At 38.3% G+C, this 72,089-nt stretch overlaps 1 protein-coding gene across 1 annotated transcript; it reads right to left on the bottom strand.

Annotated features, from left to right (window-relative positions):
• Positions 1–36,446: 36,446 nt before the first annotated feature.
• Positions 36,447–54,200, bottom strand: LOC141933192 (desmocollin-1-like). Its single transcript, XM_074847633.1, has 13 exons — positions 54,141–54,200; positions 52,710–52,865; positions 51,637–51,781; positions 50,282–50,448; positions 48,446–48,580; positions 47,032–47,217; positions 45,335–45,594; positions 44,974–45,116; positions 43,017–43,232; positions 41,219–41,452; positions 39,059–39,180; positions 37,498–37,734; positions 36,447–36,722 (listed from the first exon to the last, which is right to left on the bottom strand). The coding sequence occupies exons 1-13, from the start codon at positions 54,183–54,185 to the stop codon at positions 36,525–36,527; spliced, it is 2,244 nt and encodes a 747-aa protein (XP_074703734.1). The 5' UTR covers positions 54,186–54,200; the 3' UTR covers positions 36,447–36,524.
• Between the last annotated feature and the right edge of the window lie 17,889 nt (positions 54,201–72,089).

Below are 72,089 nucleotides of genomic sequence, written 5' to 3'. Positions count from 1 at the left end.
TTTTCTCTCTCTCTTCTACCAAAAGGCAGATCTTGGCGTTCTTTCTGAAAGAAATAAATCTAATATCATTGCCATAACTCTACCTGTACTTTCTGTCTATTAAAGGGATTCTGACTTCAGGGACTATTTGCAGTTTGTGTTGAGCAGAGTGATGACTGTATTTGTTCTGTCTCTTAATTTATGAAAAGCTCTGATATGTATTCAGAACAAAAGATTTTACAATAAACTTTAGTCTATAATAACCTATTATCAAAAACTTGGTAATGATAATGATGGTAACCTCATTACTGTCTTATTTCTTTATTATGCACGTACAGGCATATATGTATGCTATTACCTGGGCATTTGTTTTCTCTACTTCTGGTTACCATTTGTTTTTTAACACCGAATGAGTGCTCATATATTTCTTCCTTACTCATCAACACAAGACTCCCATTAACTTTCTTAGCTCTTCTTCAGCAGTAACCAGCCTTTTAAGTCTAAATGTTAAGCTGTGTAAAGCAACATATTTTATGTTCAAATGTGAATAATGTCTGCAGAATTAGGCTCCTGTTTGGTAGCATTTTGTCTGTAGTGTTATCTCCATCTAATTGTTCTAATTGAGATCTGACTTGATGTACTTATCTGTCCAAAACCACACTATTTAGACAAGTATTTTGTTTCTTATCAAGAAATAGAACTGCTGAATTCCAGTCTCTCAAATACTGACAATCTGTGTTTCTAAAAGAAGGGGGTTTTTTGTTTAACACATGACCAAAGAATAGAGAGGGCTTCCTACCGCTTATCCAGTTCCCACATGCAGAACTGTTAAGCTCATCACCTGATGCTAAAATAAAGCAGTCTTAGGACAGCTAGATATTTTCAGAAAGTAATGATTTGCCAGCATTTGTTCTATGCACTTTCCATCTCAGTGGCTGAAAAGAGCAGAAATGGACAGAGAGCACTTTGTCAACTTGATGCCACTGTGGGGCAGTGGGGAAGTCTTTTCTGTGCTACATACTCCCTCTGTCAGGAGAAGGGTACAGCAGCAAAAGAATAACATGTCATTTTTTAAACCTGAGATTGTTGTCATATAGGAAAAGGGGGAGAAAGACAGACTGTGGACTACCTTACTTATCTTTTCAGCTACTGATATTAACCTATGATAGACTTCATCATTGTTGCTGCTGTGTTTTTGGAATGTAATCTATCAAAAGCTGTATTGGGGTCCCATGCTATCACTTGATTTAAGCATAATGAATACCAAAGGCAGATTTTGGGTTGATCTGACTGATCTATCTCCTAATGGCATGGCTGGGTAAGATGCAGACTAAAAGCTGGTTTCACTCTATGCATCTGTTAATTGGATTGACACAGATTAAACACAACTTTCCACTTGCACAGCTATTGTGATTAGATCTATGTGTGGGGGGATATCCTCATTTCAATCTATCAAAGTCTCCACCCAGATTGATTATGCCATTATGCTTATTATTTATTTGCAGCAACTTGAGTGTTGTCAAAGGCAAATTCTCTGGTATGTAATAGCATTCCTTGCTTTCCCAAGAGAATCCACTTAGATAGTCCAGAGCTCTAGAAAACTTCCTGAATGTTGCTTTGTTTTGTGTGGTTTTGTCTCCTCTTTCATAACTGCTCAGTGTCAGTAGCTGCATGATGTTGTAGTTTTAAAACTATTCCTGTATTAATTACTTGTACAACAAGGAATGTTTCCCTTGGGCTGCTGCATAACACCAGGTACTCAGTGGTCAGTGGGACATAAATCCTACCTTACTGGTCTAGACAATTCAGCCGGAGAAGTGTCACTGCTCTTCATATACACTCAGTACCTTGTGGACTAATGGGCTCAAGTCTCTGCTAATCTGGGTATCTCTGCCCTGTAACCCTTTGCAGAGCATCAAATTTACAGATATTGCTCATACCTGCCAGGTAACTCTGAAGAACTGGGACTTAATTGCCATTCTCTAGAGGGAACAGATCTCTGATGATGATATATAAGTGCCCATAAAACAAATAAACAAAAACCAAAACATGACGGACTTCCCACTTAATTTGGAACTAGCTTCATTAAAGCTGGTGGACTTGAACTGGAATAAGGCTGATTCTTCTCTTGCCTACACTTATTTGTCTGAAATGAATATTTTTGCTGTTCTCAGACAAATTTCTTCTTTCAGTACTTCTGAACACCTCTCTTACCTGTGTCCTTGCAGTTTTCAGCAGCCACAAAGCAGAGAAAAACATGCATGCATTGACCTTAATTTTTTTTTTCCAATTTTCCCTTGAGTTTGGGCAATACAATCAAGTAACAGGATTTCTGTCCAGTAGAGCAATAATGTTGTTTTCTGACTTGTTCAGTAGATTGAATTCAGTGACACTGGTCAGTTCTTCCTATTATAAATGTGAGGTGTGCTTTTTATTTTTGCTACCAAAATTGTCTAACAAGTATGGGAGATTGCAAAAACAAACAAACAAATCCTCTTTAAAAGCAGATGTTGGGGTTTTTTTGGTGATTTACCCTTTTGCCTCACCACCCTAAAACAAAACCCCCTTTTACTGTAAACGTATGAGTATGCATATCCAAACTGACAGACAACTGACCTCTAAAGTGAAATAGGAGAGGCAGGAAAAGATTCATTATAGAAGAGACATCTAAGTTCTGTTTTATCTTCACATCAGGATATATTTATTTTACAATTTGGGGGAGTGTCAATAGAAATGTTTGTCTTTGCTCAGAATTGTCTACATCTCTGTAAATAATTTAATTGAGCTGTGACTATTCAGTGATTGAAAACTAATTACTCTGTGGCTTAATTTGAGTACTGCCTGACTGCTCTGGAGTTGCGGGCAATTTAACAATGTAGATAGTACGTGAATATGGAATGTTAAACAGTGACTGGGACAGAGTTAAAAATAAAAAAATAACTCTCATACAGTTTAAAAGTATGCCACTGACTGGGCTGTTTGTACCAGCCAAGGGCTTTATGCAGACAGCTTTATGCACAGTGCTTTCTGAAATATCTATGGGAATATTTTTATACATCATTAAGTAATTGCTTTCCCCTCCCCATAGAATTTTGTGATCATTTTGCTCATAAAGATTAATGACGTAGCACAATGAATCGCATTCACTTCTGTGAGCTTCAGCTTTCAGTTTTAATAGCAGGTTAGGTATCATGCAGTTATTTTTCCTATGAATTCCTTTAAATATTTCTACCAGCAGTCTCATTGTTTCTGGAGGGTAAGTGAAGTCTGTGCTTTTCCTGAAGAGGCATTTCAATCATGTTAAATTGCATGGCATAATAGTGCTTCTCCTGTGTGTGTTTGATACCTGTAAAATGCAGACATCATTGAGTATTCTTCCTATAGAAATTTAATCCCTGTCTTCTGGGGTCATGACAGATCAAAACTGTTATTCCTCTTATATATGATTCTATGCTTCTACTTTCATCTGAATTGTAATAGACTCCTAATATGAATGCCTACCTTTAAATTCAATATAGAATTAATATTTAGCTGCCCATAAAAGAGTATACTTCTAAAGAAGTCTGAATTTTAAATTGCATTCTCATTTTTTAGAAGTGATTAGGCAAAGTTCAGGGAATGTATGAGGGGAATTCATTTGCAAAAAAAATGTGTACCTTGTATTCTCCAGTGGAAAGCAAGGGAAATGAGAATAATGGAAAAAGAGAAGCACATGAATAAAGATAATACACAATGCTTGTATTGTTCATCTATTACTCTATGAATCAGTCATCAATAGCGATGTGGTCAATAGTTTACTAACACTTTACTAAGATGAATAAATAAGACTTTCCATTAATTTATCAGTTTATTATCTAAGTTTCTGTTCTATGTTCATGTATCTCAAGGAAGAGGTGTAAGAATTGTCAGAAGAATGGGTTTAAGAGCTATCTGGTTTCATGACAATGAGCTGAAAGGATTTCAAGGTTCTATTCTACTGAGTTAAGTGCTACCATGATAAAAATATTTGTTGAGTTTGGTTTTCTTTTCTTAAGTATGTGTTTATATGAGTAAAATGAGAACTTTTCCCAAGAAGTCCTCATCTTCAGTAAATTAACTAAGGCCGCAAGGGGAACAACCCTGCAGTTCAGGCAGGCCATCAAATTCAATATGCGTTAAATATGTTAGATTACTGCATAGACCTTGCAAAACAAAACCTGTGAGCTTATTCTGAGCAATTCCTGAACCAGGAGAGAGACTGACTGTGCTCTTTTAAGAGGAGGCCTCTCCTTATTGGGCATCAAATCACAGAATCACAGAATCACAGAATCAACTAGGTTGGAAAGGACCTTGAAGATAATCTAGTCCAACCATTAACCTAGCACTGACAGTTCCCATCTACACCATATCACCCAGCGCTATATCGACCCTACTCTTAAACACCTCCAGGGATGGGGATTCCACCACCTCCCTGGGCAATCCATTCCACTGCCTAATAACCCGTTCTGTAAAGAAATACTTCCTGACATCTAGTCTAAACCTTCCCTGGCGCAACTTGAGGCCATGCCCTCTTGTCCTATCACTTGTTACTTGGTTAAAGAGACTCATCCCCAGCTCTCTGCAACCTCCTTTCAGGTAGCTGTAGAGGGCGATGAGGTCTCCCCTCAGCCTCCTCTTCTCCAGACTAAACAACCCCAGTTCCCTCAGCTGCTCCTCGTACGACATGTGCTCCAGACCCTTCACCAGCTTCGTTGCCCTTCTCTGGACACACTCGAGTAATTCAATGTCCTTTTTGTAGTGAGGGGCCCAAAACTGGCCTCTGGTACAGGTTTTCTGCAATACCAAACAGTTTAGTGCTGCTCCTGGTCTGTCTGTGGCATAACAGGGTTAGTTCTTGGGAATGACTGTAACAGCCATGGTAGTCTGATGCAGAAATAGTCAGCCAAGGTACAAGTGCAGCAGGAAATATTTCACCTATTAAAAAAAAACCACAAAACCAGACCCAAAAAAACTCCACACACTTTCTTGATTGGCTGAAGTGTTTTGATATTTTAAAGTTTGTTCTATTATATTTGCAAATCACTATAATAACACTGCTTAGTTTACATTTTGTCCTTACTTTTTTTTTAGTCTACCAAAAATATTTTGGCAGTATTCCTAAATCTCTCCCGCAATCTGTGCCATGACTATATCTTTCTTCTGCTCATACCTAAGCAATCTGCCAAACTAAACAGTAAACTTTTTTTAATTTTCACCACATTCCAAACAACTCAGAGCATCTTTAGAAGACCATGTACTCCCAGAAACCTTGACTGTACTGCATGGAGACCAGAACAGAAACTTAGCTCTGGACAAAGGTTAGCCATTGTGGCACTGCATCCCAAATAATACTCTCCTCTGAAAGTCCACGTTTATTCTGATAGATATATACAGTTTAATTCCTGAAGAAATGTCCCTGCAGTGTGTTGAAATAGCTTTGAAGATTTTTCTTTTGTGATCTAGGTACTGTATAATGATAATGCCCAGGGGCTGGGGGTGGTTTGGTTTGGTTTAGTTTGGTTTAGGCAGCTTGCTATGCCCTTACAAAGATAGGGGAAAGTCTGGGTTTTCTCCTCTACTGCAGCTTGATGGGTGGAATCAATGTTTAAACTCGCCTGATGCAACAAAAGCTATATGATTATGTATTTGCAACCTGATAGGATCTAACCCTTTCTAGTAGCTACTCCAGGCTGTGTTCACAGGGCAGGACCTCAAAACCTCCATTCACTGTAGAGCCTTATAAGCACATTATAGCTTGTGGAATGTATCTTTTACCCAGGAAGGTTTCCTAGGAGCCTACATAATGCTTGGCCCATACAAGTGTTGTGCTTAGAGTGCCCAGCATGAAGGACAATTGCATGTTTGCCATCACCTCGCAAAGGTTACAAAGCCCAGGAAAGGGGTCTAATGTGGGATAAGATTTCAATCATGACTACCTTTGCTGCTGCTGAGAGGGCAGGTTCATAATGTGCATCATCTTAAGGATCTAACCTGAATGTATGGAGAGAGTGAAATCTGTCATTCTGGTTCACCACATTGGAAAATAGGAAATACAGAAGAGCCAGGTAACTGAAACCTGTCCTGCATGGAGTTTCTGCAGCCTATGCCTTCCAGCAAAACTTTTTAGACGGTGTCTATTCTGTGCATAGTAAAATATGGACAGAGCATTCAACTCACCCATAAGGCAGAGGAGAGAATAATTCATGTCCTGAGCAGTACCCTGAGGACTATTGTGTACGTTCCTAAAGGAATGGTGACATTTCACTTGTTCAATAAAAAATATGTAAGCTGTACCTGGATCAAGGATCTAACAACTACTTTTGTGATATTCTTTTATTTTTCTATCTTATCAACCTTTCCAGTATGTCACAATGCATAGTACAAAAAACTCAGACCCCTTGAATCCCAAAACATAAACATCTGTTTCCTGAAAAAGTTCTTTACACTCCAGTGGATGTGAATAGCAACTTTTTTTGGTTCTTCCCTCCTTCCTCCTCCCATGAAAGTCACTGTGATGGTGTTCATAAGAAATGTCTCTGGCACAAGGGGATCTGAACCTTTTTAGGGTGTGCTTGCAAATATTTTGTTCACTTTGTGATGTAGTTTTTAACTTCAAAGAGAACTTGAGAAGTGCTTTTAATACAATGTATGCTTCCAGTTGCCCCTTCTAGAATTGTCTTCAACCCTGAGGAGATTTTTCAGAAGTTGTGTACATCCAGAGGGTGGTCCCTTCAAACACACTAGATGTCAAAAAATGCAATGCCTTGACTCCTGAAAACTTTATAAAACAAACTACTGGCTCAGCTGTTTTTTCCTAAAAGCACTTTGCAACCCTTGAGGTACACAGAGACAAGATTAAATGGTTTTTTGCACTGTAAGACTACATAAGAACACAATAACTTTCTAAAGTCCATCAATATAATGAACATTCTCTGGGTTTGTTTTTTAAATCTATAAATGCTCTTACAGTGGATACCAGTAAAGAAGTACTCCAGAAATTCTACTTGTTCAGGAAGAATTTCTTCAAGTAACACATTAGTCCAATCCAGATGAGGTACTGTAAGAAAACTGTAAAATTCTATTGAAAAGTAGGATATGACCAAGGGTTTTGTTCTCCTGTTTTTGAGAAGGTGGAAGAAAGAGACTAGCCATAAAAAAAAATCACATATTTTATCTGCTTTTTGAGACAAGACATGGTTATTTTCTAGTGCTGTTATTGCTGTTATTTAACTCTCCCAGCAGCAGTGGGACAGGGGCTGCAAAACATGGAAGCACAGAGAATCCTATGTATTCTGCATCAGGTGAATAACGGAGAGATGAATGTGTGCTGGTGTGCTCCAAGTGATACGCCTTTTCAGTAATGCAGCAAAATGCAGAGTTTTTGAGTGACTCAACAGATTTCTACATTCCCAGTGAGCTAAAAACTGAAAAACAGGATTATGCTTCACTGTGGTTTACTTTGCTCTATGAAGAGCAAAGAGTTCAAATAAAGTCCTAGTAGTAAACGGGAGTACCACAGTGGTTTTGCAGCAGTTGAAACACTTGTCACCACCAAAACAGGTTCAGTGACTCATAACAGCTTGAGTCCGTATGCTGACTCTAGTCAGTAAATGTAGTGCAGAAGACCAGAATTCCTGCTGATCAGCACTTGTTTCCATCCAGTATCTTGTTCTTTAATTAAGCCAATCTTCTTAAATGTAATGTTAGTAAAGGTATATTTTCAAATTGAGCAGATGGGGAGAAGTCCAGGTGGCCATTTTTTTAATGGGAATGGAAACTGAAAGTGAGTGTGCTACAGGATTCACTGATAAGAGAGACAAGTATCCTGAAATATGAAACTAACACTTTTATTGGAATCACAGAAAAATTAGGTTGGAAGGGACCTTTAGTCAAAGCAGGGACAGCTTTAAAGTTACATAAAGCTGCTTATTCCAAGAACAATTCAAAGTACATCCTGGCAAGACAGTGAAGAAAATTCAAATAAGGAATTCTTTTTGTTTCTCCCATGGTCATGAAGAATCAGTCCATTGCATTCACAAGCTCCTTGAGGGTTTAGATCAACTGCTGCTTTAAAATACAGGAGTAAAATGAAGGACACGGCTCCAAACCGTTACATGCTGTGTTTCTGCTCTCATTCTTTCCTAGGTCTTCTTTCCTTGATGTGCTTTTGCATAGCACAGGGTAGGTCACAAGAAAAGGTAGCAGTATTCACGTAGGGAAACTACAGGTGTCTGAAGTTAACCTGAGCTCTTATGTTCTCCATGAAGAGAGAGGCTTACGCAGAGCACCACAGTTGAAATCCAGCCCTGAGTTGTCCTCTGGAACTCTCTGTCTCTACTGAATAGAAGACTAATTTCCAAATCTAGGCCACTGTCAGAAGAGTGAATGGCTCCCAGGGTACAAGCTGGTGTCAAATCAGAATCCCAAAAGGCCGAGGCATCCTTACTATCCAGGAGATCACATATTTGTAGCCAACTTTTTGCATGTTGTCAGTGTCTAATTGTTTGTTTGTGTCTTATCTGGCTAATGCAGAGATTATTCAGGTGAATATAAACAATCTGGCCTGGTACTATAAAGATGAAACAGTTCCTTTACACACAGTGAACTGGTGACTTGAATTTAGTGGGAGAAATTATTTTTCTTCTGCAAAATTACCATTGCTTTCTTCATTTTTCTGATGCTTCTAATTGTCAGAATACTTAGTCATTCTAATGTGCTTCCTTGCTCTACTCACTTTTCAGTATTTAAGTAAGTGATAAGTGGAAATATCCAATTAACAAATCTTAGCTGTATTTTCCTCATTTTAGGAAAGCATTCTCTTAGTCATTTTTGAAACAGATCCTTCAGCTCCTGATATGACCTGGCTCTTGTACAAACTTGTCCCTCATGTAAGAAGTGATGTCCAAACTGGCTGCAAACTGAGACTTCATATCTAGGGGGAACAGCCAGCATTGCTTTGGAAAGACTGAGACCTTATTGTGTGATCCCCTTGTGTTTTTGCAACCTCTCTAGAAGGAGGTTCCCAAAGTAATTGGTATTGATGCAATGATAAAAGGAAACTTTTTTTGTTTACTTGTACTCCCTCGACTCTTCCTATATTTCATTTGGCTTGGATTCCCCCACACACACACCCCATGAAGGACAGTAACTACTTTGACTTCAAATTATATTTTTCTTATTACTCTTAGACATTTTCCTGATGACTCAGCTCTTCCCTTGACCTGCATTGACTTGCTGAGATTCAGATGAACTGTTTCCTATTCACACTGCTTCGTGGACTGTTGGTTTGGGAAGCAAGTAAGAAGCCTGGTTTCTTTTGTTGTCTACCCCTGAGCATTGCTTTCACAAGCATACAAATAGTCTTCTTTTCCATCATAGTCACAATGCATATCTGTGTATAGATTTAAATTCTATTCATTTATTGCTTTTTTTCTGGTACAGTTACTCTCATGTTATGGGAGATTTTCTAGCTATCAGTAAATTCTGTAAAGAGTTTTCACAGAATCACAGAATCTAGGTTGGAAAGGACCTTGAAGATCATCTAGTCCAACTGTTAACCTAGCACTGACAGATCCCAACTACACCATATCCCCAAGTGCCATGTCAACCCGACTCTTAAACACCTCCAGGGATGGGGACTCCACCACTGCCCTGGGCAGCCCATTCCAACAGCTAACAACCTATTCTGTAAAGAAATACTTCCTAATATCCAGTCTAAACCTTCCCTGGTGCAACTTGAGGCCATTACCTCTTGTCCTATCACTTGTTACTTGGTTAAAGCGACTCATCCCCATCTCTCTGCAACCTCCTTTCAGGTAGCTGTAGAGGGCGATGAGGTCTCCCCTCAGCCTCCTCTTCTCCAGACTAAACAACCCCAGTTCCCTCAGCCGCTCCTCGTACGACATGTGCTCCAGACCCTTCACCAGCTTCATTGCCCTTCTCTGGACACGCTCGAGTAATTCAATGTCCTTTTAGTAGTGAGGGGCCCAAAAGTGAACACAGTAATCGAGGTGCGGTCTCACCAGTGCCGAGTACAGGGACAAGATCACTTCCCTGTCAATGCTGGCCACGCTATTTCTGATACAAGCCAGGATGCCATTGGCCTTCTTGGCCACCTGGGCACACTGCTGGCTCATGTTCAGCCGGCTGTCAATCAACACCCCCAGGTCCCTCTCTGACTGGCAGCTCTCCAGCCACTCCTCCCCAAGCCTGTAGCGCTGCTGGGGGTTGTTGTGGCCCAAGTGCAGCACCCGGCATTTGGCCTTATTGCAGATCATACAGTTGGCCTTAGCCCATCGCTCCAGCCTGTCCAGATCTCTCTGCAGAGCCTCCCTACCCTCGAGCTGATCAACACTCCCTCCCAACTTGGTGTCATCTGCAAATTTACTGAGGGTGCACTCGATCCCCTTGTCTAGATCATCAATAAAGATGTTAAACAGGAGTGGCCCCAAAACCGAGCCCTAGGGGGCACCACTCGTGACCGGCCACCAACTGGATTTAACTCCATTCACCACAACTCTTTGGGCCCGGCCATCCAGCCAGTTTTTTACCCAGAAAAGCATGCGATCATCCAAGCCTCGAGCAGCCAGTTTTGCCAGGAGAATGATGTGGGAAACGGTGTCAAAGGCCTTACTGAAGTCAAGGTAAACTACATCCACAACCTTTCCCTCATCCAATAAGCGGGTCGCCCTGTCGTAGAAGGAGATCAGGTTTGTCAAGCAGAACCTGCCTTTCATAAACCCATGCTGACTGGGCCTGATCATCTGGTTGTCCCACATGTGTTGTATGATGGTACTCTGGATGAGCTGCTCCATCAGCTTCCCGGGCACCGACGTCAAGCTGACAGGCCTGTAATTTCCTAGATCATCCTTCCGACCCTTCTTATAGATGGGCGTCACACTGGCCAGTTTCCAATCTGTCGGGACATCCCTGGTCAGCCAGGACTGCTGGTGAGCTTTTTGAGTAAAGCTCTTCTTGCAGTTTGAATAGCAAGTGATCACTTGTCAGATTTGATGCACATTTGCCTCAGGTAGAGATAGGAAATGGATAAAGCTAGGAATTATACTCATTGTCTTACACATTTGATCTACTCTTGCCACTCTTGCAGCAACAGTAGAGCAACACATGAGTTACTACTATTTCTTTAGAGTGTAATAATGATCTGAAGGTCTCTGTTCACAGTTTCAAACACAACATCTTTACATAATACTAATTATTCTTTCACTAGGATTAGAGAAATACAATCATGCAGTTTAACAAAAAAGGTGCTATCTGATGATCATGAGTGAAAGAAATGTCCACAGAAGGTCCTTGACACAAACAAAAAAGGAGAAGAAATATATTCAGTTTACTCTAGGGCTGGATAACAGTGGGCAAACTGTAGACATTGAAGGGCACCCTGCCTACAGGTTCAGTAATGGAGGTCCTGTTGTCAGATGAAGGCAATTCAAACGGCTTTATTTCTCAAGGGGCTACTTTCCCACCTAAGGGCAAGAAAGGAATCCTGTTTGAACATGGAAACTACACTTAGGTGCTATATGCTAGCATACAGGACTGAGCTGGGGGAGAAATGTTTTTCTTTGAACTTCAACTAACTTTGCATGTGGTGAGATTGTTCTTTATACTCTCTTTGTGCAATGTATTTTATCCGAGGCTCCCCAAAGCTTTTGTAAATGCTTGAATGTATTCCAGGAGATGGATCATCAAGAGGGATGGAGGCTTTTCTCTAGTTTTGCACTGGCAGGTTTGCCAGACCCTGGGCAGTCTAGGCAGTCTTGAAAGTGCACTGAAGTTGATGGGCCTTGGTTGGTCAGCCTCTATTTCCAACAGAAATTCAAGTTTCAGATTATAACACTGATTCAGTTCATTATGATCACTGTCTATTAATCATCCACAAACATATGCCAAAGGATATTTTAATAGAAAACCTAATTTTCCTTGTCACTGCTTTAGCATTAGAACTAACTTTAAACTCTGATATAACTATTACCTATGGATAATAGAGGATAATATCTGGCATTTATAGTCACATTTATGCGACAGTAAATGCAATAATATTGCTTGATTAGTCCAACCTATGTGAAGTAACTGGAAAAAGCTTATTAACATACAGCTTGGTTTAAGATAAAATCACATAAGGGATCTTAAAATATAAACCGTTTCTTCATATTAACTTTTATTAGCACGTAATGCTAAAACATAGTTTTAGAACATTAGGCAAAATCAGAAACAAGAGATGTTGTTTATAGTGTTCTTCAGTGCACCTATTTCTGTTCTCAGTTGGCTTTTTCTTTTCTCATTTGCCAGTATGCAGTTGATCTGTAAAACACTGCTGTATATAATCGTTTTCTCCCTTTCAAGACGTAGATACAATCAGTTGTTTAGGTTCTGCTCACAGCACCAGGGGAAAGAAATTTGATACTTTATCCTTCTGAGTGCCATAAATAAATAGTATTAGATAGTGAAAAAGAGAACACCAATACATTCAGGCATAGAAAGGAATTGAGAAAGCACATGCTATTACTTTCATTTTTCCTGTGTACTCTAGTCTTTCCTTCTAACCTGATTATGCCTGGGATTTTTATGGGGAGCTAAGCGTCTGGCTATGTTTAGTTCTCACCGATAGTCTCTGTAAAAGCCTGCAAACAGTAACAGTGTGTGAAGCACTGCGGCCATTCTGAAACAGGAATTTCTATCTTCATGCATATTCTAAAGGATTATGTGGGGTCTCTTCACAAGCAATTTTAAGAGATGTCTGCAAAGACCTTTGTCTCAGCTCTCCAGAACAGTCCAGCATAACAGGTGAAGGAATACTATACAGCATTAACAGTGTAATATTTTACTGTCACATGGTATTTGATGATATTTGGGATTAACATTCCTTTGAGATTTATTCTAATATTTCTTACTAATCAGGACAGGAAGAAGCAGAAATGGTTTTATTTAGAGAAGAGCTTTTTTAAAAGAAAAAGCACACATGCAATTTTCTACTCAATTATTTATCAAGTATGCTTGAGTGGTTTTTTATGTTTTGCAAGTAAACATACTTACAATACAGTGAATCCTCTAACAAAGTATACTGGGAATCTTTTTACAGAACCAGTATGACTGTGACAAGCTTATTGAAATTATGTTTGAGAGGAACATATATTTTCTTTAAAACTAAGTTTTGGAGGTGTGACTGAAAACCTCACATAGAGTCCTATTAGGAATCTTGGTCACAGGAACATGTAAAAGAAGTTTGTGATTTTTTTTTTTCCCCTCAGTGGTTATTATGAGGATGTCCATAAGTCAAAAATGTAGTATGGCTGCTTCTGAGAAGATTTTTCACCTTTTTTCATAAGTGTCTAAAAATCTCGTATTTCTCATTATTTATAGGTGTCCCTATGGTACTCTAAGTCTAAGGTACCTCAGAAGAGGTAATGATGAAAGTTCAGATATTTCTATGCTTTTGCCAAATTCTAGTCTGTAGAGTTGACAAAATAGCTTATTTTTAACAAAGACAGGTCTGCAGTATCAATATTATCGGTTTCACCTCGTTTGTATTAGATTACTGGTGAATACATATTTGTTTAAACAAATTTTATAATCACAGAATAATTAGGTTGGAAGGGATTCTGAAGGCCACCTATTCCAACCCCTACTCAAAGCCGGTCAAATCAGGTCATGTTGCTTATGGTGGTGTCCAGTCACACCTTAAACATCTTTAAGATTCCCAGCCTCTCTGCACACCCTCATGTTTGACCACCCTCATGAATTGGGGGGGTTTTGTATGATGACAACAACAACAACAACAACAATAATAATAATAAAATCAGAATTTCCTGTTTTCCAATTTGTGTTCATTGCATCTTGTTTTATCACTGTGCACCTCCAATAAAAGTCTGCAAGCATCTTCTCTGCATCTTCTTATCAGGTAATTATAATATCCTTCCTTAGAACTCCATAAAGAAAGGCATTCATGAAAATTGCCAATAATAATAATATGCACTGCTCATTGTTGATCAATTTTTAAATGAATTGGTCATCCCTGAAAACAATACCATGTAGGCAAAAATATATAGGCTACATAAATTCCAATTATTTCATCATGTGATTTGTTCACTCTATGTTAATTTGTGAAAAATTTTTTTAAAAGTAAGAAATAAGCTAGAATTCATAAAGCTTTCAAAGCTTTATGAAATCTAAATTCATTAGATGATTTATCCCTCAGAAGTAATTTAGTCACTTTGACTTATATTGGAGCTTGAAGTGGGGACAGTATCATCCTAACAAAAAATCAGACAGATTGGTTCCTAATTACAATGTTATATGTTCCAGAGCCATGTAGTCTTTTGGGTTTTGTCTGCATTTTTCTCTGAGAAGAGACATCCATATAAAACAGCTGCAGCTCCAAAAGGACTTTCAGTGGTAAATTGATTTGATTGATTCAAATTTGATTACATACTGGAAACACATTTAGTTCAAGTTAAGCACATTAGCACACATCAGCTAGAATAAAATTCCAATTGCTTCTTTGTTATTCATTAATGGAACTTAATGACTCCAACAAAACATTAATGAAGAAAAAATATTGGCTTGCATAATTCATTTGGAAAAATTAATTAATTGTTGTATTAAGGGCAGCCTACTCCATATAGTAATTACTGAAGCTTTGGTGGGGAATTTCTTCATGATATTTATTTTGCAAGCTGTTGTTTACTCCTTTCATTTCACATTGATTTTGTTATGCAGATAGTATATTTTTCGTGCAGAAGAAAATTAAACACACTTTGAAATGATGATTGTAACTAAGTATTTACAATTGATAGGGCAACTGCAGTTTTACACTCAAGCTGTTAACATGATTTTTACTACATTTAGCATCTATTGGAAAGATGAGAAAATTTGTCTAGACATAATATATGAAGTCAAGAAAGACCTTTTTAAGAGCTAATTTACCAGTTCCAGTGGACAACAGAAATAGTCACTTCAGCTTAGCTGTACCTTTGTAACAAGCAGAAAATAACTTCTGGGGCCAGATTTTCTTCTTGCTAAGTTCCATGAAGAAATATGTGAGAACTTCTCATAAGACCTTAACATTAAGACAATAAAGGCATCTTCTAGAAACATATTTTTGCTTTTGTTCACATATTTCTTGACAGCTACAAACAGAAATTTTATTTCAATGGACATAAAACTTTAAGTAGATCTAGACCTAAATTAAAACAAAAGTCCCTACAAGAGTCAGGTAGTAAGAGTTGCAGTCCAACCCCCTTTCCCTCACACATAGCTTAATCTTATGGATTTGTTCGGTCTGATGGAAGACTAAATCCAGTGCAGGCATTTACAGGTGAGACATTGCAGTGCTTAATTTTTTGGTTCCTAGCATCCAGAACTAGGGATCAATCAAGGTCTTGGTCTGCTGCTTACCCAGATCAGGATTTGTTCAAAGTACTCTGCAGCTCTCAACATGTGCCATGGGTCAAAGTTTCCTTAGCATGGAAATCAGATCATCATGGAAAAGGAAGGGGAAGACTGGTGTGTCAAAGGGACTGGAGCTTGCCTTAAACACCAGAAAAGGTGCTGTGAGGTTCCCATACCATACATCCATCCATGGATGGTTCCAGCAACCATCCCAAACATTGGGTATGTAAACAAAATACCCCATAAGGGGGTCCAAAAATGCAATCTAGACCAAGCCAACAAAAATGCTGTACAGGAATTTTTTCTCTCCTTTTTGTTCTGGGTTCATGGTTAGGCATGCAGCTCCTTTACATTCATGGCAGATCAGTTTCAGTGGAAAGAAAGCATGAGCCAAGAAACCATTCTGTAGGGCACTTGTCAGTGGGAGACACGGACTGAACTGATGAGGGCATGGCTTTTCCCCAGGTGAGAATTCTGTGCTAGTTCTTCATGCAACAACTAGGTTTTTGGAGAAGGTAGGCACTTATGCAGGGAGCATACATGCTTGTCTTAGGTTCCTAGACCTATTCTGTAAATAAGGCAAATAGAAGCCCAGTATGTAATTCTTACTTTTAAAGAAGTCTTAGTTCTTTACTGGAGTTAACCCTTAGCTGATAGAATTAATTTTAATTGAAACCTGACATGAAAGTGATTTTAGGTTAAATAGCAGCTGGTATCATTCTGTAGTCTTGTTGACAGCAAAAACAAAGTTTGCCTGGAGGGATAAATTGGCTGGAGCCAAGTGTCACTTACCTAATAATGGACATCCAAGAAGAAAAAAAGAAAAATATCAACACAACACTTCCTTTAAGTGTTGCCCCAGGGACAGTAGGATTTTTGGTTTGATTTGGTTTGGGTTTTTTCCCTTCCCTGAAAAAGAAATGTTCTTTTATCAATGTTAGGTGAAAGGGAAATGTGTGAGTGAAAATATTACAGACTTCTAACCAGAATCCCAGAAGAGCCAGTTCACTGAGCACTTAGAAGACTCTGCAGGCTCTAGATGTAAAGTGGAACCCTATGTCATGATATTGACAAAACTGTACAAAACAAACAGTTTTGTTCCGTAGTCGGCTTCTCATTGCTGCTTAGAAATTTTGGGGGTTTTAATGAACAGTGCTTGGCTATTTAGTTATTGCTTTAGTAGAAAAGCAAAAGCTGCTTGTATGACTTTTAGCATTTTGACCACGGCCCATGTACCATGTACAGCTTGGGTTTTCTTTTTTCCACTTAAGAAATTAATTTTAGCAACTCCTGTTGAGTAACCAGAAAAAAAAACTGCCTGACCGCTGGAGATATGATCCAAAGCTTACTGTAATTTATCTGGTCTTCTCAGTGCATTTAGTAGGTTTTGCATTAAATTTTGTACATAGCCATATGCATGGAACATGTTAGAATAGAAAACAGATACTGGAGAGGCATTAGTTTAGGTGGTCACAGTTGGAATGAATTGCTAAAATCCTCTAGAAGTAGTTTTGTTAGGTGGCTATTTTTCTACAAATATGAAGTCCTCTCATTTTGCTACTGAGGCGCAAGACAAAACACTGTAGGCAATTCTCTTTTGTGATTTGGGGAGGGTCAAGAGAGGACTTTTTTCCAATTTCTCCTATGATCACAGTGAAAAGGACACATTATTTATGTAAACTGAGGTAGAAATGAAACTCTATGGAAGTTTCCTTCATCATAGGTGAAAAAGACACAATTAGTAGAAGACTTAAACTTTCTTTTCATTAGCTTCTGGTCACTAGTATGTAAAACTTTCCAGTGAAGCTGGGAATGACCCACAATATCAAAGGCTCAGCAGCTTCTGTGACTTACCAGTTGGCAAGCATTGACTGGCAAGACAGGCTGCATTTTCTGCTTCTTTTGTAAGCAAAGGACAAAACCAGGAAAGAATCTGAAGAAAACTCCAAGGTGCTACAGGGATTTCAATTCTTCAGTCTCTCTCCTAACAAGCAGTGCCGGGCCAGCAGCAAATGGAAGGGGAAAGAAATGGTGGAAACCAGATGATTTTTTTTTCCTTTTCATTTTCAATGAATGAACACCTAACATGCCGCATGATGGCAGCACAGGCTGCAAAATGCAAAGGAGTTGCTGTACACGGTAACCGGGCCAAGCAGAGATAAACTAATGTTGTATCTCCTGTCTTGCAAATGCTTCTGAGGGGTAGGGTGTCGCTGAACTCAGCCATCTGAAAAGTGCAACCCTGAGCTTTTCCTGTACAGTACTCATGTCTATGGAGAGCACTTTTCTAGTGAAGACCCTCTTCTTGAGATCATATAGGTATTTCTTCTCAGAATTATAAGGAGTTATCATCTCTAGTGACTTTCTTTTAATTTACCACCACCCTAAATTTTCTGGGATTTCTTTAAACAGTAATTCCTTCAACTCAAGACGTGCTTGCTGCATTCTGGGACCTGCTCCACCTGCACAAGCTTAAGATTATGACTTAGCAGAGCAGAGCATGCTTGAAGGCAGAGATTGGTTCTAGCAGAAATCTTTGCTTTCCACATAGAGCTGTCTCTGGCACTATTTCAAAAATGTCAGGTTTCAAAAGAAAAAGCAAAATGAACCACAGGAAGGAAAATAGGCTGTAATTTTGCTACTTGATTGAAGGTGGAATTGGGAGCTGTGATAGAGAAGGGATGAGTTTGAAAGCTGAGCAAGGTGCCCTTCTCTGCTGCATTTTTAACCTTCCTTTTAGTTTTTTGGCTTCCTTTCTGTCCAAACTTAATCCTGACCACTTGACTTTGTGTTCCTTTTTCATCTATCGATGATTAAGCAGTATATAGTAGACAAACATGCAGTAAATGAAAATGTGAAAACTCTAATGCTTACACACTGGAATAGTCTAAGAACAAAAATGGCTAAATCACTTTATCTGGATATGAGATAGTGGTGCCTTTTAGTTCTATTTCATCCTAAAATGATTTGTGGAAGATTTTTCCAGTTTAAAAGTTACTGCAGTGTTTAGTCTGTATTTCGCTTTTTTTGCAGTAGTCCAGGATGCAGTTTTGGGTTGGAACAGGTAATTGAAACTCTCGCTTTACTGCCATCGTATGCTGCCATCCTGAGGCCAGTTCCTGCCAGCGCATATTAACCCAGTAAACCGCTGGCTGGCTGTGCCGGACTGCACAAATGCTGTGCTTCACTGCTTAGTTAAATATAACTTCAGATCACCATCCGAGTCTATCTAAAATCATTGCAATTTCAGAGGTAGTTCAAGATTATTTCTTATTTTCATTCCATGTAGGTAAAATAAATTTCATTTTTGATAAGGTCACAAGCTTCTATTGTACTTTTGGGTTGTATTTTTGGTGTGAAACGGTGCTAATTACTATTTTTACAACTGAAGCTTAATTTGATGTACTCTTTCACTAGATATGTATAATTCTGCTTGTTACAATTATTCTTTGCCTATTGTGGATCATAGATTATCTGTCTGTAAGTGGTGTATAAACTATAACCTGTTATCTTTGTGTCCTAAATGCTGTCCTAGAATTCAAGGGATGAATATGTTATCTTCATAGCTGCATGTTATTTCTAATGTATGTTTTGTTCATAAGAAAAAACCCTGAAACGAAACAATATTAAAGTCAAATTATGAAATATGAAAGGAGATAAACTGGGAAGATATTTTTCTATGATTACTCAGAAAGCTTAAATACAGAAAGTTTAAATACAGAACTAGTAAGAACCTTTGTAGGTTCTTTTCTTTGTGAATGCACATGCAATATCTTCCTCATCTCCTTTCATTGATTGAGTCATGGAGAGTGCTGAACCTATTTTATCACATCATTTCATGGAAATGGTCATCTAGGTACTCATTCTTGCACCTGCTCTCCTTCTTTTTTTTTTTTTTTTTTTTTTCTTCTGTGTTTCTCAAGGAAGACAACTAAGAATTTCCCCAGGTAGAAACTGAGTCCCACAAGTTTTTTCCACAACTCACTATGACTGAACTGGTGAAAGATTAGGTGTAAGATTCAACATTAGTTTATCTTCTCTGTTTGTCCCAATTACTATGTACACCAACTCCTGTGCAGGAGACTTGCTCCTCTGTTCAACTGAGGATGCCATTGTGCCAGGGAGATCCTCTGCTTTGGCCTGATAGGCAGAATGGAAGTCAAAACGTCAACTGAGTCACGTTTTATGTTCAACTTGTAGTTAATGTAGTCCTGTATCATGTTTCTAAAATTGACAGCAAACATTTTAATTGAAGAAGCATAAAACTTCTGATTATTAACAATGAAATTGCTTGTTTTCAGCTAGTGTTGGTCTTATAGTCTGAAACATGATAGCTTTAACTGTTGTCTCTGGCATCCTCTTTAATGTAAATGCAGTGATTTCTTCTTTCTGTACAACATTAAATGCTTTAAACTATTTGCATAAGAGATAGCCTGTCTTCATGTGGCCTACTGCAATATTTAAGATCAGTGGATACATTCAGAATGGATCTCTAGTGACAAGAAGCACAGGATGGAGCTGCAGGACATGCACTTTCTTCAGGAGGATCCAAGTTTCCCAGGCCAAGGTTCAGGTTATTCTTTCAGACAAACTGAAATAGCTGCTATCAGGGTCTTCAAGAAACAATTAAAAATCTCAGCTAAACTTCTTCCCAGGGGGTTGACAGCTGGGGAGCAGGAACTGTAGGAGTAGGAAGTTGTGGAACAGGAGAAAGAAAACTTCCAAGCTCTCTGTACTTACTGCTGTGGAGTACATTGAGCTGTAAAATTGATTTAGCGTCTTTATGCTGTGATTTTAAGTTAAGACAAGAATACATACAGCCTGTAGCTAGATGCCCTTTTTAACGCTTCTACAAACACAAATACATTAAATACGGAATTCTAATGGTTTTCTGCAGGGATTTACTTGGGAAAACTTGAAGGGCTAGATCCAGTGGAATTCAGTTCTGGAAATACTACATCGTTTTTAAGCATGAATTGGTATGAGTCTTTTTTATCTCTGTAATTACATGCAGCTAGATTTGCGGTTTTTTTTTTCCTTTAAAGCAAATTTGTGATTTGATCCAACTCTCACCTGTAAAGATTTCTTAGGTAACCAGTTGAGAAGTGAGCTTGGAGAAAAACAGCTTGTAATAGGTTTGTGAGAATATTATAATTAAAATATTAATTGCTTGTTGAAACTTGTATAATTATGAAAATCAATGCAGTAAAGACACTCAGTTATCATATATGAATATTAGGAAAAGAGGAGAAGTACAGCTGAGTTCAACGGAAATACAGAAAAATTCGATCCCTTTACAGTAACATGAAATAAATTAAGAAACATGAAGTTTGTGAATAAGTAAGTGTTTTACAAAAACTATAATTATCATTTTGAGAATAAAAGTCTTGTTTTCCATTGTAAGATGAATGCATATATTTATAGTCCTATGACTACACAAGAGAAACAGCATAAAAAATAGCATCAGATGATAAAAGTCAGGTGAAATACTGTGGTGCTGTTACATCTGTTGACTGAAGAAGTGGCCAAATGTGTTAGGCATCTAACAACATCTGATAATGCTGTCCTTCACCTTTCAAACAAACGTTTCTTTGGTTCACTTCTGTCATGGTTTAACCATGGTGGGCAGCTAACACAGCCACTTATTCACTCCCCTGCAGCAGGATGGGGGAGAATTGGAAGGGTAAAAGTGCAAAAACTCATGGGTTGAGATAAGGACAGTTTAATAGAAATAGGAAAAGCAAAAGCTGCGCATACAAGCAAAATAAAATAAGGAATTCATTTACCACTTCCCATCGGCAGGCAAGTGTTTAACCATTTCCAGGAAAGTAGGGCTTCGTCATTTGTAATGGTTACTTGGGAAGACGAATGCCATGACTCTGAATGTCCCTTCTTCCTCCTTCTTCCCCCAAATTTTACTGATGAGAACAGCATTATAGGGTATAGGATATCCCTTGGTCACCTGGGGTCAGCTGTCCCAGCTGTGTCCTCTCCCAACTTCTTGTGTACTCCAATCTCATCGCTGGTGGGGCAGTGTGAGAAGGAGAAAATGGAAAATGCCTTGATGCTGTGTAAGCTCTGTTCAGCAATAACCGAAACACTCCTAAGTTATCAACACTGTTTTCATTACAAATACTAACCATAGCACCATGCAAGCTACTATGAAGAAAACTAACTCTACCCCAGCCAAAACCAGTACAACTTCTTTGAAATATACACTCTGCAGTGTAGTCTCTTCTCATTTGCTATCTGCTTGTATAGATTAGGCACTGTGAACCTCTGAGTCTTACCGTTAACTGGAGGAACTTAAAACACTGAAGTCTTTGACTACAAGGCTGGTACTGGCCTTCTTACAGGAATAAAGGATTGAGGTAAAGAAAAACATCTACTGCAATATAAAGAGCATAAACACTGTTCTTCTAGCATGTAGCACCATTATACTTTTTTAGTTCCAACCTTTACTTCAGTAGTGTCAGTTCCTTTCTTAATGTTTGTCATGCAACTGGAATAGTTTAAACTAATACCTTGGCAAAAGAGCTTGTCTCAGCCAGAAAAAAACAAACAAACAAAACAAACAAAAAAACACACACACAAAAAAAAAAAACCAAAAAACAAAAAACAAAAAATCCCCCCCAAAAAAACACAAAAAACAAAACAAAACAAAAAAACCGTTATTGAATAGATTGTAGAAAAGTTACACTATATTAGGATGAAAAATTGGAAAAATATGTCCTGTCTGTCTTAAAGTACTTTGTTGTCTTAAGTTGTCTTAAGTACTTAAAGCACTGTGTTGTCAGCCACATATTTAGCTAAAGGTGAGCAACTTAGGTAGCTGAAGGAGTATATAACTAAATCAGTATTTGTTGCTAGCTAAGCAAATGGGTTTAAAAATAAGGAGCAGGGTGTAAGAGCGACTTAAACTATTATCGGAAATGAACTCCAAAATCTCAAACCATCCAAGGAGACCAACCTGCCCAGAGGTACTACTGACTAATTATACTAGGATGACTATGACAGTGTTTCTCCAGTGCAAGTCCCTGAGTTTCTCTCCATGTAAGTTCTCTGTCTGGGAAGAAAAGCTACCAGTTGACTTATCCCTGAGAATGAAATGAGAACTTCAATACTGAGGGTATCAATTAGGGGATTTCAAGAGCACCTGATAACGTCTTGCAGAGTGCAACTCTCTCAATAAGATCTGTTTAGTATGTGTACATTCCGCATTACAGTAGTAGCACTCCTATTTACAACACTAATTCTGTTTTATATAGAGACATTCAGTGCACTGGGCTGAAATGACATCCAGTACCAAGCTGCCTTTGGCTTTAGCTAAAATCTCTATCCCTTTCCACAGTGTAAATATTTTTTGTGTCTCTGCAAAGTGTTTCCATTACTTCCTTTCAGAAGGTTTAAATGTTCATACCCCAGTAAAAAATCTGCTCCCAAGACACATTTTTTATGTGCTCAGACTGCACAGCCACATGTGGTTTTGCTGTTTAACATGTCTGTGAAAAGGTGACTGGCCACTGTGAAACTGAACATCATTTACCATTAAATCCATGAAGCAGGTGACATTCCAGCAATTTTAGGGCAAAACAGCCTATGTTGTTTTGTCCCTGCAAAAAGGTCTTCACCCACAACCAAGACCAGAACTGACACCTGCCTGGTCTGTGACAGTATATGTGCTCTGCACCCAGCGAAGTAGCTCCTGGTGCTTTATCCTGCTGTTCTTACTGATACAGATCAATTGGAAATCAGCCCAAGAGATGAATGCTGCAAGTCTGAAAGGGCACAAAACTTAAAGAAGTACTGCCAACTTGTTCTTCCCAGAACTTGTATCTTAGCAGAGAAGTCTTTGCTCTCCATCCTGGTTCACTTCTGTGAACCTCAAGGGTTACTACCTATCTTTAAGAGGCATTTTTGCCACTGTTTCTTTTGCTTCTAGTCTGCATTTCTTCTGATAGCTACTATACTACAATATTATTATTTTACATATAATGTCATAAAACATTTGGGAATGTGCTCAATACAAACAGCAGTGAAAAAAAAGCAATATAGCAGTTCCAGCTACATAGCACAATGCAGACAACTAAGAACAGATCTGTAGAGCAAACCAATAGATGTTAAGGAGCAGTGTCCACACTGCATGTGCTTCAGGGGAATTTATATTCAGCTATGTCTATGCTGATCCCATGGGCCATGTGTTCCTGTGTGTATCGCTCTTCAAGGTGAGAGCCAAAAACAAGACAATGAAAAAGAAGATAGAATGGAAGAACAAAGAACATTCACAACCAAGAAATAGAGATTATGTTGATGACGTCTACCTAAGTAAGCTAAAATTAAGATCCACCCCACAGCTTCTGAACTCCTGCTTTTGGGCGTTCACTGATCATATTTGTAGTTTGGTGTTCTGTAATAGGTTATATCTTCCTTATAGTTTAATATTCCTTTCAAATATGATTTCCTGACAATTGTGTTGGCCCAGTTGTCTTGCAGGGCATTGTATTTTAATGTTACTTTCCAGGCAAGTAAACTAGAAAGTCTTATGTCTTCTGGCAAAATTAACTTTACTGACTGTCTCATGTGTCGGGAGTAAGCTTTAGTTGCTCAACATCTCTCTTCTTCTACTGCATTTATGTTTCATCTTGTCCATGGCTGAGTCATTGTTGCGGGAAATTTTGCAATCATTGTTCTTTGAGAATTTCTATTATCATAGTAATTGTGTTGAGAGCCAATTAAATCATGTTGGCAAGACATGTTTGGACAGTAAGAGGACACTGCCTTGTAGCAGCAGAACAATACTCAGTAACAGTGTCAAATCACATCAAGTAACAAACCTCATGAACAGATATATGAATTTCAGCTTGCATTTTAAAACAGGTTATATGACCAAAAGATCAAAAGAATAAGAGGCAAGTTGATGTAAATTGGATATTTGTATATCTGATAATAGATACACAGGTAGAAGCAATACTTTAAAATATATTTCTCTCCTCTTTCTGTTCTCTCTTTTCTCCTCTTCTCTTCAGAAATTTTATTCAGAATCACAGAATCATCTAGGTTGGAAAAGACCTTGAAGATCGTCTAGTCCAACCATTAACCTAGGACTGACAGTTCCCAACTACACCATATCCCTCAGCGCTATGTCAACATGACTCTTAAACACCTCCAGGGATGGGGAATCCACCACCTCCCTGGGCAGCCCAGTCGAACACTTATCAACCCATTCTGTAAATAAGTGCTTCCTAAAATCTAGTCTAAATCCATTGAGCAACTTGGAATTTTAGCATTTTGAAGGGGTTGCTGGAATACATGTTGTCTCTGCTCATTTCTCCCCATAGCCTCTTTTCGGTGTTTGCCTGAGAGGGAAAGGAGAATTTGATGCCAATCTCAAAGACAAACAAATCAGAAATACCATTTTGAGAAATGGAAAATGTTCATTTTAGAATGTCAGGAGATGAAGATGGTATTCCTTCTGGAAGTGTGAATAATTACTTTCTCGGTGCATTAAAATTGTAATGATTTTTTATATAAGCTCAAAGATGTGGTTGGTGAAATACGTCAACTTTTTTTTTTTTTTTGAAACTTGGCTTGAAAATTGTTTTGAACAGCTCATATTCACACAGCCATTATCTACATTAAAGCTAACTAGTTTTGATATGTGCCTTCTGCCTTGATCTTAACTACTTTTAATATTCTTTTAATTCTTAGTATGATGCTATCAGTTGTCCCAGATTCTGCACCTACTATGTCATCAAAAGTTTTCTGAGCTTCACCAGCAAGATGTTCACCAGTTCCTGCACAGCTATAGACTTACTAGTTGATCCAGACAAACAAATCCTGTTTTTCTCATGCATTTGAGTTTCACAGCCTAGGGTGCATATGACCTTGACTTTAAATGATATCAACAAATTTGTCACTTGATGTTTTTACAATATTAAGCCTGTCTCCTTTTTGCTTTTATCGCAATGAACCTGTCTTTCCATGTGGAGCACCACAGATAAATATGGTACTGTTGCTGAAGGTAACTAGAAAAATATTATATCCCCATGTATCTCTAAATTTAGTGAAATTTGATAAGAAGTCCATGAAGAACCTTATGCAATATTAATTTAAGGATGGCTTCTTACTGTGTCAGACAGAAGAGAGGTTTATAGCAAATCCCAGATCTCACCTTCCTTTGACAAGCTGCTGGGTCATATAATCCCTGCATTGGGCAACACTGCTCCAATCATCAGAACAGTGTTTATGTTGACATTTTGCTCTAGAGCATTTTGAAGTGAATGTCTCAGTCATTGCCACTTAATGCATGCCAGTGCAATTCTCAGACAAGTTTTGGTAGTAGCAGACTGGATATGTTTAGGAGGAAACTCAATCAAAAATTCTGCTCTGTGTGTTCATCAAACACACTCATCAGCCCTAATGTAGGCATAAAGCTTCAGGCAGCGAACAGCCCTTTGAATAACCTCTAATCACAGGAAGGGGACATTCAGGTTAGGGAACCAGGCTAAATCGTAACTGAGGTCACCTGAAATTGCCCTAACCATCTTTGGTGTATAAGCAGAGGCCTTGGCACAGAGTTCCTTAACCTACTGATCCAGTGTTGGTGTGTCAGATTGTTTGCTAATGTAAAAGTAACCTAAGACTCCTACAGCCCTTGCTGGATTAGTATTTGGGGTTCAGGTCATCCTTTCATGGAGTGTGCAGGGAGATTCCAGAAAACCCACCTTGTGGTAGCAGTTTCCAGCACTACCTTCCAATGGCCCAGCTGCTGGATTTTAAACGACATTTAAAAAGGGAGTGATTGCTGTCTTGTAACCAAACAGATCTATGCAGACAACAAAGAATTTCCAACTCAGTTTTTATTCCACTTCAGACTTGTCTTGCAGAATTAACTTATTCCACGCTTCACTTGTGCAAAAATGTTTCAGTTTACTTTCAGTAAAAGAGTAAACCACAGTTTCATGGTTTAGGTCTGTTCTGATGATACTTACTGATCAATGTTCTCTCTAAGTCATCCTCTCTAAAACAGATTGTATGTAGAGGCTTACTAAGGCATAAATATTGAATGATTTGCCTATTTTTTGTTGCAATGTCCACCACAGTGCAGGCCACAGGGAGGAAATATATACTCTATATAGCCTGGGATGGATGTGCTGGCTATTGGTCTGTTATTCTAATGTCAAAAAGAGTCAATTAATTCTTCCAGTTGTATCTGAATTTACATGCATCATAGTACATTTATTCTCTATCATTACAGCAATAGCTAAATAACATTCTGTTCCCGTTCTTGTTGACTGCCTTTTGCAGTTTCTGTTTCTACCCTACTCGTGTCCTATCATTAATGAAACCAACTTTCTGTCATAGTTGTGGTTCTTGTTAACAGTAACAGAGCAGCACTAATACCTTCATGCACAAATGGCAGGGAAAGGAATATTCTGTCAGTCGTGTCTGTCGGTCTCTGCACTCACAGATCTTCATGCACACAAATGTGTGTGAAACTGATAGACACTGTCCGGCACCTTGCTACAAGTCTGCCTTCGAAAACAGAACCACTGCTTCCAGGATCAACTGATTACACAGGCTATCTCCTGCTTAAATCAAACCGTGCTTTTCAGCTGCAGTAACAACTGATCAAACTGTAATTTATTTTATTACAGCACCTACCCTGCTTTGACTGATTAAACTGTTTCTTATCGTTCAAGCAGAAACAACTGCTTTGGAGCTGCTTAACTGTCCCACAGCTTGCAAGCTTCATCCTCCTTGTTAAAATCATATCAAACAGATTCTTCACCCCATCTACATATTTTCATCTTCTTTCACATATATATTATTGTGTGCATGTATATCTCCCCAAAAAAGATAGAAAGCATTTAAAAGTCTAGAAAATTAGTTCCAAAATTTGTCTTTGTCAGAAGGGTGGCACTGCAGTTTACTTCAGCAAACTGTCATAGAAAATGTTAGGGTCAAATGATAATCAGGAGTGAGTTCCAGCCTTTTGTAACTGTACAAAATTCCAGAAAATTTATAGTGCTGCATTTCTGGCAGTCATATGTTGCATTGCTGGCTGGGCCCTGCTCTTCCCTGAAAACCCATTTCCAGAAACACAACACAGAGCAGAGCAGGCCTGGCACGTTGTCCTGGGCTTGGCACTTCCTATGACGCCTATCCATGGCTCAGCAACAAGGGCTGCCTCGCCAGGGCACACAGCTGAGAATGGCGTAGAGATGTGCACGCTTGCTACAGGGAAGGATGCAAGAAATGAGGCAGATATTGCTGCCAGAAACTCATTCCTGCTGACAGGTCATACGTAAGAGTTTCAGTTGGCCTATCCTCTCACACACTTCCTATTCAAATGAGTGAATACTATAAAAGGATTTCTGAGAGCAGAAGTCATTTTTTTTAAGCACACTTTAGGGTACTTGGAAAGAAATGCATATTCCACCAAAAGCAGTGGCTCAGAAATCTTTCACGTGTTGTATATATATCTTACTCTGATAAACAAAAATGAAGTACCAAAAGGGGGTGTCAATGCAAACATCTAACAAAAATCAGAACAGACTTTGGTAAAATGAAATAATTTTAATAATAATGGTGAGGGAGGGAGATTGATAGACTTTCATCTGTCAGTGTTTACACCTGACTTCATTCAATGATAAATAAGCCTTACAGTGAACAAAAATGACACAACTATTTCTAACAACTCCCTGTCACACTTTTTCTGGTAAAAGTGAACCAGGCTTTCTTTTTTCCTGATAATCACGTTACAAACCAGTGTGATCCATGCTATAATGTCTCCAGTACACAAACGAGAGAGCTATCCTAGGAAACAACATCATTATATAAAACATCACTAGTTAGTAAAAAGTTTTGCAGTTTTTGTCCTGAATCTATATTGCACACTAGGCTTAATATTTTATCAAACTTTTTTTTTCTCCCATACAGTTCTGTAAGCTAGATAAAAACTAATAAAGTTAACACCACAGATGTTATAACCGTCTATAGTGTTACCTTACATAACGGTATGATCTTTGAATTTTCATATGTTGTGTGAATGCTTGCTGGCTGTTAAAAGCACTATGATTCTGGAGTTCTAGCTATCACCTGGTTAATTCAAGTTACAAGGAAATAACTAAAATTTTACTTTCAGTAACACATGCAGCCATTGATCAGCAGTGAAGGCTCTTTTGTGTTACTACAGAATTCAGCAGCAGCATGAGAATATCATGTATCCTTTTATTATTATCTAAAGGCTTCCTGTATTTGCTTATTTGTATTTGTTAGTGTTACATATTTAGCTTCTTCCCTTTAGTTTTGTTACTGATGTAGTGACTGCTTGAGCTGTGTACAAAACAACACCTAAGTTATAAGGTGATCTTAAAACCATGTGTTAGGGTGGCAAGGAAAAGGTGCCAGCTGCTTTTGGGTTCTAGAGCACAGGTGGAGCATAAAACCTCATCATATACTCTTTGATCTGGTCAAATTATAGCCTCCTTAAAGTGGGAGGAAAGAGATGGGTCTTTATGGGCCTATTTGATCTGTTTAAACATTTATGTGATAAGTTTGTAGTGGTTTAGTTGTAGTTATGGGATGTCTTAATTATAGGTTAATCCAGCAAAGCTACCTGTATTTAAAATGTTGCATAATACTTCCTTGTTTGCCCAAGACTACTTTCAGTCACTCATAATGATTTCAACAGATGAAGATCATTTGCATTGAATATAAGTTGCTTGAAATCAGGTGGAGGCTGATTTTTTTCTCAACAGCATATTTACCTTTAGCTCAAAAATATAATGCTTTCTTAGAAGGTAAAAAAAAATTAAATAAAAAACATCACATACACACACAAAACCTACCTGTTCAAAAGTTTCAGTGTCTCTAGTTTTTTAAATAAGTTTGACTGTTTCCCAGGAGTTACTCTACTGTCAGGTGTATGTGTGCTGGTATCATGCCTGTCACACTTGATGAAATCATGAGTCTGATTTGCTCTTTGCAGATAACTCATTAGTGTCTGTTGGCTCATATGTAAAGAATGACCTTTATGAAGTGTGTTTTATCTAAAAATCTTTGAGGTTGACCAAGGCCTTCCTTTCTGTTGTCATTGTAACCATAGGCCTCATAACTGAAATTAGATACACAGGTGAGATTAATTTCACCAAATAGAGATATTTATCTTCAGATTAAATGAATCATGATCCAGAATTCCATTGTCTAAATCTCTGCTAACTGTAAATTTGCTGCAGGATGATTACCTCATTTGTAGATGTCTACATTTTTAGGTGCTTATGCTAAGTTATTTGCTTATTCCTCACATACCCTGTACTGCCTCTTCTGGTGTGCAGACAGCCCACTCAGATGCAGATGACATAGGAGCTGAACTGGAAAGAAGGTAAATTGCAACAAAGATGTTTGACATATGAAAAAAAAAAAAAAATAGACCTTTTGGGAGGTAAGAGATGATACCAGCATTTACACAGAGATGTCCTGGAGCCAGGGCTGAGAACAAAGAAAGAAAGGGGTGGGATCTGGAGGCTAGAGCTAAAGAGGACAAGTCCTAAAATAGTATGAGGAAGCTGGGCTCAGAGAACAGAACAAATTGCTTTGGGAGTTGCTTGAACATAAATAATGTTGGTTCTCCAAAACATATGAAACTAGTACTTTGGGGCTGCAGATTTCTTCAAGGTATTTGCTGATGGAAAGCACTGCATACAGAGCTTTCAATGTGCTCCAGCAAAAACAAGACTCCAGATGTTTGAAAACTGAGCAAAACAATGTATCACTTCTGTAGACCTCCTTACTTTGATTTGCTGATCATCAGTATTACCTGGGCAACTTCTAATCTAGCATATTGACCCCCTCCAAGCTGCCTGTGTGTCCACACTCCTCCCCCCCTTACAGGACCCACAGCATCAGATAGTACAGGACTGGAAGGAGTGGAACCCTTTGTATGAAGTATAGCTGAAACACATCAGTTGCCTGAATACTGACGGCAGATGAATATTGAGGCAGGGTCACTGCCCTCAAAGATGAAGAGGAATCAGGTGTGCTGTCAAGAGAAGCATCTGGGCCAACTAACCCTGAGCCCTGAAGAAGCACCAGGAGGAAGCAGCGAGTGACAGCAGTGGGCAGCTCCCTGCCACAAGGGATGTACACACCCATCTGCCAACCCAACCTGTTGTTTAGAGAAGTTTGCTGCTTGCCAACTGAGAGCTTATGGGTAAGGGTTAAAGAACAGACCAATATGGGAAACAAGGTAGTGAGTGTCTGCTATGGGTCCCTGACCAGGAAGAACAAGTGGATGAGGCCTTCTATGTACAGCTAGAAGCAGCCATCCATTTATGGGCCCTGGTCCTCATGGAGCACTTTAACCAGCCTGATATCTGCTGGAGGGTCAACAGAGAAGGGCATAAGCAATCCAGGAGGTTCCTGGAGAGCATCAATGACAACTTCCTGACCCAAGTGATAGAGGAGCAAGGGAGATGCTCTGCTGGACTTTATAGTCACCAACAAGGAGGGTCTTATCAGTGATGTGAAGGTCAAAGGCAGCCTTGGCTGCAGTGACTAATAAACAGTGGAGTTCATGATCCTGAGTGAATGGAGCAGGGCAAAAAGCAAGATCACAATGCCGGAATTCAGGAGAGCAGACTTTGGCCTCTTCAAATATCTGCTTGGTGGAGTCCCATGGGATAAGGACCTGAAGGGAGAAGTGTCCAAGGAAGATGGATCACATTCAAAGATCACATCCTCCAAGCTCAAGAGAGTTCCATCCCAATGAATATGAAATCAGACAAAAATGCCAGGAGGCCTGTGTGGATGAACAAGTTGCTCCTAGAAAAAATCAAACAAAAAAAGCATACAGAAGGTGAAAGCAAGTACAGGTAATGCAGAAGGAATACAGAAACATTGTCTGAGCATCCAGGGATGCAGTTAGGAAAGCTAAAGCCCAGACAGAAATTAATCTTGTCAGAAATATCAAACACAACAAAAAGGGTTTCTACAAGCACATAGGTGACAAAAAGAATACTAGGGAAAACATGGACCCATTGCTCAACAAGATGAGGGACCTGGTTACACAGGAGAAGGAAAAGGCTGCGGTACTGAATGCCACCTTTGCCTTTGTCTTTACTAGCAAGACCGGCCTTCAGGAATCCCCAGTCCCAGAGAACAGAGAGAAAGGCTGGAGTAAGGAAGATGTGCCCTTGGTAGAAGATGATCAGGTCAGGAAATACTTAAGCAAACCGGATATATGTAAGTCCATGGGCCCTGATGGGATACACCACAAGTACTGAAGGAGCTGGCAGATGTCATTGCGAGGCCACTCTCAACAATCTTCGATCGATCACAGCAACTGGGAGAAGTGCTCAAGGACTGGAGGAAAGAAAATGTCATTCCTATCTTCAAGAAGGTCAAGGAGGACCCAGGGAACTACAGGCCACTCATCCTCACCTCAACCCCTGGGAAGGTGATGGATCAGCTAATCCTGGAAACCATTTTTCAGGTACATAAACAAGAAAATCATGTTTGGCAAATTTGATAGACTTCTACAGTTAAATAACTGGCCTGGTAGGTGAGGAGAAAGCAGTGGACATTGTCTACCTGGGCTTCAGTAAGACCTTTCACACTGTCACCATTAAGATCCTCAGATGAGCTGTTGATGTACAGGCTGGATGAGCAGTGAGGTGGATCGAAAACTGACTGAAAGGTCAGGCCCAGAGGGTGGTGATCAACAGTGCAAAGTCTGGTTGGAAGCTAGTAACTAGTAGTATACCCCAGGGGTCAATATTGGGTCCAGTCCTGTTTAACATCTTCATTAGTGATCTGGATGATGGGGTAGAGTGTACCCTTAGCAAGTCTGCTGATAGCACAAATCTGGGATAAGTAACTGATATGCCAGAGATTGTGCTGGCATCCAGAGAGACCTCAACTGGCTGGAGAAATGGGCCAAAAGGAACCTCATGAAGTTCCACAAGGGAAATGCAAAGTCCTGCACCTGGGGAAGAACAACCCCATGCACCAATATGTGCTGAGGGCAACCCAACTGGAAAGTAGCTTGGCAGAGAAGGCCCTCAGGGTCCTAGTGGACACCAGGTTGAACCTGAGCCAGTAATGTGCCTTTGCTGCAAGGGCAGCTAATGGCATCCTGGATGTGTTCAGAGTGTTGTCGGCAAGTCAAGGGAGCTGATCCTTCCCCTCTGCTCAGCACTGGTGAGGCCATACCTGCAGTACTGTTCCCAGTGCTAGGCTCCTCAGTACAAGAGAGACATGGATCCAGCAGAGACATAGTCCAACAAAGGGCCATAAAGATGATGAAGGGACTGGAGCATCTCTCCTATGAGGAAAGGCTGAGAGAGCTGGGACTGTTTAGCCTGAAGAGAAGGTTCACAGGGAATCTAATTAACATATACCTGAAGGGAGGTTGCATAGAGGACAGAGCTAGGGTCTTTTCAGTGGTGCCCAGTAACAGGACCAGAGGCAATGAGCACAAACTGAAACACAAGAGGCAGCATCTGAAGACCAGGAAACACATTTTTACTGCAAAGGTGACTGAGCACTTGAACAGGTTTCCCAGAGAGGTTGTAGAGTCTCCATCCTCAGAGGTATTCAGAAGCTATCTAGTCCATGACAACCAGCTGTAGGTGGTCCTGCTTGAATAGGGAGGTTGGACCAGATGACCTCCAGAGATCCGCCTCTTTCCAACCTCAGTCATTCTGTGAATTTACCTCTTCCCTTGAAGCCAGGTAACAAAAACTGATATATCAAGGGACCAGTGGAATATATATCCTGCAGCTTTATGACTACAAACATGTGAAAGTTTAGGTTATCTCCTGCCATTGGTTTTCCTTAAGAGATTTTGAAAATAGACAGTGTATTTTTTGCAATTTATCAGTGAGATGACAGAATAATGCTTTGTACTTTTAAGATCTTAACTTCATCAAGTGTTCTGTGATCATTTTAGTAGCACTAAGAAAGCCCCACAGAAAATGGCCAGCTTGTGCTATAAAACGGCAGCTAGATCTCACCACTGCTCATGCTGCAAGGACAAGAAGTACTAGCATTACAGCAGTATAACATTGCAAAAACACTTTAATTAAAATTTAAAAATCCAATCCCCTTCAGAAATAGGCATGCTTATTTTCATAAACTAATTCACATACAAGAAATGAACTGTTATTGTAGAAGATCCTTTTATTTTGAAAAAAATTTATTACTCACTGTTGTACAAAATATACCTAATATGTATAATGTTGACACAACTAGATAGTTTGCAAATTACCCAGTTGAAGAGAACAAATCTTCACAATTTTTAAGGTGATTCAAGACATAATGAGTGAATTATACATTCTGAAATATTTCATTTGTAAGCTTTACACAAATATTATTTGGTATTTAGGATTTGTAAATGCTTTATACAAAGTTTTCATTAACATGATTAGAAGATACAACGAAAATAACGTTTTACAGTTCATTTAAAGCATCTCAATTACCTTTCTACTCTTGGTTTTATAGAAATAGCTGGTTCAGTTCATAACTTTTAATTTTTAAGAGAGACAAACAAGTAGAAGTGATTCCAAATTTTTGCTTTGTTTAAAAACTGACAAAAAATGCAAGTAACTAATTATCTATGTTTGTTGAAATGTAAAAGAAAAAATTGAAAACATTTTAAAGGTAAATTAGACTAGAAAACATTATTTTGATTTCAGTAGGTTACCATTTTAACTCCAGAGTGAAAAGTTGGCAACCATCTACTAAAAATAGCCAACACCAATTCAATTAAAGCTCATATAAATTTGGCCTATGCTTTTAGAACAGTACTACTCTTATATTCCATGAGGAAAGAAATTATATTTCCAGAGGTTTCTCTACACCTCCCCCAAGTAATTTTCAAGAGTGCATTCTGTTATTTATCCTAGGTCCTTCTGAACTACAGGATTTTTATATAATTTAAAAAAAAAAAAAAAACAACAAAAAAAAAAAAAACCAAAATTAAAAAAAATCAAACAAACCACCGAACATTAAGGGAGGGGCATGCGGGGGGAAGACATTAATGTTACTTTAAAAAGCATATAGCCAATAACTGAAGATGCAAGACACAAAGAAGCAAGGAAATCGCTAGGTGACAGGTCTTCACCTGGCATAAATTCAGCATAGCTCCACTGCATCAGCAGAGCTTTCCTGACTTACATCAGCCACAGATCAGCCTATCTATGTACAGCAGAACTCATTTATATTAGTGATAAAGAAGAGTAGTGTTCAGAACAGTAGTGTTAGCATGCATTTTTTAAATAAAGTAAGTTTGTAAAACCTTGGTTCTCATCTAGTATTTTGCTGCTGGTGGCTGTCACTCCTACCACTGGCAGTGTCTCTACTTCAGGATGAATTCATTATTTAACAATACATTTAACATTGGTCTATGAAGTTATTAACCACAGCTAGTTCTTACCAGAAATATTCTGAAGCACATTTACACTGTGAAACAGAAGGTTACAGAAGTACTATTTATAACTTTGGTAATTTTTTATACTGTTATGGGTTTTTACTGACCATAATTTGTGTGGAATGAACTGCAATCACTGGAAGTGAGCAACAGCTGTGTACTGAAATTTGGAGCAACGTGATTCTTTGTTTTTACTGATAATTCCTTTTACAGATCATTAGCTATAGTAAATTTTTTAAAATATCCCCCTAAGGCATATGTTTACAGAGCAAATCCTAAAAGCAGAATTATAGCAACAGAAGTAAGTAATTGCACAAGCTTCTTTTTCTCATAGGCAGGAAGATGTTCTTTTACAGCACAAGAGAATTTCCAGAGTGCAGAGGACAGATTACTTAACCAGGAGTGCAAATATTAAGAACATATAAAACCTGGGAAGCAGAGGCTGAATTCCAGAAATAGCTTATGGCAGCATTCAGGTCTCACTACTGTCATCTGCCAAAGGTATTTCAGACTTTTGTGTGTATATATATATAATGTATATGTATAATTAATCTAGTAAAATAACAAACGGGATTCAGGTGATTTCTGACAGAGATCTGTGTAAATGCTTACCTCTACAACCACCACATAATACACCCCAAACAGTTTATCCAAGTGTAATTTTGCACCTCAAAAAAAAAAATCTATCTTTAAAACACATTATTAATGTAGTATATGCTCAATCCATTTGAGCTGTATCTTCTGTCAAGTTCTACTTACAGAAAGAAACACTTTAATGAAGTCCATAACAAGTCAAGTAAAAAATGTAGTGACAGCTACACTGGACAAAACTCTTGGCAATGTTCATCATTTCTGCAATGATACTATGTCAAAACTCACAAGAAACAGAGGTACAAACATGTCAAGTAAACATGAGTTTTCTCTTGCATTCATTTGAAGTACGATAGTTACCCCTATTTCCTGATTTTTTTTTTAAAATCTGTTATTTCCTTAAATGAAAAATACATACCCGCATACAATGCTGATACCCTATGTGGTGATGCCATAAATCCCTTAGGATAGCAAGTTTGATGGGTGGTAACCCATTAGGAGAAAAATATATTTTTGAATATTATTTTACATATATACAATATATATATATTTAATTTTCAATCAAAATATAAAGTTTTCTAATGTATTCATCAGTATTTTTATGTGAAAAAAGAAAAGGTGTTTTGTATCTCAGTTCATAAGTTAAAAATTAACAAGGTATTTGATATTCACCAGTAATGTTTTTTGGTTTATTTCTACAGAATTCAAAGAAAACAAAGAAACAGTGAATTAAAAAGCTTTCCTTCTCCAAAGCCAAATACAGTAACATTTTGAAGCTGAATAATCAATTAAAAGGACAATACTAAGTTTTGCATTTTAAGTAATCACAAAGAATAGGAAATGTAATCTAAGTAGAAACTAGCATTAACTATATTAACATAGTCTAAAGAAAAAATATTTTGAATTCCTTATTTTTGATGGAACGTGTCTAGCAGAGATTAAAAAAAAGTTGTAATTTTGAAGTAAGAGTTACTTACAATCTCACCAGTCTATATTAACTTTGATAAACCTCTCCCCCCCTCAATTCCAAAATACCTAATCTTGCAGAAGTATGACAGCCACTTATTTACAGTTTTTTTCAACACTGTGAAAGGCACATTTATCTTTTTACGCATGTTTCTGCTAATGTCCTAAACTTGGGTTCCAGCTGATCTAAGAAGTCAAGTGCTTCTTCTTCATGCTGATCACTGCAGCAGCCTACAGAGCCAGCCAAGGATCCTTTTCCTTCATAGTTATATGAAAGGAGATAATCTTCAGAATGCTTCTGTTCTTCATCCTGTCTGCATAGGTGCACCTTCTGTATAGGAAGAGAACACACCTTATTATTTTCTTAAATTGTTATCCTAAACATATTGCATAAAAATAATTTCTTTTGATTTACCTTTCATTGATTAATTTTTAATCAGAGTGTGTCCTCTAATGGATTCCTACATACAAAAAATGCACATGATTGGTCTATATCATTAAGACTACAAAATATAAGTATTTAATAAAGAAATAATTTCTGACTAATCATATATGTAACAATAAAAGAGGAAGAACCTGTTTAAATAACCTGTCAAGCAACTAAAATCCACTTGAAATTAAAAGACTGATTTACACATAACTAGTTAGGCAAGTAGTGAGAGTTTTTGATCTCCAAAGCATGAAGTAACTACATTTCTAATGCTGTACATTCATTCCTGCAGCATTGCTAAGGTAAGTATTGTGTTTAAATTAGTACAATGCAAGCTGTTAGAATAAAAGCAGACAGTCTCAGAAAAACTCACAAAAGCTTGAGTAATTATTCAGAATGAATAAATATTCTAAATGAAAAATAGCATACTGCCTATAGTTTAAGCCGAGAAAAGAGAGTCATTTATATTTATGTCTAAAATAGGTAAAGGATGACTTTTTCAAAGGGCAATATTCCAAAAGAGGTGCAGGGGAGCAATGGAGAGGAAAAACAAAACAAAACCAAAACCAGACAGCCACCTTTCTAGCACAAATACAAGTTTTCCTTGAAAAGTCTGTATATATTGACCATAACCTACACTCAAAAAACCCCAAAAAACCAGTTTCAGAATACTTACTTCACCTAAACGAGGATGTGTGAAATTATGCCATTCTGAGTAGGAGTATCTACATGTATCCATCATAGGCTGTCCTCCTCCTTCTTTAACTGATCCCAGAGTCTGATGTCCACCTCCCTTCACTGATTCCAAGGTATGTCCTCTTCCTTTTACCATTTCAAATGTTTGTTGATCTCCTGTTTTTATTCCGTATCCTCCTTGATCATTTGTATTTTGTAGAGGAATTATATTGTGATCCTAAAAAAAAGATACAGTAGTGTGGATACCTTTACTTTTTTCCTTTTTTTTTTTTCTTCTTTTTTTCTTTTTTTAAATTCAAAGGATGAAAGAGCAATCAGCAATTGTCAGTACTGCAAACTGGAAAGTCTCCAGCTTTGCACTGTGATATTTTGAACAAAAAGCTATTCTTAGTACTTATTGTATAAAAATCAGTAAGTGGTCTTTGGAAAGGATACTATGACAAGGGAGAAAAATTAACTAACATTTAAATATGATATGAGATTTAAAAACTGAATCTTTACTCCAATTAAAGCTGTACTGTAATCCATATGCTAGTTTCTTAAATTATCATGTAAAAATAATGTTTGGTTTTCAAAGTCAACAACCTGTAACCCATTAAGCCAGATATACAGTCATATGCATAAATTTCATTCTGTTTCTTCACACATTGTCTGTATACTGAGTGAAATATGGAAAAACTAGTATGGGATTACAAATTAAAAACTACATTACAGTTTGTAACGACATTACATTATGTTTCATAGCCAATGAGAAATTTGACACACGTCACCATTAGGATTACCTAGTTTTCAATGTGAAGTAAACTCAATAGTTTTTAAACTAATCTTTTCTCAGGGAGGGCAAAGCCAGGGTATGGGGGACAGAGGAGAAGGGGAAGAGTCTGAGGAACTAAGTCCTTGTGTATGCGCAGTCCTGGGCTGGACTACGTTCATGGTAGACTGAATCTTAAAATAAGTTTAGATGCCAAAAGCAAGAACGTATGTCATGAACATGGACAGTTCAATTATATTTTCCCATTGACTCAAAAATCAACTGTATTTGGGGTCATTTTTCAGGGGAAGGGCAGAAATTCCACCTGTAATTTACAGTTACAATCTGCTAAATTTAAAATCCTTCTCCAAAGAAAAGCAATAATATTTTGCCATAAACACACATTCAACATAGACAAAATAGTAAATTTCCATCTAATCTCATCATTGAAAATGATCGAAGTGATTAAAATGTTCACCTGAAAGTTCCAATCAAACTATTAAATTCTGGAAGAATGATAAGAAGCCAGACTAACAACTACAGGGTATGTTTAAACATATGTGGTACTATCAACTCTGCCTAAAGTAAGAATTTTCAAATTTTTGTTAAATAGCAAAGCACATCTAATTATCCCTGCCTTTATTGCTTATTTCTTATCTAATGTTCCCTGCATTTATTGCTTATTGTTTATTTACTAAATCACTTACTTGCAGGAGGTCCTGTTCTCAAACTGAAATGCCATGGATATCTTAATTATATGTTTCTACATTGAAGTAGACAGATAACTTACCATCACTTCTTCTCCTGGAGCTTCTGTATTTGAAATTATTAAATTGTGATTGGCACAATCATCAGTCACATGCCTGTGCATTACCCCAGAGCCACAGCAGCCACAAATTGTGATCAGAATTACTAAGGAAAGGAAATAAATGAGAAAGATACTATGAACTTTACTTCATAATGGTATCTACTTCTGTTCTATAATGAATTTTGTTGTATTATCCTTTTTAAATGCCTAAGCATCAAGTATGGTTTAAAAAAAAAAAATTATTTCCAAAATGCCCATACTCAAAACTGTACATATATACATTTTTTCAAACAGTACATGGAGTTTTTACTATACTGTTGAATTATTTCATTCTTCTAAAACACATCTTGGTTTCCCCAAAAGAAATGCAAGCAAACTTTATGAAAACACTGTGACTGCAAATTTCACAGTAATAAAAAATTTAGACCAAATCCAAGGGAAAAATCATGTTTTATGCCTACAACAAGGTTGTACTTAAGACTTTTTCATGTATGAATATGCAGATGTCAAATTATATCATAAGGAATTAACAGGCAAGCTAAAGGTCCCAATACCAGAAACTTATGTTTCACAAAAAAGCTGAGCAGAACCCTGGAGGACTTCAAGCATTATGTTACAGAACAACCTTACTTAATTCCTTATATTCAGCTTATTCGTCCTATACTACTACTTTGTGTTGTCTCCTCCTATACTACTACTTTGTGTTGTCACAGAGACTCAGCCAGAAATTACTTTGTATAAAAGAATCATGAGCAACTAATACCTTTCCTAAACAAAGTACTCAACATTTCATTCAGAGAACTACTTTTTCCTTCTCTTTTCAAGTTGATAGCTTAAAAATAAAGAAGCCCACGAGAAACAGAACAGTTCTACCTAACTGCCCACTGAGCAATCCGATCTCTGAACACATAAACTTCCGTGGAAATTGGCCAAGAGTCACTTTCAAGTTCATTTATTTTCTGCAGCTATCAGTTGTCAGCAAGGTCTGCATCAGTAGTTCTGGCAGGTTGCCTCCTGATGCTGACAGATGGAAACAAGACATCCATGACAGCACTCAGCAGAGGATACACAGGGTAAAACCTAGCCACAATAAAATAATGGGCCTCTCTGGGAGGGATACAGTCAAGGGATAGTGACAAAAGCCTATCAGACATTTCACACAGTCCCCCTACTGAGCATCCCCACATCTGTAAGTTCCACCTCTGGGCTATATCACAAATTTGGGTACCTGCCCTGTTTAGATAAAACATGGATCTATCTAACCTTCAAAACATGTGCAGGTCCCAGTGTTCTATCTACCTGAGTAAGAACAGCTGGATGAGATCAAACAGGGACAAGACAGACAGGTTGATCATTACCAGAAAAAATGGAAAAGAAATGAAAAAAACCAAACTCTGAAGCACTTGTTAATGTAGCATGTCCACTGGTGATTTTTAAAGATGTTATTAGTCAGACTATGTCTGATTCTGGTAAAAAAAAAATGACCTGGCTTTGCTATTACATATCACTGTCACCACCTCACTGGTTAACAGCAATATTAACCTGCTAAGAATCTGTTAGTCTTTGGGCAACTCCAGTAACACCACATGTATTCAAGGGTTTGGTCTGTTGTGGAAGTACTCAACCTGTCCTTCAAGGTTATGCTGGCTCTTGTAAAATCCAATGTTTCAGATACTCCATGTTTTAATCCATGACACAAAAAAGGTCACAAGAAGCTCTAGGAAATTGGTTTTCTACAAACAGAAATGTGCATCCCAAACCCAGCACTAAACTCACAAACAAACTTTGCTATACTCGCCTCAGGACAAGATCTGGTAAGCACTACAAATCCCATCCTCTTTTGGTTCAAGTGCTGACTGCAGGTGTTTTGGCCTTGCTAACATGAAAACACACACATCTTATATAAAATGTAATTAAAAGAATAAACAAAAATCCACACACAGTAACTAGAGGATAAGATGAGAGCAAGAAGTCTGTGATTCCGATACAAATAGAGCAGGTAAATTAAATCAGTAATGAGGGCTACACAACTGACTAAATAAAAGAAATGTTTGAATCAAGTTTGAATCAGGTTCTCACAGCTAATTTTAAAATTAAGTGGTTTGCACTTCACATTAAAAAAAAACCCACAAGTGTACTTACACAGCAATAATAGTGATCCTAAGATCATTGCAAGGATGGCCCACACACCAAGAGTAACATTTCCGCCAGAAAGTAAACGGGTCTTGCCATTGCATTCGGTTGGAGTAACGCAATCACAGAGGTTAACTGTTATGTGGTTCTCTCCCACCTTTCCTCCATTATCAGTGACACTTACAGGAATATTGTATATTCCAAATGGAATATCATCCTTTGGTGAAAGATACACAGAATTATCTGTAAAAAAAGACAAAACCAGATCTAGTGTTAACAATACCTGAAACTTTGTTGTCACAAATGAGACGATAATGACAATCTCCCCTTCTGTTACACCTATATTGCTACCAGATCCACACTAGCTAGTTTAAAGCTAGCTTAAATGTGTTGACACAAAACTACATCTTGGAAAGATTTAAACTTTCAGCACCTTTTAAATGTTAAAATTGAAGAAGCAAACCCTATACAGCCTTCTGACAACATACAATTTGAAACTGTGAAGTTGATTCAGCTCATTATAGTAAATGACACTATTTGGGCTTGAACTGAAATCTATTAGAAGCACTTCTGGTAGTGTGATTGGAATAATTAATCATAAACTTAATTTATACCTCTTCCTCAATTTAGCTCTATGGCTATATCCAGTGGGAAGTAAAATCTATTTAGTCTTCTGCCCTGCTTAGTGGCAATGATTAGTGACCACATGTTTTAAAGGGCGAAAGAAACCATTTGTAAAAAGTATGTACATCAGTGTCTATGTTGTACATAATGGTTGCTTTATGATGAGGTATATGAAACTACATGTACCACCTAAAATGTTTTTTCAATTTGCCTAATATAAGCTTTGAAACTCTTAGATGTTTTTGTTCTCAGACTTTGCTGGCTTTTGCCTTTCATTACTGAATGTTTGACAGAACACTTCAGAATCAGACCCTTTTCAGGCTAATTCATGACAACATAGTAGCAAATGCATGTGCTGTCTTATCATATGGCACCCATCAGGAAGCCATAAATTTTTATATCAGCAAATTTTTGGAAACAGTGATTCCTTTCATAATAAATTGTTTATCTACTTCTATCAAAATTATAAAAATTAACATAAATATATTAAGGGACATAGTAATGTTTCCTTTCACCCAGCTCAGCTTTACCGAAAACATGCTGGCTGACAGTAGTACTAAGAAAAACAACTGCCAGGATTTTTTTAGTCAGCCTCTAATCAATTTCAGGTCAAGTTTCAGTTTTCTAGTTCTCCACCATAATAGCAGCCTAAGAAAAGTCATATTTTTCTTTGGGGTATTAGCCATTCCATTCTTAAATTCCTTATGAGTTATGAATGCATACTTCCTTTTCCAGAGGTGTTGATGCAAGGCATCACATGAGTTTTTGTTCTCCCACCTGATATTTTTGCATCATAATTTCAGACAGCAGCTGATTGCTGACCCAAGGATGCTGCGACAGATTCTTGTTTATGCTTTAAGAGGTAGAATATAATATCCTTCTCCTTGCCTTTGTGATGCCACCTTCTTAACTTCTGCAAACTGCTTCAAACTCAGGACAGTTAAGATTAAGAATACTTTAGCTATTCCCTTTTATTTCTGGTATACTCTTGATCTCCTGTACAGCAAATGAAACTGAGGAACTGTTAGAGAACATCAGGGCTACCTTGTTAGCCCCACTGACTATGCTAATTCCAAACATACATACATTCAATCTATTCTTACAGTCCAGCCAAGGGAGATGTAGCAAAGCCTCCTCCAGCATCCTACAGCTAAGTGAGGAGGAGGAAGAAGTCTTCACATACCGTTGTGTCGAGTTATCTTCCACATGGAAGCCAAGCTACGGTCAGTTATGTGATATACGAAGGGTGTGCTGTAAGGAGACTCATCACTATCCTGTGCAGTAAGGCAGATCGGTTTTCTGTCTCTGCAAATTATGTACTCAGTTTTAGTGATTCGTGGGTAATTCTTGTTCCCAGGCTGGATGAAAACCTGAATTGTTCCAGTGCCTGTTTTGCCATCTATGAGATAAAACATAACCACTTTTAGCACTTACTTCTAACATTCACATATTTATTTCTACTCCAAACTTTCACAATCTATCATCAACTGTAATATCCAAGTTTAGAAGTAAGGTGGAAAGCAGCTGCAGATTTAGCCAAAAAGAGAGAGGGACTTCTCACAGCTCTCTCTTGGCTGCTTCTCTTTGCTCAGCTGGTTGTAGAGTGGATCAACAGCTCCCAAAGCTCCATATTCTGCACATGCAGACAATGTATTTTGTTGAGCTTGTGTATCTGTGTGGTGACAGACACTGTTCTAAAAGGAGGATGACAGGAGAAAGAGTCCATAAATCAGGGGTAAAGGATGGTAAGTCAAAGTGAGAGTCAAAAGCAGAAAATAAAGGTCTCCAGCCTTTTTACTTCTGGAAGGAGAAAATAAATTACACTTTCCCTTCCCTCACTTCCCTGTGAACACGAACATTTTCAGAAACAGTGGGCTTCTTTCTGTCCTCTTCCCTCTGAGTCACCATGTGGTAGCAGGATTCAGCAGTGACACATACTATGTCACCAAAGTCTACATGCAAGAAGTGAATGAGCTCTCCCTCCTAATTACATTTTTTCCAACATAGGAATGGTCAATGTTTGTATACACATTCTAGTGAAATTACACCAAGTTTACTTTTTAAAACTTTCTCTAGAGACACCTGATTGCAGATGCATATATCATGTCTAATTTATATGCAACAGAAGTTCTAAACAAATTAAATATTATTTACATTTAATTTTAATATGCAAGCTTTGGACAGAGTTAGAATTTTTAGCTGTAAAGCAACTTCCAAAGGTCTGCTCTTTACTCCCACTGATGTTTAAGCACATAAGGGCTCAAACTAAATCCTGCCATTGGATTTATAAAGGCAGTCCATTTTTCCTTTCTAATGTAAGATATGTATTTTAGAATTAAAAGTGTGACCTATAAGCCTAACATTTTCCTTTGATAATCCATTTGCTACATTTAGCAATTGGGAAGTGAAAAGTGTATTTAATTTTCTTGATTAGATGATGTCAAGGCAAAACTGTGTCTTTTCCTACAATAAATGCATATACTCAAATTAGTCAGAAAGAATAGATGATTATTCACTTTAAATCAGAACCAAAACCTGGTTTAGAATGAGAATCTGAGTGTACAACCTTTCCAAGAACAGTTTGTAAGAGCTCATCACCTGAGCAATACAGGGTGTGAACCCATATGTCTGAGAATGAGTAAGAGTGCAACAGCATACAACAATGAATACAGTTATTCTTAGAACTCCTTTTAAATTAAGAATGTCTAAAAGCAAGACACCAAGAAGTCAAACAGAGGAGGAAACAATAAGAGTTGCAAGATCAACAACTTTTTCTACAAAAAGTTTTCTCTCTCTAATGTCCCTGTTGTAAATATCACTGCTGCCAGGTGCTATCACTTTCAAAAAATAGTCAGGAAATAAAAGGAATGCAATATGCAGTAGAATCTCCCGATTTAAACATAACAAAGGATCTTAAATGGGAGCAGGTAACTTTTGAAAACATTGAGAAATTGCACCTATTTCTTAAATGCTTTCCCTGCTATATAGTATTCTCTAAGCATTTGATAGAGCTATCCCAAAGACAAGACAATGGACTAGGTGAGCCTCTGGACTGAACCAGTGTAGCTGTCCCCCCACTAAATTTGCACATAAACATCTGTTATAAACCACAAAGAATACTGACAACATTTAGTACTTACTTCTGTCTATTGCGAGGACTGAGATATCGCATTGACCTTGTCTCATTTCTGCTACATCTCGGTCCAAGACTTTAATGGTTCTGACTTCACCTGAGTCTTCATCTATGCTGATCCAATTACATTGTCCAGGTGGTATCCGGTAGCTGTTAAGAATAAGTTGTTTGTTTAGTTAAAGATCTCAAGTATACACATACATGTGTACATAAATATATATACATACCTATATAGATACATGTATTCATATACACTCACGTGTGCGTGCACACACACACATACACACAGCATCAACAACTATCTCCCCCTTCCCATGTCCCATCCACGTTGTGCTCCAAATAAACTAGTAAGTAACATTGTTTCATACCTTATGCCTTCACTATTTCCAGTTTCTGGATCTTCTGCTATGTATCTCCCAATAGTCGTCCCAATCTCCTCACACTCTTTAACATCTAGGCGTAACTGACAGGGTTTAAACACTGGTCCCTCGTCCACGTCCAGGACATGCACCATAACAGAGCTGGTGCTCTGGGAAAGTTGTTGTGAATGTGGTGCCAGCATGTAGGGTGCCTCGTTGTTGACTGCAATCACAAGGATCCTTTGCTTGGCACTTTCATAGTCCAGTCCCTGTAACAAAGATGGGCTGTTGGTTTTTTTCCTTCAAACCAATACAAAACTTGGTATTGTTTTCACTGCCCAACTATTAAATAGATAAAACTGTACCACATTTATTTACAAAAGACGACACCTATCCTTCTGGAACATCCAGCTTGAGACATAGTAAAAGGACACAATTTAAAAAAAGAAAGTTAAGTTCTAAGTTAGTCAAAGAAAAGAACCTGAGGAACTAGCCCTAATAATGTAAGCACCAACTGTAAAATTTTAGATAAATACTCTGATAGTCAGTTACTAATGGAACTGAGACAGGCATTAAATGTGGTGGGGGATTTTCTCCTCCCGTATCTAGTTGGCCAATATTTTAGGTTATGTGTATTTCCTTTCCAACACAGGTCAATCACGCTTCTTGCTAGCACCTGTATTTATTTCCTAGTAGGACTTCATCCATTGCAAATATAGCTGAACTTGTGGGGTTGATCAGTAAGTATCTACCATTTATTCTTCAGACAACTTCTCCAAGGTCATCATATTAAAATAGAGCTATTTATATCCTAGAGTCATAATACTCTCCAGTCTACCACAGTATTACACTAAATATAAAAAATTTCAACTGAGTTCATATACCAGGGACATAGCTTTAGAAAAAGCTGTAATGATTACCTGCAACCAAAAACATAATAGATTAAAAAAAAAAATTTACCTGGCATCTCTAGCCTTATAATTTACATCTTCAAATTTTAATATTAATCTTAATCTTCTCTGTTCCTTAGAACCTGTTATTGCAGTTTTAACATAATGAAAAAGAGGCATGAAGAGGCAAAGGGACATGCTGGAGTACAGGTACACTGGCACTTTTACCTCACATCTGTAAAGTATGGGGTATAACAAGTAACTAAACTAACAGAGTCTTATGTGTATTCAGACTTCCTTACACCCCAGAAAAGCAAACCAGAAGTCATCATCCTGCGAAATAAAACCTGGAGAGTTTTATGCTGAGTTAGTAAATTTAATCACCTCCCAGAGAGAACAAGACTGGAGGAGGTGTTCATCCCTACCCTCTTTTGTACACTCCCATTTCTGTTAAAAACCCATCCATGAAGAATTCCCCAGCTACATCCCTAAATCTAAACAACTCCAACTGTGGAACCAGGCAAAAGCACCAAGCTCTTCTGGAATGACAAATCAAAGAGAATTCCTTGAATTCTGCACACAAAAAAACGAGGAGCAGTCTGGAAGGTGAGTTTTGTAGGTTATATATCACACATGAGCCTCATTTGCAGTGCATTATGCAATCTACTCTAGAAGAGAGTTCAGATCAGGAAGAAAGCATGATTTGCCTGAGAGTTACAGGTATTCTTTGAATAAAAATGAGTTCTAGATTATTGGGTTTAAAAGCAACACCTGAAGACACCCAAATTTTCCTCTAGCAGTTCCATTTTTACTTACTTTAACAACACACAATATTCCTTCATTTGTGTTTTTGTCTGTTGTAATTTCAAAGGACCGATCATCATTTCCTCTTATAATTTCATACACTGCTCCCGAGCCAGGTGATCCAGGTTCATCAAGATCAACAACAGAGACTCTCAGTATTTCTACATTCACTCTGTTTTCCTCCACTCGTGTTTCATACTTGGAATATAAAAAAAAAAAATCAATTTAAATCAGAGAATGCACGATGCAGGACTGAAGAACACTGTATTAAATAAGACTACTTAAACCCAAGGGGTCAATTTACTAAGCTACTGTAATGGTTTATTTTGGTTTCATGCATTAGCATATTTTCTCCATTCCTCCCTTACACCCTAAGTGAAACAGTAAATGTTTTCTGCCAGGACAATTGTAATCTCAGCTCCTTCATACACTCAAACTATCACTGACATAAATAAGTCTGGAATTCTTCTTCCAGGAAAGGTAAATTAGCACAGTTCCCCTCAGTTACATCAGCTACAGATATTGATTTGCATACAACATGATCAAGCTAAGTATTAGAAAAGGCATTGGAGTAAATTAAAAAAATATATATAAACAAACCACTAGAAGTGTGAAATATGTCTCTACTTGGATGGCAAAGGATGAAAGGATTTTTCGTATTTTTTTATCTTTTTAAAGAGCTGTGTTACTCTGTACAAGCTCAAGAAGCACAGATAAGAGCGATTCTGAATTAATATTACTGATGGCATTCTACAGTAGTGAGTGGAAAGGATAAAACATGGGTATATGAATTATTGGATAATGAATTATTTTTCATAAATTTTGCATTACAAAATGTCCTGTGGTGTTTGAGCTGTATACACGGTTATTGTGACATACTCTCTGTCCTGATGGCTGCAATACGCAAAGACTTAAGGCTGAGTTATAGCTATTGGTGAACAAGAAGTAGTTTAAATACTACTTCTATAGAAGAAAAAAAGTTGGAAAAGCATAGAAAATCTTGGTGAAAAACCTTGCATCTACTTCACTGACACTAACATTTTCATTTGCAACACAGAAATTGCTAAAAGTTCATCAAACGGTAACAAGGTCATGATGCTGCTCAGGAGTGAATCTGTCCCCTCCCTGAAAATGGTTAAATTATGGGATTTCTAGGACTATGCATTGCAGCAGAAGTGAATGAATGAGTCATGCCAGCTTTCTCCCAATGGAGAAATGACAAATGACTCAAAACAACTAATATACCAATAGGTCTAATTACCAAACAGCACAACAACCAACAGGGCATTCTCAAATGTCTATATTGGCATTAACTGTTTCATGGCACTAAACTTCATATTTGAGGTACTGCCCACCAGGAAAACAGAAAGGGGATAGTTTTGGGTTTTTTTACCTTTTTACAGATATTTCATTTATGAAGACTTACTTGTGTCTGTTTAAAGGATGGTGCATTGTCATTTGTATCTTCGATTCTAATGACAGCTGTTCCTGTAGTGCATAAACCAAAAGGCTGACCAGCCATATCTCTCGCTTCAACTAACAAAGTGTAACTGGGTACCAGCTGAAAAGATGAATAAAAGCATACAGAAGTTGGACATATTCATTTTTTTAAACACAGTTACACACAAGAGTAGAAGCTAAATATTTTACTCCCATTCCCCAACTCTACTCTAAATTCAGTGCTCCTCTACAAACTGAGGCAATTAGCTCTGGGGCTTTTATAGTTTCAAAGGGAAAACAAGTAAAATATTTTTCAGAGGTTAAGAAGCACTAAGTTCAGCATCTGTTAGTAATGTGTACACGATATCCTGTATCCTGTAATACAGTTTTTCACAGTGTCAGCATTATTTCCCAATACCTGAAGTTTTGGAAGATACAAATGATGCACTTTCATCTGCTATGTCTGCCCTTTGGAGCGGCAAAGCATTCCCTTAGGTTTCCAGCTGGTGAAGTATTTCAGTGCATGTCTCTTATTTCAGTGAGGATGGCCAGAAATGGTGCTGCAATCAGCCTTTGTTTGGGCTATGCAGGACAAGGCAACGCCTGCCATTTGGCAGTGTCTCTGGCATGCAAGGAGTCAGATCCCTTATCGGTTCCAAGGTGATCACTGATAAGCAGCCCACTTAAATCCCTGACTTGAGTCACAAGAGCATAAGGCTTTTTTTAGCCTTATTAATACCTGAACAACCCAGGGAAGAGGGAATTGGGGAGTGGGGGGGACAGGACGACATGACACAACTGAGCACAAAACAAGGGAGTTTGTAAATCAAGACAGTAACTCCAGTTTCAAATGCCTGGAAGTAGCATTAGGTTTTTCAGGTGGAGGAAAGAAATCTTCTGTTCCACTTCATAAGTTTATCTTTAAAAGACAGACAGTGGGCTCATTTTTCAAGCTTTCCTCCCCTCAGTAGTCAGTCACTGTGATTGTTTCCTTAGTAGTCATGGTAATGCTCACAGTTGCTGCATTTTTCTCTTGTTAAAAAAGTTGAGCAGTGTACCTGCACATGCACAATTTTGCAACACACTGCTAGTGTGGATTTTCAGCCATGAAGCAACATAAGTATGCCAGAACATGACTCTCTTTATCCTCAAAAAAGACATGCCCATAGCAGTGTTTTTTCCTAGAATTACTGTCTTATGCTAGAAATACTACTTTGAATTACACATGCCTGTCAGTTTTTTCTAGTGTAAACAATCTCTCATATGACATCTTATCCAAACAAAAACCCCAAATAAAATAAAAACTAAAACGTCCTGTATCATCTGTACTTGAAAGCTAGCTGGTAAGGATAAATGGTTTGTGCTTTAATTTTAGGAAATGTTATATTACTGTTTAGGTTTCAGATATTGGAGTTATTTCTGTTCAGTATAGGATGACTTGACTACTTCCAGAAAAGTTGGTTCATCTTCCCTGTAAAGAAGCAAGAAGCATCTCAAATGGAGTTTGATTAGGAGGAAACAGTGATTCATGGGATTCATGAAGAGGTAAAGAATAAAAATCCAAGAATTTTTCTATCCATAGGTCGCACAGAAGAGCAGCAGGAGGTCCCCTGCCAAGATTGGCTAGAATACGGTAGATCTATACAGAAACTCTTTGGACCAATTACAGGTCTCTGGAAAGCTTCAGAAGCTTCTTAGAGAGGGAAACAAAAAAGAGGGTAACAGAAATTATTTATCTGGTGATTCCCATGTTAGCAATTCAGAGTTAACCAGCTATGTGTGTGCACTAGATGACAGCTAAAGATGCTTCAGGAAAGATCACCTCTCTGTCCAGCTGCGGTAATAATACAGAAATGACACCCGTGTCACCATGTAAAGAAAATGCTGGGGTTACTGGTGGATTTTGTGCCACAATGCGGTATTTCAATGTAGTATGCAGAGTATAAGGCTCATCTCTGTCCTCTGCAGTCATTTTTCCAACAATTACACCTATGAACACAATACAGCAATTTTTAGTTCCAGAAAAAAGATGTAAATAATCAAAAATTATTTGACTAGGTACTTCTATTTTAGGTACATGAAAATAGCTAGTTTGTCATTCAGCTCTAAACAAAAATAATATTAAAAACACAATAAATAGTAAAAATACAGTTAAGTGTAAAATTGTCTATTTTAATCCTCTATTTTTTTTCCTTCTTAGAAAAAGTTGTAATTATTGCAGCTGTTAAAGAACACTCAAAAGAAATACTAAAAGTTTAAACTTCAAGCACTGCTTTTGACAGCGAGCATCCCAAACATAGCTGAAGAGGAGTTGTCGGGAGGATAGAGGGAGAGGTTTGGTGCTTTCTGGCATGGTCCAAACTGCAGTCCTGCTTCACAAGGAGCACTGCTGTACTTCATTCCTACAGCTCCTACAAGTTTTGGAACTTCTCTTTAAATGAGTAACTCACCCAGTAAGAAGTAGAGCAGCTCAGAGAATGAAATGCAACTAGTAGATTGGGATGAAGGGGAAGACAGCTTCCTTTTTTGTGAAACAAGTTAGACTTTCTCCACTCTACCCCTAGCCTAGGAGATGGAGCAAGGAATGGCAAACCACAGCTTTTGCATTCCTTATTCTCTGGGGTCCACCTTTCTCCCTGTTTTTATCCTCTTACTAATGGGCAAATCCTTGCCTTTTACAGGTATGGGCAGAAGCAAGACTTTCTCCCCTGCCCCCCCCCCCCCCCCCCCCAAAAAAAAAGTCCTACATCTGTTCATCAGCTTGGACAAACACTGTAAGCTTAGTCAAAGGCATTTTACACCTTAGAATACCACTAATTTAGTTGTTTAGGAAAATAATATGTTAAAATCAAAACATTTTATGGAACTGGCGATTATGGATAAAATGAAAAGGATAATGTTCTGAAATTCTTACACGGTTTTAGGAACACTGCATCATCTCAGTTTTTAAAAACTTTTTAAACAATGCTTTTCACCATGATTGAGATGGCAATTTGGGATTTCTAATCATTAAGAAATCTTGAGCTTGTCTTTGCAAATTCAGCCTTTGCTATAAAGAAATACTCCTTAGGAAATCCCACTGAAACTGATTAAAAGGTAGGATTACACCCAGTCATACTGGTACCTAACCGGGCTGAGTAGTGGTAACTGTGTTCACTTATTTAAAACAATTCTTACCAGGTTTGGAATTTTCAGGGACAGAAAATTCAAACAGGTCCTGTGTAAAATATGGAGCATTATCATTATCATCCTCTATCCTGATTGTATGCACAAGTGGTACCTCTGGTGAATAACCATCTGGAGTGGTTGCAAAGCAAATGATCTGTAAGACAAATTCAGTAATTCACTTCATGCTTAAGTAACATGAAGCATTATTTCACTTCCAGTTGAATGGAGGAGTCAATAAAATGACATACAATGTGCCAAGCATACCCTTCTCAAGACCAGGCTCTTCAGCCACATGGAAGGGGAAGTGACTGATGTCTTATGACGACAGCAACACAAAACCTTTAAATGCTTTCCAAGCTTTTCCCTTTCAATTCCTCGCACTACAAGTATTTGAATCCCTGTTTTTCCCCCCAACTCTGTCAAAACACTTTTTCCAAGTCTCTTGAACACATTTCTTCCTGGTGTCTATGAGGCAATAACAGCCTTACCAAAAATTTAGAGGTAAATATTGCTGTGTAGAACAAAATCAAGAACAGCAAAACTATTTGCCCATTACAACATGATCTAATAAAATGCAGTAATAGGTACTGCAAATTACCTAACTATTTAGAAACTGTTTGTTGCTACTAAATGCCGTCTTACACTTCTCAGCCAGTAGAGAGAGCAGTGCACCTTGTTAACAAAATAACAAAACTGAACAGCTTGAGAAAGAGAGGATCACAAAACCAAGGCCACCTAGAGTTTCTCATGATTTTGTTTTTATGCAGACCTTTTCAATCTTCCCTGAAAAACTCTGAAGTAACTTCAAAGACTTCCCAGAAGTGATGCAAATTCAATAGCTTGCTACATTTATGCTGTAATCAGAGTCTAAGCAATGAAAAGCAAGACTACTCTCAAGACCTAGATGACCAACTATTTCTTTACATGTCACTGATTTCATCTCTACAACACCAAAGATATTAGAACAGATAGCTGATTCCAGATCTTGTCTGCTCCCAGTTTCCCCTGTAACCCAGCTTTCAAATGCATGCATGACAGAAAAAAAAAGGATGTAATTATATTTGCACAATATAGGCCTGTACCTGAAAGCTTGGATATTGTTCACGGTCTACTGCACGAGTAGCAAAGATATTTCCAGTTTCTCTTTCTATGTAAAACAAACCCTTTGGATCTTGATCAATTCCTGGTCCACTTGCAGAATAATAAATAGTGTAGTTCTGAGCTGTGTCTGACTGGACCTATAAAGAACACAGTTTTAAGCCCAAGGAAAAACAGCAGCATCATTCTAATACATTTTCCCCCTTTTCATGATCATATTTAGCACAAGCAGGAACTCTTCAAAAAAAGAAAAAAAACTTGATTTACTTCTACTTCTTCAGCAGCTTAAACTTCATAGGAGAACAGCTTGCCATGTAACTGCCTTTATAATGTGTGTACATGAGAAGGGGTAGTTAATTCAACCTCAGAAGTGTTTACAACTATTGAACAAAAAAAATGTTTTGTATGCACACTGTCATTTATTTTGAGATCTAATCTCTCTAGAATACTGAATACAAGGCACATTCAGATACAGATGGTTTATTATTTCTGTCCCTGTTCAAGAGATTTTTGGTTTAGTGCACTCATTAAGAATGTGGTTTGAAACTAGAGGAGAAAAAGCAAAGTGGGGGGGGAGAGGGCGAGAAAGAGAGGAGGGAGGAAAGGGAGAGAAAGAGAGGAGCGGGGAGAGGGAGAGAAAGAGAGGAGAGAAAGAGGACCACCTAGAGTATAGTCCACAGATATGCCAATTCACATAGCCTCTTTCATCTCATCACAAGCACCAAGGAGGTAACATTAGCGGTTATCTATTTATAAACACGCTCCTCCTCAAATACTTTCCTTACCTACTGAACGCCAGAAGTTAGGAAGGTAAGATTAGTAGAAGAATGATTGCTCTGCACAGACTCTGTTATTACACTTGTCTCTACACATCTGCTACCAGCCACTCTGTAATCTAACAAAGGCTAGATGGATCTATGATAACTTTAGTTCTTGCATTTCTCTTTCACGCCTACTTGTTTTCTTACAGTAAGTACTTTTCCTAATAATATAGGCCCTACTCAGTCTTCAATGCTACAGGTATACACCTCAAGCTCTGGAAAGGATGTAGACAAACAGGTAAGGTTTCCCCCACTTTGTGTCAACAAATCCTTTTTCTAGGCAATGTTTTGTGGGGGTCAGTTTGTTATTTTTTAATTACACACTCCACTGTCTTCCAGGCCGAAGAGCTCTCTCCCGATAACATGCCTCTCTCTTTTTCAAAACTTTTGCATGTTTCCAGTTCATTCCAATAATTATGATCACCAGTTATTTCACAAGTTACACAATGAACAGGACAGAACAAGACAGAGAAATAATAGCAGGAACAGCATCAGGAGGCAATATAAGAAATCTCACTTTTGTTTGTCTCTTATCATAAAAGTCACATAAAAAACTAGCTTGGGTCATAAAATTAGGATTCGTCTAAAATATACCTGCTGTATTTGCAGTGGAAATGGTCCCAGTGAGTTCTCTAACATTACAGATGGAATAGGGCCCCATCTTCTTTTGGTTCGCTTAAGAACTGTATCTCTAGCATGCCTGGTCTTCTGTGTCTGGGTCTAGAAGATAAAAAGACAGGTAAGACTATATCCATATATTCCTAACAGTGTATATTTTTGCTTAACTACTGTCCTGCATTTCCATCTTTTCTCCTTCTGCTCCAGTTTTCCTACCAACTATTTGTTTTTCCAAGGTCTTCATTTCTGATTATACCTGTCATAGTACTCCAAGAGTTTTTGATTAATTGTAATACTTTGCACGAATAAAATCTGCTTTAATTCTTCAAACATGGCTTTTAAGGTTCTTTGTAGTTCTGATTAAGCTCCTTGCTAGCAACTCTCATTTCAGAAACTAAGTCTGCTGATTTAAGCAACACAGTAGTCAACAACTGCTAAATAAAAATACCCTCTACACCAGAGTGCTTTGCCTGATTATTTGAATTCCAGATTCAACTACAGTTACCCAGCTGAACTGTACTCCATGAAACAGTATTTTCAATAAGTAAGGTATCTTGAATTTAGAAGCTCACCTTCTTTTCATTTTCCACCAAGCTAACATGTATTTTCTTTTGTACTTCTTCTTGAATGTCTTTAAGTAATATAGTAAAAGTCTTTTTCTCAGAAGACAAAGAAACAGCAGACGTTGTGTACACAGAACCATCCTCTAGAATTTTGAAGTTCCCATCACTGGTACTGATAAACTCTGCGGACTGAAGGCATTCTTTCAAATCAACTGTAGGAAAAAATATTCAGACAATAACTCAAACAGTGAAACAATAACATCCCTCACAAAAAAATCCAAAACAAAACAAAAACAAAAAAAAACCCAACATTGCCTAAGTATGAATATTATTTATGGACATGTGGAGTCTTCAAAAATTTGGTCATTCAGTATTTAGCGATCATAAATACAGATTCTAGAACCTATTTATGCAGTCAGATTTGACCAAGTTTACATGAATTTTCACTCTTGCGTTCATAAGCGTTTCCTAAAGGACACTGGTGCTTCACGGATTTTTTTTCAACAAGACACTGTTGCACTGGTAAAATTATTGAAGCATCAGAGATGAACAAACACCTTTAAATGCAAAAAACATTGCAGACACACTCATTATTAGATCAGTAGCTATTACATTTGCCTTATGGTCCATGCCTCACAAAATCAGTGAAAATGATTAATTAATGCAAATGCCCAATGGAGATGTTACATCTTGGAAGTTTTGCCCTCAGGAGGAAAGCACTGACTAGTACTATGTCATTTAATAGTCCTGGGAGGACAAAGGCCTTTAAATTATGAGGCAGACAGATAGGAGAGATAAAGACTAGCTCTAGAACAAACGATTGGAAATTTTTTAATATGTACATGATAGAATCCCATGCAGTTTATAGGAAGTACCAGGTAAGTTCAGCACACTTCTCAGGTATTTTTTACTGCATTTACAACCTGTGGATAAAATAACTGTAATGCACTTCACTAAACTTGGTTCATCAGCAAGTAACTCAGCACTACAGCTGGAGAAAAAGCAAAATCAGGATACCCATAATGAACTGCAATAGGACCACAGCACTACGGAAGTACAATTTGGCACCCTGAACAAGACAAAGGACAGAGCTCTAAACTCTAGACAAATGACCCTTGCAGAATACAAGAAGTGTCAGTGTCATGTTCTCAAAATCAAAACTTTTCAATACTGGATGGGGCCTTGCTCTATGAAAGCTGATTGCAAAACTCCCAGAGCAGAGTAGATTTGGAATTTTATATACATATCATATCTGCAGATGATAAAACAAATTTCATTTTTCTTGCAACAATGCAAGAACAGATGGGAAGCACAATTCTAAATACGAGTGCTTTCTTCCTTCCCCTTTTAAGTCCTTCTTTTAACTGCTTATTAAAGATTTCCTAGATTTTGTATAGCACTGCAGCACTGACTCCTCTCCCTTGTCAATCTGTACAATGAAAATTTAGTATTGAAGAGAGTATCACTGCCTCACTTAAAGGTGTCTCATACTGCCACATATTACAGCACTGCATTTCCAAAAATATCAGACTGGAGATTGTGGTTTTGATGGTTATGTAAGTCAACGTTATGCTCAGTTTGCCATAGCTTTGTGGGATCTTTTTCTTTACAGCCTCTCGTACATGTTGCATAAATCAGAAATACAAAAAAACCTTACAATGACCAGGAAAATCGTGACTCATTTTATTGTCCGGGTATGGTCCTTGTATCAATGCAAAATATATTATGCTTTCTCAATGCAAAATATATTATGCTTTCTCAATAAATGTTTAAGTAATGCCATTCAAGCTATAAAGGTTTTTTTAAATGTTTGGAAAAAAAGTTTAAATTCAATGTCATGCAACTTCTTTCATTGCACTGTAATAACATGAAGTTTTGCTTTTACATAAACCAACTTTATTGACACAGAGAAATGCTGAAGTCTCTGAGAACACGCTAAATACTCAGAGCTGTAGCAACTTTTCATTTTAAAATTTAAGAGTAAGGACAATGAACTTCCATTTTTAAAGCTGGTTTTCTGAGCACTTGTATTGTGATTAACTACCAATCCACTTTATTTGTTCCTTCTGTAGGAACATGGATTAGGATTGCTGATTTGAAGCATATTCCTCTGTTATCCTAGGACTCACACAGGGAACCTCTGAATCCTCAAAATTCAGTCTCAGGCAGCACAGAACCCCGTAGCAGCTCCTATGTCACACCTTTAAAAGCTGCCTTTCAAAGACTGGTCTGAAAAAAAAGGCATGGGGTGTTTTCTGGTCTCCCCTACTCCTCTCAGTCACCTGCACACTGTCATAAACCAATACAGACCATCGGGTCAGACAGGAGCACCCTCCGAATGTGCATGCAGGACACCTTTGCAATGCATCCCCTTGCGTGCACTGAATGTCCTGGCACTGCTGAGCAGTTACATCCGTGTTTCATAGAGTAGCAGCTTCAGTGCTCACTTGTGTTTTATCACCTTTTTTTTCTCTTCTATTATCCAAATGTTTTCCTGTCTTCATATGACTCTGGGAGTTACAGATGCACTTTGGAATATCAAGCCACTTATTTAAATACTAGGGCCTAGACTCCAAATTTTGAAAATATTAAACTCTGCCATTCTAGTTTTAAAATAAATACTGTAACCTGACAAAAACTGTTTACGCAAAAGTCAAATGGATGCACAGAGCCAGTGTTCAAATCTGTAACAAACATAGGGCGTATCCTTCATAAAAAGGCTGATACAGCTGTTTAACTGGCTGTCCAGTCATCCATTCATGCCATTAAAAAAAAAAAAAAAGTCTCCGTCACTGTTAACAGCATCTCCAGCAAAGGTGCAGTATTGTATTGTTAAGACAGGCATCTCGCAGTTTCTCACCTCTGCCAACTAAGGTGTCAGCCTCTAGTTCAGAAGGAACATGAAAAATTACTTTCTTGCAAGCTTCACAGCACAAACTCAGTACCTAGAAAACAAATTAAGAAATCAGGGGGAAAAAAAATAATTACATGGTATTTTGAATAGTAACTACAGACACTAAAGCTGCCTTTAGTTTGTTTGTTTTTAAAGACAAGCCAGTGAAACAGCACAGAAAGCACTCAAGCTAAAAATTCAGGTACTACGCATGTGAAGTTTCAAACTGGAAACAGGATCTGACTACTGCTTCTGGCTCTGTCCATGGCTTGTGGGTTTTCTTCTAAAAGCACAGCAGCACTGACATTAACAGCAAGAGTTCCCTTTGACTAGAAGATTTCACCTACACCATTACTTTAGTAGTGGAAAGATAAAATACAGCTTCGCCATGCACTCCCTCCAATAGCATTCTTGGCCAATTTAGATCCAAAGTCTCCAAATATTAAGGTTCAATCCATGAACACTCAGTTCAGTAGAACTGCAGTAATGCTTAACATTAAAGGGACAAGTGTCTTATTAAAACCACATGACGACACTTGCACTTACATATCACTTTGCATCTTCAAAGCACATTCTCAACAAACAAATTAAATCTAGCTTCAGCAATTAGATATGACATAAATAAAACGTTGTGTATCACAGCAGTCCACTCCCATATAACCAGTTACAAAATGAGGTCCTCCTCAAAATTCAAATGATAATCAGACATTTTTATAAAAAGAATCATATGGAGGTACAAAGATTTTCCTCAGCACAGAACAATTTACTCCCAACCTCAGATTATATATTTTGCCTAGTTTCTATGTTTAAAATCGTAATCCAAAAATCACACAGCAAATTAAACAAAGAAATAGAGAAATGTAAATAAATGTATTCACCCTTTTAAGTACATTCACTCTTTCAGGATGAAAGTCTATTAAAAAGGAAAGTAATTTTTACTTTGCACATACCTTTAGAATTAAAGGTATAAGGAATCAAATAGTTAATGGAAATTCTGAAAATTATTTGTGATTCTTATTAAGAAAATATTTAAATAAAAATACTTTAAAATCTTTACGACATTAGGAACCCTGAGAAAACCTATGATCAGCTAAAAAAACTAAAGTTGAAATGTGGAACGCAATCATTGCATTAAAGCTATTTAAATGCTGTGTCTGCATCATAAAAGTTCTTCATACTGGTCCTTAAATATACACACACATACAAAAATATGTATATAGAAAACAATTTAAACATGCTTGCTTAAGTATTAGTAGGCACTTTCCTTATTAACAGATACTTAATAAAACTCTCTCTCCTGATAGATATATTAATTTTTAAGTTATTAAAATCACACCATCTTATTACATTATTCTAAAATATTTTAAGAATCAATGACATCTAATTTTGAAATAGTAATGCCAAGCTAGTCTGATGTCAGCACGAAGAACTATTGAGGAGTTAAGACAAATGCAAACGGTAGTTATTCGTGGATATCAAGATATAAGGAAACACCAGGTAAAAATAAGCTGTGATGTCCTTTCACTTTATAGAAAGAAGACACTTCAGGAGTTTTTTGGGCTTGACTGTTGGTATTTTTCTACTTGAGAGGGAAATTCCTTTTACTTTTTTTTTTAATTAGATGTATGAGTAAACTCGCTTGGATTTATTTGGGTTTTCTTATTAATATCCTAGCAAAAGCAGGCATGCAATGTGTCTGGAATAGTAACACCTTCATTAAAATGTACATATATAATTAATATAAAAATAATAAATTCAGTGCTTCAACACTGCCCAGTATTTTTCTTTCAGGCTCAAATGATCATCTACCCTCTTTTTGTGAGCGCAATGATAATAGGGAAGAAAGGGGGTAAGAAACAAAAACCAAATCACTTTCACCCATCCACAAAAAAAAAAAAAAAGGGGGGGGGGAGGGGGGAACTCCCCCTCACTCCCCGACAACAGCCTTTCTGTAGAAGTAATTATGTACAAATACAGTAAATTGAAGCTAAAGGAAATCCCTGAAATTGTTCAACGCACGGATAACTCTTCCAGAGCAGCTTAACCCGCTCCACACCACACGCACAACCCTTCCCGTGGAAAAGGGACAACCGTCGGGGGAGGGGAGGGGGCAGAAGGGGGAGATTTAAATGAAATGAACTGCGGTTCAATTTTTCCTATGAATTACCAGAAATAGCATTAACGACCGGCGCATGTGACCACCGCGTAACCTCAGGGCACACTCCAAAAGTCACCGATCACCAGCCCGAAAGCAAATCCAACAACCCACTGGTTCTCTCCTTTCGACGAACAACTCCCCCCCCCACCGGGCTGCGGCACCCCGAGCTGCGCCAAGGATGCGCCCCGGGGCCGCGCAGCCACCGCGCTCCCCTGCGTGGGGCGCGGGCTACCGGCCGCTCCTGCGCCCTCACCGGGGCGCGCCCCTCGCAAGGACCTCGCCGAAGGAAAATTTACTGGAAATAAAGAACCACAGATCAACCCCTCAAAAGTTTCTCCTCGGAAAGCGAGTAACAGCGCGGGGGAAAAGCGCAGCGACACGGTCAGCTGCACCAGAGAGCTGCGCGGCCGCGCACCGCCGACGGCCCGCTCCGCTCCCCCCGGCGCCCACCAGCCCCCCCCTTCCCCCCACTCACTCACTCACCAGGAGGCCGAGGACGAGGCGGGGGGCGGCGGGGGCCATGGTGCGCGGGGTGCGCTGGGGTGCGCGGGGAGCCGCCGCCGTCGGTGCGGCCGTGGCGAGCGAGCGAGTGCGCGGTGGCGGTGCCTGCGGAGGTGCCGCGTCTCCCTGCGCGCTAGCCCGTCTCCCTCTGTCCCCTCCCGTCTGCCCGAGGAGCCGGCCGGTGGGGAGGGTGGGACCACGCGCAGGAGCGGCGACTTTAATTCCTTTTTTTTTTTTTTGCTCCCCCCCCTCCTTTTGGGTAATACCCGTCCCGGGCACGACGCTGGGACACCCCGCCCCGCCCGCCCACCTCCGCGGTGATGCGCTGGCTGGCCCCGCCCCGCCCCGCCCCGCCCCGGCGCCGACTGTCCGCGGAGCGGGGCGGAGCGGCGCGGAGCTGCGCCCGGCGAGGCTCAGCCCCTCCCCGCGCCCCCCGCTCCGCGCCCGACGTGCAGGTCCCCCTCCCCTCCCCGCCCCGCCGTCCCCCGCTCCGCGGTGCGCAAGGCACCGCAAAGCGCGCAGGGCCCGCACACAGCGGTCCCGTCCCGGCGGGGCGGTGTCAGCCCCCGGCCGCCCTCCGGATGGAGGAGGGCGGGTGGCTACCGGACGCGAAAACTTGGGCTTTTCGGCCGGATTTCTTTTCTTGGGAGAGTGGTTGTGTGTTGTTTCAGGCCGCATGTGCTCACCGGTGTCTCCTCGGTTTCAGAGTGGCTTCAGATGGATAAAAGCAGAAATAATAATAAAAGCAGAAATGTGGTCGCACACAACGGAGGTGGCCTTTCCAAGGAAACGCCCTGCAATTTAAGACCTTTGAGCCTGATCAGGGAATGGCATTTCTATTGCAAGCTTGTAGACACAGGGATTTTTATTTTACGCTTCTCTTCAGAAACAATTATTACTGGTTTGTAACTTTTTTTATCTGCCAATCATAAAGCACATCAAAGAGGAGATCAAGTGGATTGGTAGATACATTTCAGTATTTGTTTACATTCAAGTGTACAACTGAGAACCAAAAATTCTAAAAAAACCCTTTCAGTTTCTCACTATTTCAAACTAATAAGGGGGATCAGTGACCTTGTTGCGTCTGAAAGTACATGACATTCACTCTTGAGATCACCCATATTGTAGGTGGCAAGGCGTAACCATCAGGCAGTTGCAGTGAGACACTTGAACATTCGTGTGGACATAAGAAAAGCTGGAATGGCTGAAACCACAGCTGTGCCCCCCTCTAGTCATGTGGGCAATCCGTCGAGGTGTGTTCCCTATGGATTGGTTACAAACAAGTGCACCCTGGGCCCGGTGTGCTGGGAAAGCAAGAGGTGGATTGGGAGTTCCTTGGGCACAGGGCACTGTGTTAACCTGTGATAACCTGTGATAACCTGTGATAACATTCACAGCTGTGTGCTGCAGTACCCCATGGCATGTTGGTCTTGCAGGCTGGCTCTGCTGATGGTTGCACCATAAATGTGCAGTGTTGCACCAGACTCCATCATACAGACTCAGTGGGAGCAGAAGAAAAATGGCTGCAATGTTTCATTTTTTTGTTTGAACTGGTAAAGCCTGATTTTTCTTAAGGAGGGGCTTCATATACTTGGCCTTCAGTTAGCTTCACCTGGCATGTCCCACCTCCGGTGTTCATGTGAGGAGACGGCGAGAGCCCGCCGCCCCCCGCAGACCTCCACAGTGGTACCCAAACCTTCTCTTTGCCATAGTGGGTTTTGCAGGTAGGTGGGAAGCACGGGGCCTAATTTCTAATTATTTTAATTCATTATGCTCCGTTCAAGTAATTGTGGACATAGAAAGGGAATGGATTTGTCTGGACCTGCAATAATTTCCAAACATAATAACCCAGAATACTAACCTTGTGGTCAGAACTTCATTTTTTGAGCTTTTTAATTCTTTGTTTAGTGTCAGTGTGGGACAAACCCACATCTGTCAGAATAGGTGCCTAGAGTCAGTTGACCCAGACTATTCCAAAAGCCTAATTAACAATCTTAAAACTCTGGCCTGGCTTTGTACCACTCGTTTTCCTCCTCCTACACGTGAAGCTCTTTCTGTGGTTACGAGAAGTCTGCAGGAGTTCAAGGGGAGACTGGGCAAATAATGGCAGGAGAGATATAGGTAGAAATAGCACCGGGATGGGGTCATGGTACCCTCAGCCCAAGGCCATTGGAAGGGTCATAGCTGGAAGCCTTGTTCTTACTTTTCCTGGGCATCAGCTTCTGGCCACAGCTGGAGAAAGCACACTGGGCTGGATAGGCCATTGGGTCTGACACAACATGGTTGGTCGCTCATGTGCTCCTGTGCTGCTGTGAGCTTCTCCCAGAAAATCTGGAGCCTTCCTTAGTGTCAGTAGTGTCAAAATTGCTCTGCTGTTCAAAAGTCCAGTTGGAAATTCCACCTGAGTGAGTAAATGCCTTTTTGTCCCAGCACTTTTAAGAGTCATTCACACCTTCTTCATCACCAGGAAGCATTTGTGCAGCAGAGAGGTATTTGAAAATGGGCTGGCCTGCCCATCGGAAGAGTTACATTGTGTAACTGCAGTAAATCCCTGCCCTGTTTGCAGTGCATCCATGAGCTGACGGACACATTTTGTTTCAACCGGATGATTCTCTCAGTGCTAGAGCTCTGAATTAACTTTCTTCTTTTGCAGTGCTTTTGACCATGGGTGTGCATGGATATGCTTATATTTAAAGTTCGCATAAATACATTCTTAGGGCTAGAGTCAAAGAACAAGAATGCGAGAAGAAAAGCAATCCTTTGTTTCATGCTACTTTGGGCACAGAGACCCTACAAATGTCCACAGCTGAGTCACATTGTTGCAAAACAAATCCTTCAACAGTATTAAGTCAAACTTTGACAACATTATGCATCATGGATTTGGAAAAAAAAAACTTAAAAAACCCCAGTTACTTGTAATTTGGTTAGCTTGGAGCCCACTTAGTATATGGGATTATTGAAGTGTAGGCTCAGTGAGCACAGGAATACATATGAAATACTGGAGAAGAATTATCTTGACTTTTGCAGATGGAGGTTATATCTCACAGATCAACTGCGGTGTAATGCTGGATTCCATAAGTGTATTGCTAAATTTCACCTAATCAGTTCAGGAGAGTCCAAAAAATCCTAGTGAAAATTGCAGTAGAAGGAGAGGTTTTATTGTGATCATAGGTGGTTTAAAATGGGGAAAAGAAGAATTATGGAATTATGGAAGTTCTGTTGTAGGTGACGTTGACAGCTGGAATCTGTCCATATATTCATAAAAGATGTGTGAAAGGAGATTAATAGTAACACAATAACAGTGGAGAATTAGACATATTCATGACAGACAAATCCAAGGCTGGTTACCCAAAGTTACACAAGAATATTACCATATTGAATGAACAGGTGATAAATTGATAACTGAAATTTTGCATTAATATAATAATGGAAAGATTAGCTAAAGTGATAAGAATGGAATGACAGGCTCTAGCCTTGACATTAGCTTGCTGAGAATAGATTTGGCATAGTTCTCTGGGAATATCATGAGCTCAGTGACCAATGTCAATCAAAGGGAAATAAAGCAGAGGTAATTATTTGGGAAAAAGCAACATAAACCTCTTTATGTTTAATTTTATATATTCCTGTAACCACAGGTACCTTTATATATTAAAAACAGTTTGCAATTCTATTAAGCCATTTCATAAAAGGAGTAGTAGAAGTAAAAGTGGTACAAAAAAGCAACAAGAAAAGATTGTGGTTATGAAGACAAGTGGAGCAGGATTCTTGAGCTCAGAAAAAAGAAGTAGTATAGTAGAGGTCTATACAATTGGTAATGATACAGAAAAGATGAGCTGGGAAGGACTGCTTACTGATTCTTATAGTCCAAGTACCAGAATAATTAAGACCATGGATATTAAAAGCAGTTGCCACTTTTGTTCAGAAAGTTGTAAAATGCTTATTGTTGGAAGGTGGCAGGGTGTAGGACAGAAAGGAACAGTGAATATTTTCTGATTTCTACTCTTTTTCTCTAAAATATCAGCTACTTTCTACTGGTGAGGGCAGCAGACTATTGAGCTAGAAGAGCAAACCAGTTCTTACTGCTTCCTTAGGTAGTTCATAGTACTTTCCTGGCTGGCTGTGCTCAACTCCTTACAACACATGGAGCAATATAACACCAGCAAAGGATTGGGAAAACATGGAGGCCACTTTTCCCTGTGCAGCAGAATGGTGCAACATTTGCTTGTCGAGTAACCAAGAACCTGCAGCCAGATGTTTATGTTGGAAACATCCTTGGATGTGAAATTTGCTTCCTTGGTAGGCCACCTCAGAGGACAGAGGCCCAGCATATGTTTTGGACAGGGGTTTCTGTTACTGTGCATTGTTAATAAAATGTGCTAAATATTCTTAATTTAGGTCAGGCATACTAATTACCTTAAGGGTGCCTGAACAATAAACAACAATGACCCTAACTGAGAAACTAATTAGCTTTGAAAATTTGGCTTTCTTAATCATCAAAGAAGATGGGATGAAGCTCATCTTTAATTTAGAGAGTAATTATTATCAGTGGTCTGAAGCTTTACACATTACTCATTCCCACACAAGGGTTGGATTGAATAAGACTCTGGAGCCTATAGCCTCATGCTTTTGCACTTATCTTTTTCTCATAGTAAAATGCAAGCATACTCTGAAATTTAAGATGAAATCTCTGATTTTGAAATTGCTTTCATTTAAATGATTTTCTAAATTTTAAGTTATATCAGTTTTACTTCACAGAATAATAAAATGCACCATCTGTACTTAAGCTAGCTTTTCTTGTTTGCGCTTAGTAATTCTCATATTATTCTCATATGAAAACCACTATTTGCCTAGCAAAAGGTACACTTTTCATGATCTGAGTGTACCTGTTGTCACAGCAGATCTTGATTTTCATCTGCTTTTTTGGAACTGGAAAATAATCAGATATTTCATTGTGCTATTCCAAACAAATGTTAGATAATTTCTTTCTTTGCCATTTAAATTTGTATACTTCCAGATATTTATATAAAAAGGTCTTTTTAGAAAGTGATACATTTTATCAAATAGTTTTTGTTTTAATAAAATCAGTTTAAATACAGATAATGAATGTTTAAATTAAATTGAAAAAAATTATTTAATATTGCATGGGCATACTTTACACTTGGATAAAAAAAAGTCTCTTCACGTGAAATTCCAGGAAAATAGTGGCTCCCTGTCAGTTTATTTGGAAGTGAGGAACCAGAATATTCTACCTCTAAGTGACAATGAAGGAAATATTAAAGTTTTTCTTGTCATGTTCAGGCCAAAACCAAGAACAAAAGGAAGCAAAGAGCTCACATTAAAAGTAGCTTCTTCAAAATTAGATCAAAAACTTGGTCCAAAACAAAAGAGTTTAAAAGGAGGTGGTTGGTGATGAAGTGTCATAAACTAATCTAATGCAGAAAATTTAGTGGTAGGAGACAAAATATATCTTGTAAATAAGAAATTCAGTGCAGCTTTTTTGTGTTTAACAAGTTCTGCTAAATGTTGCTTCTTTCTCTTTTCTTTTGATATGAGAAATGAGGAAGTTCTGTCATAGGTCATATGATCTAGACAGTCAAGTGGTAGCTATGATAAGAACTAATGGCATTTATAACCAACTAATTTTCACTATTACCGAAGTATACCTATTTGTTTTCTAGAAGTGTACACACTCTGTCATGATTTACAGGAAAAAGCATACACAGCTTTCAGTGCAGTAACCACTCACAGTAACAGTTACTGTTTCTCAGAAAATCTTAAGTCATTACTCAGCGTCATTTGAAAAGCAAGTGAAATCTTAAAAATTATTTGGAAATGAAGAGAGGATGCAAAATAGAAAACACAATCATGCCACTGTGTAAATCCATGGATTTACATTTTGAATACTGCATGCTGCTCCAGTTATCTCAGAAAACACCTACAGGAGACAGAGAAGCTATCAAGAATGGAAAGAAAAATGAGTGGGTTTCATATAAGGAAACTAAATGGAGTATCAGCAATGGAAGACAGTGGGTGGAAGGTCAGATGTGTGAGTAAAAGGGCTATGACAGAGATTTGCAATGCAACAAGTGACATATAGAGAAAAATAGAGAATGTTTAGTCACTGTTTCTTCCAAGCTGAGAATTTAGAAGGTATCAAAGGAAACAATCAAGCAATAGAGATAAAACAAATAAAAGCAGACACTTTTATTTGTACAGTAAATAATCAAATGGTGCCACTCAAGTGCTGTCATATTATGGAGGACAGAAAGATAAACATGTCAGAAAAAGGGTAAGGAAGAAATAACACAGGGTATGCTCGACGAAGGCCTGAACCCTTGACTTTGGAAGTCCCTAAATACCAATTGGCAGAGTTGGAGAGTGTACAGGGAAAAGACCATGCCACACATGCTTTGCTTCTTGTACTTTCCCCCTAAACATCAGTTGCTACCTGCTGTGAGAGATAGCATGAATTTAATGGACCTTCTCCTCTCATAAAGTCTGTCTGTTTAATTTTCCTAGAGATCTAGCAGAGGTGTGGGTGTTAACTGATAAGAGACAAATGTGATTTCTTGTCTTTTGAAAAGCTCATAGAGCACATTTGAAGTCTGGATTTAGTTCTGTATCATGCTTTCTTTATTTTCCTAGTTACATATTAAGAAAATTATTTTAGCACATTTTTAAACAGGAAGTATTTGTTCTGCACAGCTTTATTTTGTCTTACATCAAAAATGCATAATAAAATTGCATAGGAGGGGCTGATATGGGAGTTGCTTGAGTATTATTCATCAAACATTTTTGTCATGTACTATCTTTACTAATCCTATGACTCGTTTTTACTCACATCAGGTATCAAAACTGAAACTTTCTATATCCATATTCCTTGCGTGTAAGAGAACAATTAGGTAGAAATCACTCGAATAAGAGGTTATTTTAAAAAGAACAAAAGCACTCCCCGAACACATTGGAGAGTTTTTATAATCTGCAAAACAGAGTTGGATATGGGTTAGAAAACTCTTTGAAACTATGAGAAAAACACATAGTAGTCTGAGTTATGGGATATTTTAGATTTCCTAGGCACAGTTTTGACAAAAAAATACTAAAAGTTTACAGCAGTAATCAGTCATATTGTGATAGGAGCTTGAGCATTCTTAGAAACAATACTAGACAGATTTCTTTACTAAGTAAAAGAATGTAACTGCCATGTTACATTTATTTTAAAAGTCGTGAATCTTGATTTAAGAGCAGGGGCTGAGCAGTGAGAAAAGTTGTTTGAGAATGTAATCTTGGAATGAGCGAGCACAGATAGATTCAAAACTTCCACGGTAGGTTCAAGTGCAGGGTAGACAAACAGACAAAAGTGTCAGATTTCAGGAGACCCCATTTGAGGCTGTAAAGCAACTAAGAGGCACCCATGGACTGAAATGTGAAAGAGACATGGAATCACATGAAGATAAAATTTCAGTTGTCTGGGCTTGAGTTTCAAGCAGAAGTATGTAGATAAGGAAGAACTATGGAGGTGCCTGGACCACTAAACACATAACAGAGGACACGGTAAGTAATCAGGGAATTTACTAAAATTAGAAGGTTATAGATCTATAGGTCGGAAAGTACAAAAATACAGTGAGAATGGCAAAATATCTATCTGAGATAGATTCTTCAAAGAAACTAAAGGAAATTATAAGAAGGTTTCTAACCACAGTACTATAGAGATAATATGAAGGGGACAAGTGGGGCTGTATCCTGAGTATACAGATCTTAATGTCACAGATCTTAATGCTTTGCCTCAGTTTTAATGGAAGAAATTATGTATGCAATTCAGGTAAGATTATGCAACAAGGATAGGAAATGGAAATGATCACATACATGGTGGATACAAAAATAAGCATGTATTTTGTGAAATCTGAACAGCCTGGATAATGACCAGTAACTGATTTTAGAAGAACTTGTACTTTTATGAATAGTACTTCAGCTCTGCCCACTAGAGAGTAGAAAGTGTGATAGATGTATCTGAAAAGGAAAAGTGGGATAACCAAAAGAAATCTTCATTTAGCCTTAATACAGTATGCTATAGCGGATTTTGAAAGGAAGAGTAACCAAGACTGTGGAGTTTCAATAAGATAAATTCGATGTGATTTTGGCTAAAGTAGATTGTGTCATGTTACCATATATCTTTGATATGCTTTAGAAGGGATCAGTGCAGTCAATTTAATAATATAGGTTTAAGTAAAGCATTGATTCAAAGGAATTAACGTGAATATCAGAGGAAATGAAATGAAATGAAATGAAATGAAATGAAATGAAATGAAATGAAATGAAATGAAATGAAATGAAAGTGGGAATTAAAACAAGGACTAAGGAATGATAAACATGATAGCTGAAGGGAAAATTACAATGACATACATTGATAAGAGAGTTGTCCAGATAGAGAGAGGCTAGAAATTATATCTTCCAAGAACCAGTCTCGGAACAAGTTCTGCTTAATATCGTGATACTGCTTTAAAAAATTTTGATTAACGTTTGTGCTAATAATCCATGGTATGGATAATGCAACACTTGAAAAATCTTGTCAGTGTTGATAGGAACAGGTGGGTCACACATTGTGAACTGGAATTAAAGAAGTAGGATAAAATAGCATAGTAGAAAACAATGCACACAGGGACTAAATCCATAATTTTTACTCTAAATTGAAGGTTTATCAACTGCAGTTGACACTTCAAAAGAAGGAACTGGATTTACTGGCAGATCACAGGAGGACTATTCTGTCTAGAATGGCAGGGAGTCATTTTAAGATCACAAAAATAATTTTCAGTAAAGACTGAGGAATTCTATTGTTACAGTGCATATAGTATTAGCAAGATGTTCTTTAAAATGTCACTTCAAGTTTTTATCATCCATGCTTATAAAATAAAACAAATTTGAACAGAGATAGAGAAAGGCTAGTATAATAATAGAAGAAGGTATTTTAGAAAGTTAACATATCTGTTTAAAGTATCAAAGTGGAAGTTTTAGAGAAGACACAATTATTCTTTAAAATTCATCTGGATAATCATCAGAGCTGGAGACACTTTTAGGCATAATAATCTTACAAATGGCATCGGGTATGTAAGGCCTGTAACTATTAAAAGAGTGAAACTCTATAGGTGCTATTCAAATGAAGTAAGATAGGCAAGAAACCGTCATTGTTTAAATATGATGCTCGTGAAGTTTATGAAGTGTTTTACAGACTCATACTTGCTTTTAATATGCTGGCAATATTAGGTGCAGTGTCTTTTATTGAATTCAGTTTATCTCATGGATCACGGAATCACTTAATTTGTACATGAGACAGGAAGGAATTTTTACAAGTTCTGATACACAGCTCAGACTCCAGGGGTATTTTTATTCCCTTACTTCAAAGTTTGGAAGGTATCAAAGACTAGCAACAGTCAGGGATAATATATCATCAACCATTACACTTAGGATGAAAAAGTAATTTTCCCTCAGATCCCAGCGTCATAAGCCCTTTTTTGAAATTCCTCCTTTATTTTTGCATCTTTTTTTACAATACCTGGTATTTTATTTCTTTGGATCAGATCATTTAATATTTCATGCTCTGAATCTTTCTTGTATTAGAGGCCAAAGCAACATCTTTTCTTTCTCCAGGTAGAGAGAACATGCCCCAAGACATAGCTTTTCACTAAAAATCTAAACTTTTTATAACAAATGTCAGAAACTCTCTGTAATGTCCTCCAGTGGATGTGCAAGGAAGGGTAGATAAACTACAGTTTTTCATGGATTCTTCTGGAATTAACCTTGATTACATACTGTAATACCCTCCCCCACTGTGATGCTGGAGAGCTAGCTAGAGTTTACAACCAAATGAGTCTCTGCAATCCTATACTGCAACCTCCTTATGAATACTGTTTTTAAAAGTCCTGTTAACTTTAGCAGAAGTAATTTTGGGATGCCCAGACACTTGTTAAGCAATTTATGTTGTGGTGGTGTCTAAGAACATGTAGTTAAATTTTCATTCATAATGAAAAAAAAAAAAAAACCAACTGATTTCTTCTTTAGTAACTGAACAAAGGTAAAAATAAATGTGCTGCAACTTTCAAAGTCAAGTGAGAAAGAAGCCAACACATCTGGGCAGAGAAAAAACAGCAAACAGTGAATGTTGACTTTGCTGGTTTCTGTTACTGAAATTTTTGAGCATATGTGAACAGTAATATCAAGGAAAGCCACCTTGCTATAAAATAAAGGACTTCATTAACGTCAACTTCTTCTCTCAGTCATGAAGAAACAAGTGAATAATGTCTGAAGGGTTACACACAGAGAACAAAACAACTTTGAAGAACATACAGCTTTTCTTTGGACACCAAAGAGAGATTTTGCGTAATTTTGATTACTTTGATGTGGAGTTGACCAAGTATGTATTATGTATGTCAGATAATTTAAAAAATATTTTATCTATATAACATCTGATATTGATATTTTTCCACTTTAATGTATTGATACACATTTCTATTTACTGTTGAAGTTTCAGGATCTTGGAAATGTCATCATCCACACAGAGATGGATACGCCAGAGGGTCAAGCTGCCATCCAGTGGGATCTTAACAGACTAGAGAAATGGTCTGACAGGAAACTCATGAAGTTCAACAAGGGGAAGTGTGAAGTCCTGCAGCTGGGGAAGAACAACCCCATGCACCAATACATGCTGGGGACAACCCAGCTGGAAAGCATCTTGACAGAAAAGGACCTGGGGTTCTGGTCGACACGAGGTTTAACATGGGTCAAAAATGTGCTCTTGCTGCAAAGGAGGCTAATGGTGTCCTGGGTTGCATTAGGAGGAGTATGGCCAGCAGGTTAAGGGAGATGATCCTTCCCCTCTGCTCAGCACTGGTGAGGCCACACCTGGAGCACTGTGCCCAGTTCTGGGCTCCTCAGTACAAGGGAGACATGGACATACTGGAGAGAGTTCAACAAAGGGCCACAAGGATGATGAAAGGACTGGAGCACTTCACATATGAGGAAAGGCTGAGGCACGTGGGACTGCTCAGCCTGGAGAAGGCTCAGGGGGGGACCTCATCAGTGTATATAAACACCTAAAGGGAAGGTGCACAGAGGATGGAGCCAGGTTCTTTTCAGTGGTGCCCAGTGACACAAGGTGAAGGGATGGCTCCCTAAGCTCTCTGCACTTTGAAGTCTGGCTGTGCTGGTCTCAATGGTTAGGACTCAGCATAGCTTCAGGTATGAAAACCTGTCCCTGCTGAAGTCATTGGCAAAAATCCCAGGATTTCACTCCCAGACTTTAACTGTAGCATTCATTTGGTAAAACACACTGATATGATGGAGCAACTCTGTTTCCTTAGCTCCCAAAGCCACAGAAAGTCAAGCTCTAAGAGGACAGATTTAGAAGGCAAGACCAGGAACTAGAACAGTATGAATGTAATACCACTGCTGTGATAGAAGTATTGCTATGCTATTCTGTGAAATGATACTGCTGATTCATTTCATTTAACAAATATTCTATACTGATTAAGCCTTACTCCTGCCTTCTGTTCTTTCTTTCCATCTGACTCCCTCCCCTTCCCTTTTGCCTTCATATTCTTGCCAGTTTGCTGATGGTACCACATCAGGCAGTGTATCCTCTCAACTCACTAGTAAGCTATGATTTGTCTTACATTCATGACACTATATGCATTCTGAACTTTGCTTAAAACTTCATTAAATTCCTCAGCATAAAAAGTAAAGACTGTATTCTTCTGTCGTTTAGTCTGGTGCAATTTCCTAGACCTTAATTTTTGTGCTGGTGAAGACAGGAAATTTAA

The sequence above is a fragment of the Strix aluco genome, chromosome 1 (assembly GCF_031877795.1).
Source record: "Strix aluco isolate bStrAlu1 chromosome 1, bStrAlu1.hap1, whole genome shotgun sequence".
NCBI lineage: Eukaryota > Metazoa > Chordata > Aves > Strigiformes > Strigidae > Strix > Strix aluco.
Note: the sequence above shows the minus strand (reverse complement) of the source record. Positions and strands in the feature narration are given on the sequence as shown.

Bases quoted from the DNA above. Each gene is read 5' to 3' on its own strand.
- LOC141933192 (XM_074847633.1), bottom strand. From the start codon at position 54,185: ATGTTAGAGAACTCACTGGGACCATTTCCACTGCAAATACAGCAG. The intron at 51,782-52,709 runs GTACAGGCCTAT...TTTGTCTTACAG, and splicing joins AACAATATCCAAGCTTTCAG to ATCATTTGCTTTGCAACCAC. The intron at 37,735-39,058 runs GTAAGTTATCTG...TCTTTTTTTTAG, and splicing joins CTCCAGGAGAAGAAGTGATG to GATCACAATATAATTCCTCT.